This window comes from Antechinus flavipes, chromosome 1, assembly GCF_016432865.1.
Source record: "Antechinus flavipes isolate AdamAnt ecotype Samford, QLD, Australia chromosome 1, AdamAnt_v2, whole genome shotgun sequence".
Classification (NCBI taxonomy): Eukaryota; Metazoa; Chordata; class Mammalia; order Dasyuromorphia; family Dasyuridae; genus Antechinus; species Antechinus flavipes.
The window spans coordinates 85,541,383-85,613,471 of NC_067398.1; the positions used below are offsets into that span (position 1 = coordinate 85,541,383).

General features: G+C 36.9%; 3 protein-coding genes across 5 annotated transcripts in view; all 3 read right to left on the reverse strand.

The window, feature by feature from the left end:
* Positions 1-3,894: 3,894 nt before the first annotated feature.
* On the reverse strand, positions 3,895-25,598 carry BAAT (bile acid-CoA:amino acid N-acyltransferase). 3 transcript variants are annotated; one of them, XM_051986643.1, is made up of 5 exons: positions 25,529-25,598; positions 25,352-25,433; positions 20,358-20,866; positions 15,950-16,152; positions 3,895-5,297 (listed from the first exon to the last, which is right to left on the reverse strand). In XM_051986643.1, exons 3-5 carry the CDS (start codon positions 20,818-20,820, stop codon positions 4,701-4,703), a joined length of 1,263 nt encoding a protein of 420 aa, XP_051842603.1. In that variant the 5' UTR covers positions 20,821-20,866; positions 25,352-25,433; positions 25,529-25,598; the 3' UTR covers positions 3,895-4,700. The 3 variants fall into 3 exon arrangements, with proteins under 3 accessions (XP_051842603.1, XP_051842609.1, XP_051842616.1); XM_051986649.1 differs by lacking the exon at positions 25,352-25,433; XM_051986656.1 differs by lacking the exons at positions 25,352-25,433; positions 25,529-25,598 and adding an exon at positions 23,231-24,502.
* Positions 25,599-48,366: 22,768 nt separating this feature from the next.
* MRPL50 (mitochondrial ribosomal protein L50) lies at positions 48,367-52,730 on the reverse strand. Its single transcript, XM_051986738.1, is given in 3 exon segments — positions 48,367-49,035; positions 52,505-52,577; positions 52,580-52,730. Coding segments are annotated over 3 exon segments (600 nt in total). The 5' UTR covers positions 52,716-52,730; the 3' UTR covers positions 48,367-48,644.
* Positions 52,731-60,304: 7,574 nt separating this feature from the next.
* The window catches only part of ALDOB (aldolase, fructose-bisphosphate B), a 14,176-nt gene continuing 2,391 nt past the window's right edge, over positions 60,305-72,089 (reverse strand). Inside the window, exons 2-9 of the mRNA XM_051986633.1 lie at positions 68,870-68,991; positions 67,777-67,988; positions 67,362-67,416; positions 65,927-66,087; positions 64,041-64,124; positions 63,002-63,176; positions 62,084-62,283; positions 60,305-60,916 (exon numbers count right to left, since the gene is read on the reverse strand). Of these exons, the coding sequence (XP_051842593.1) occupies positions 60,821-60,916; positions 62,084-62,283; positions 63,002-63,176; positions 64,041-64,124; positions 65,927-66,087; positions 67,362-67,416; positions 67,777-67,988; positions 68,870-68,981 (1,095 nt within the window). The 5' untranslated portion in view covers positions 68,982-68,991 and the 3' untranslated portion in view covers positions 60,305-60,820. The remainder of the gene's footprint in view (positions 60,917-62,083; positions 62,284-63,001; positions 63,177-64,040; positions 64,125-65,926; positions 66,088-67,361; positions 67,417-67,776; positions 67,989-68,869; positions 68,992-72,089) is intronic.

The window sequence follows — 72,089 nt, forward strand, 5'->3', positions numbered from 1 at the left end:
TAAGCCATTTAGAGGGCTAAATGCAATGGGAGGTGTGATGGCAGAACAGGATGATATGATAAGTAATAGCTATCAATACTCTAGATTTTTTACCCCTCACATGGGACATGTTGGCACTCACACACTATCTGGAGTAGCTCATTCAATCCAACTTGCCCTCACCATAGCAGGTCTAAATTGTCAGAGACAGACCGGCATTGCAATATTACCCTCAAACTCTTTTGAGAATTCTAAGGGCAATACTTGAGTATGGAGGAGAAACAATCTCCCTAATCACTTCTCTTAACTCTGAAGTCCTCTTAGATGTTTTCTACATATGCAACCAGTCACTCATAAGTAATGTGGTAGGTGATATTTATACAATTAGTCTCTAATAATACTGTAAAATACTTCAAAGTGGCTATACTACTTAGCAATTTAGACTAGAATAGCCAGTTATTCATTCACTCAAGTTTTGTGTTGACCATTCAAAACAAAGCTCCCAACAACATAGCTCAGTTTGATTCTTTTACTCAGTTTCCCTGCACTAGTTTCCCTTGTCTCAGTTTCTTTAACTGTTCTGTGTCAATCCCCTAAGCTGTAAATCTCCCTGTTAGGATGGGGGAGGCCATAAATCCTTTAAAAAACCCAGAGACAGGATGTCTGAATACACAGAGATATCTTGGAATATTTTAGAGGAATACTCCAAATGAAGTCTAATGAAGGTACAATACAGCAGGAATGACACTTTTGTTCCTATAAACTGTGCTTTTCTTAATATAATTTTCTTAATTTCTTAGTACAAAATTCTTAGTTTTATCAATAAAATAATTTTCTTAATAATAATAAATTAAAAATTAGCTTTTTTGGGTGTTTTATCACACTGCTGACTCATATTGAGCTTGCAGTCCACCCATCCTCCATGTATATTTGTGAAATCAATTATGTCCTAGTGCAAGACTTCAATTTATCACTAATGAATTTCAGTAGCTTCCATCTCCAATTGGTGGTTCTAATGATAAACATTATCTATTCAGCCTAGTGAACTTGAAACTCTCCATGAAAATTGTTGGTATTTGGGGACCAGGCTTAAAACTGGCATATAAATACTGATTGTAACTAATTCTGATCTTTTCAAAATTTTAAAAGGATAGTTCAAGTAATAAGTTGGGACTCAATGTCTGCTGACTTTGGCCATTCATTTCCTTTTGCAATAGTGGTTTATGAGAACCTAGAGGCAAAAGGTGTCAATAAATACCATCATAGCCCCATCTGGTCTCCCTCTGTGCCAAACCCTGAAGTATTTGCATTTGAAGACTTCTAATACCAAAATACTAGAAGGATAAAGGTGAGACTAGAACTCAGTAAGAGGAATTATTTTCTTTGTCCAAGTTGAGTCCTTTCTTTCATAATTTTCTCGCATTACTTTCATTTCTTTTCCCAGTTTTTCTTCTGCCTTATGTTGGCATTTGCCTGTTCCACCACATTGGGGTTTTTGAGCTACCACTACTTTGTTGAGGGGAGGCTTACTGCTAGCTTGCTGAGATGCTTCCTATCCCAGACTGTATTTCTCTTTAACCAGAGTGAGACAGACTTTTCCTAATGATCTTCCAAGTTTCTTGAGATCAAGAATTGCTTTACCTCATTTTTTTGCTGGTTCTGCTGTTCTAGGATTTGTTTAGTGACTTTCTGTTATGGTTGTTTGGAAGTAAATTTAGGAGAGTTTGGCAATTTAGTGCTTACTCTTGGTAAAAAGTGCAAGTACTTGTACTTGGATCCTGGATGTCAATAAAAATATTTTTAAATGATTTTATTATATTAATGATACAAAATCTTTTTGGTTTGAAAATATTTTTAATGAAGATATTTCATGAAAGCAATATAAATAAAATGAATAAATAAATAAACCTTTATTTTTCAAATCATAGTTTAATATTTTGTCATACAATACTTCAAAAGTCTGGTTCAAAATTAAGTTTATCTTAATACTTGCTTTTAATTATTGTCATAGCCTCCCCACAAAAAAAAAAAAATGTAGATCCAAATGGCTACCATTTCTATATCACTCATGATATTTATTTTAAAATCTCATCCATTTTTTACATAAAGAGGTTTTTTTTTTTTATTGTTTCAGTAATCATCTACATTTGTTCTCAGTGGATATAATATAGTTAACATAAATCGGTTAATAGAAGGTCCAGAATATGTTCCAGTTGGAAAAAGAAGAGGGAAGTTTCAGAGCAGGTGGCAAGATTCCTATATAACTCTCAGTTTCTTTGTGTATTTTGCTTCCAATTTGAGGTTGGAGAGAGGGGGAAGGCAGTGTAAGAAGGGGAGGACTATGGATCTGTGAGAGTAAAAATTCTATCCTGGTTTATTTAAGTCCTAAACCCATAGTTAGCAATGGTCCCCAAAATTTCATGCCTCACTCCCTTTGTTGACATTATGGTGCCTGAACTGCTGCTGCTCTAGCCAGGCTGGAGGAGAGGATAGGGTATGTGGCTTGGGCAAGTTGGAAAATGATTCTTCAGTCTGCCTAACTGGGAAGGAACTTGTATGACTGAATGTCCTTGTGTACCCTGCACTGGGTAAGTCAGGGAGAAGGGTAGAAACATGCAGCAACTGAATAAACAGTGAACATGCATTGTCTTTTCAAGTCACTCTGGTATTCATATTACTTTGGTTACTCCTACTCCAAAATAACATTTCTGGAGACTTTGGCAATTCTGGGAAATCTAAAACATCCTGAGATTTTTTTTAATGTTTCTATCATACTTGAGAGCTATGTAAAATGTGTTTTAATTCACAGCAACAGCAAATTACATGATGATCAGTTCTTATGGATGTGGCTCTTTTCAACAACGAAGAGATTCAGGCCAGTTTCAATGGTCTTGTTATGGAGAGAGCCATCTCCACTCAGAGAGAGAACTATGGGGAGTGAGTGTGGACCACAAAATAGTATTTTTACACAAAATAGTATCTTTTTAATTTTACATTAAATTACATATTTAATGTGCAGTTATTGTCATTGTAAGGGAAAGATGGCAAGAGCTTTTTGTGTAATAGCCAGAATGTCAGTCGCAGCCAGTAGACTGCCCTTCCTCTTCCATTGTTTCTAATGTCTTTTGCAGTTTACTAGCACTTCAAAATAATTTATATGGACTGGCACTAGATTACCAATGGGCAGTAACAGTGCTTTGAAAGAGGTGGAGATGCTGAGCCCCAGTGTCAAAAGGATTTTTAGAAATGCTAGTCATTTGGGGGACATATTTATGTCAGTGGGTAGAAGATGAATGGAATTCATCATTGACTCAGGAAGGGGCTTGTTTATATCAGAGATAGAAGAGATCTTACTGGTGGACTAATCTAGCCTATCTATAGATGATGCACCAAGAAATTAAGTGAGTTAATTGCCCGAGGTCACATACGTAGTAGGTAGCAGATCTGGATTATAAACCCATCCTCTGACTAAAATTCTAGTGTTCTTCCCACTTTACAATTCTGGGGACCTTATTCAATAAATCCAAATTTGGAAGCTCCATATTTACCTGAAAGACTCTTTTGTGTGGCAATTGGGAAAGACTTTGAAGCTAGGAACAGATTTTAATGTTTATTGACTGTCCATTGAGTACATTGGCCCCATGAAATCTTACTTTTAAAAAAGTGGTAAGTCTTCCTTAAATTGTGCAGTGGCAAAACTGTGCTATGGGAAAAACTTTGATAGTAATCAAAGGATGAGTCACATTAAGTGGTGAAGTTTTTTTCCCCCCCCCCAATGGAACTTTATTGAAATCTTGACAGTAAGTCAATTCAATGCTTCCCAAATCAACTTAACTATGCCTTCAAATCAATAATTATCCTTAAATCAATATGTTCTATACTTAGATAAGAAAGTTAGTCAAATGGGAGAAAATATATCTTCAATTCTTTTTTATTTGGATCAGGTATTGACAGATAAACATACTTAGTTGTTCTTTGCAAGAGTCTTAGAAAAGCAAAAAATAATCCTTTTGGATTGCTATGTGATATTGGTATAAAATATAAATTAACTTGAACTTTCAAAAAATGAAAATCACATCCTTCCTTTATCCCTTATGGACTCCCATTAAGAGTGAAAGTCATGAATCTTGAGATGTTAAAAAGATAAGAGAAATATGAACTGCCAGACAAGATTTGAATCAATCCTGTACTTAAAATATATAATATAAGAATAGAATAAAAAAAAATAGCTAGCATTTATAAAGCACTTTAGGATTTGCAAACTGTTTTGAAAATATCCTCTCCCTTTATCCTCATAAGAATGAAGTGTGGGAAAAGGAGGGCAGGAGTTTAGGTAGATAATATCCCCATTTTATAGATAAGGAAACTGAAGCACATAGCTGTGAAATCACTTGCCCAGAGTCACAGAGCTATTAAATGTCTGGGACCAGATTTCTTTCAGATGTTCCTAACTTCAGGTCCAACTCTTTATCTGCTAGATCTTCTCAGCATCTTGTCAAATTGTCATTTGTTGATTCTCCATTGTTGACCTCCATTGATAACTCTCTGTCTTCTGAGGCAGGCCATTCCCCTTTTGGATAACTGCAATTAATTTTTTAAAAGCTCTTTCTTTTATTAATCCAGTCAAATCTACATCCCCTGATTTTTATTTCAAATTTAATTCAACAAATATTATTAAGGGACTGTTGTGCCCAGCAATGTGTCAGAATCCGGGAAAGATCTCATAATTTGCTGATGCTGGCTGGGCTAAGGTGATATCTGAGGAACTTCAAACTCTCTTTCCAGGAATGTTCCTGGGCTTCAGCATGAGGGATAGTCTCACCACCCCACAAAACAGGTCTCACGATAGAGGGGTTCCATGAGGCCAAACACAAGGGGGAGTAGGGAGGCTCTATCAAGTGCCCAGCCCCTGGATAGGAGAGTAGGGTACCATTGCTTTTCCCATGTTTCTTCAGCCTCTCCATTGCTTGCTCAGCATAAGATTTGCTATTTATGTTTTTATCCTTCTCTCCAACAATGAATAGAATATGACCCTGGGACCTTTCTACTGGCAAAAGAGCATGCTTATTTGCCTCTTCTTGAGGGTTTCCTAATATATGATATAGCTCTAATAGCCCCAAATCATTTATTCTTATCCTTTCTGGAAATGAATTAATTGAGCGAATGTTCTCATCTTTATACTTGATATTCCTTCCAGTTGCAAAAAAGAAACCATTGATGCAAACTGTGGCTGCCACCTGCTTCAAGAATGTTGCCATTGCCAGTCCAATCTGGGCCCCTAGGCATACTGAAACTATCCCGATCTTTGGACCAAGGACCTGAAAATACATAAAAACAGCCAAAATGATTTCATTGGTTTCCTTTAACATTCCAGTCTAATGGACTGAAATAATAACAACTTCCATTGATATAGTACTTTATTAAGTATATTTCATAAAACTGGTTTAAATTAAATGGAAAAAGTAAATATACTTTTATTAAATACCCATTAGACTGTGTAGAGCATTTGGAGGTGATTGATGATTTAGATAACTCTCCCCTTCAGAGTCTGTAATCCAGCAGGAGAAGAGTACACATCTGCAGTGGAAATTTGAAATAAGGAGAGATATGCTTTCTTCTTCAAGGTTTTGCCTTTTCAGTGTAACTGAAATTCTTTGAGATTTTTCTCATTTGCAAAATGAAATGCCCTAGAGAAAAAAAACTATTGGAAATTATCCACAACTTTAGCAAAGTTGCAGGATACAAAATAAATCCATATAAATCATCAGCATTTTTATACATCACTAAAAATCCAACAGCAAGAGATACAAAGAGAAATTCCATTTAAAATAACTGTCGATAATATAAAATATTTGGGAATCTATCTGCCAAGGGAAAGTCAGGAACTGGAACTATATGAGCAAAACTACAAAATACTTTTCACACAAATAAAGTTAGATCTAAGCAATTGGAAAAATGTCAAGTATTCTTTGGATAGGTCGAGTGAATATAATAAAGATGACAGAATTAATATATTTATTTAGTGCTATGACAATCAAACTCCCAATAAACTAATTTACTGACCTAGAAAAAAATAACAACAAAATTCATCTTGAAGAACAAAAGGTCAATTTCAAAGGAATTAATGAGAAAATCAAATGAAGGTGGTTTAACTATATTATAAAACAGCGGTCATCAAAACTGGCTAAGATATAGATACTGGCTAAGAAATAGAGAAGTTGATCAGTGGAATAGGTTAGTTTCACAGAACTAAATAGTCAATGACTATAGCAATCTAGTATTTGACAAACCCAAAGACCCCAGCTTTTGGGATAAGAATTCATTATTTGACAAAAACTGCTGGGAAAATTGGAAACTAGTATGTCAGAAAGTAGGCATAGACCTGCACCTAACACAGCATACCAAGATCAGGTCAAAATAGATTCGTGATCTAGAATGATATTATAAACAAATTAGAAGAACACAGAATAGTTTACCTCTCAGATTTGTGGAGGAAGAAGGAATGTGTGACCAAAGAAGAACTAGAGATCATTATCAATCACAAAATACTTTTGATTATATTAAGTTAAAAAGTTTTTGTACAAACAAAATGAATGTAGACAAGATAAGAAGGGAAGCAATAAACTGGGAAAACATTTTTATGTCCAAAGGATCTGAGAAAGGCCTCATTTCTAAAATATATAGAGAATTGACTCAAATTTATAATAATTTAAGCCATTCTCCAATTGATAAATGGTCAAAGGATATGAACAGACAATTTTTAGATGAAGAAATTGAAACTATTTGTAGTCACATGAAAAGGTGCTCCAAATCACTATTGATCAGAGAAATGCAATTTAAGACAACTTTGAGATACCACTACATACCTCTCAGATTGGCTAGAATGACAGGAAAAGATAATGCTGACTGTTGGAGGGAATGTGGGAAAACAGGGACACTGACACATTGTTGGTGGAATTGTGACTACATCCAGCCATTCTGGAGATCAATTTGGAACTATGCTCAAAAAGTTATCAAACTGTGCATACCCTTTGATCCAGCAGTGCTCCTACTGGGCTTATATCTCAAAGAGATACTAAAGAAAGGAAAGGGACCTGTATGTGCCAAAATGTTTGTGGCAGCCCTGTTTGTAGTGGCCAGAAACTAGAAACTGAGTGGATGCTTATCAGCTGGAGAATAGCTGAATAAATTATGGTATATGAATGCTATGGCATACTATTGTTTTGTAAGAAATGACCAGCAGGATTATTTCAGAGAGGCCTGGAGAGACTTACATGAACTAATGCTGAGTGAAATGCACAGAACCTGGAGATCATTATACATGGCAACAATAAGACTATATGATGATCAATTCTGATAGATGTGACTTTCTTCAGCAATGAGGGGATTCAAATCAGTTCCACTTGTTCAGTGATGAAGAGAGTAATCTGTACCCAGAGAGAGAACCATGGGAACAGAGTATGCATCACAACATAGCATTCTTTCTGTGTTATTTGCTTGCATTTTGTTTTCTTTCTCAGTTTTTCTTTTCCTTCCATCTTGATCTGATTTTTCTTGTGCAGCAAGATAATTGAATAAATATGTATAATACTTTGGATTTAACATGTAGTTCAACATATTTAACATGTATTGGACTACCTGCCAGTTATGGGAGGGAGTGGAGGGAAGGAGGGGAAAATTTGGAACAAAAGGTTTTTCAAGGGTCAATGTTGGAAAGATTACCCATACATATGCTTAATAAATTTAAAAAAAAAATTTTTTTAAGTAAAATAAAATGGTTGGACTTCTCTGAAATCCTACTTCTACTCAGTTTTAGTGATGTTCTAGATCCAACATTGTAGATCTGGCTCCTGTAATGAGAGAAAGTTGTAGACTAAATCCTGGGGGAGTTTTAAGTGAAGAGAGAATTGTTACTGACCAGAGGGAGGAAGGCTTTGTGAAGAGTCTGCATTTTAGTTGGAAATTTAACAGATGATTAGGGTTCCAATAGATGGAGAAATGGAACTGGGGAAGGGCACTAAGTGAAAACAATAAAAAATATATATGAAGAGTAAAGAATAGCCTAGTTGGGCTAGAATAAAGAATTTGTAGAAAGAAATAACACAATAAAAGGTTGGGAAAATAAGGAATATCAGATTGTGAACTCAGGACCAGGATATGTCTGAGCTTTATTTGATGTACAAAAGAAAAATATTGAAGAAGTGGGAGAAGGAGAGTCACATGGTGAGATCTATATATAGTGAAAATTTACCTTGTAGCAGCAGGAAGAATGGATTGAAGCTGAGGAAAAATGGAATCTGAGAAGATAATTTAGGAAGATATTGTACAGCTATAGCAATAATTGAAAGACTATACAAGGGTGGCAGCAACAGAGATATAGAAAAGGAGATAAATTTAAAAGATTATTTTGAAGATAGTATCACGGGTATGAACAAGATGAGATGAGATCTTTCAAGACAGTTGTGAAAATCGAGTAAGGCTTCATCTACTTCAGAGTTTGAGTAGGCCTGAAGGACCTTTGAGCATTGAGTCAAGGGCATATATAAGTCCCCTTCCAGCTATCCTCCCATGACATCATTTTCTCCCCATTTCAGTCAAATATGGGCAACTATGTATTTATTGGTCAAGTTCAATTTCTTGGGTAGTTCCTGCATTTAGAATGTAAGATCCTCAGCCAATGAGGATAAGGGTCAGTGGTGGAAGGGGGTATTTGCATTAGGGATTAAAAATGTTGACTCTGCCCCCATGGTGCTTCCTCCCTTTGATTGTCTGCTTCACGGGTGGGACGCTCATGAGAACATATAATAAACTTTGCTTTGCTTCTAGAGATCTCTCCAACTTTTTTATTTAATGGTGACCCTTCACCATTTCTGAACCACACAGTTTTGGGTGCTTGTCCGGGATCACACTACTTGTGGTGAGTAGGTGAACCCTTGGGGTGCTAGAGGGGGGCGCCCTGCCCTGATTTAGGCAGCCTGACAGAGTCCAGGGGCTTTTCCTTGCTCCCCAAGGTAAAGTGGGCCCAAAGTGGAGAAACTCAGAGCAAAGCAAAGGGAGAAACTCCACAGTAAAATCCCAACCGGTTTGGTGGAGGACAGACCAGTCAAGTAATTTGCTGTGCAGCAACCTAGAGGTAAGCCCCCTGAGTAGAGTTACAGACTCTGGAGGGATGCTCTGGACAGGATAGGATAGGATAGGCCTTCTTGGGTGACTGAAGTCAACTGGCGACAATTGGCATGTTTGGGCGATTTGAAATTTAGATTCCGATCAAATTCAATGGGTGTGGCCCAGTCCCAGCCAGCCTTTGTGGAAAGAAATGAGAAAAATGATTAGAAAATACTGGTAGATAGTCCCTTGGGAGTTAAATTAAATAATTGGAACAAAATGCCAAAATATATAAGAAAAAAGAAAAAGATTATAAGGTATTTTTGTTTTGTCTGGGGTGACAAAGATATTGGTGAAGGCACTATTGAAGACTGGGTGTGCCAAAAACTGAATTTGTACCTGAAAGAGAAGGAAAGGATTTAATTCCATCAGCCCCTTCAGGGGCCCTTGGGGCCCCAGAGGAGAAGGGACTAATTAAAGGTGCAGCTATGAAGGAATGGGACAGGGGAAGTCCCCCAACTGCAAGGGTAGCCTCAACTGACCAGAAATACCTTTTAGTAGATCCCAATTGGGATCACAATAACCCTATACATTGGGGAAGTATGTGGGATCGAGAGAGTGAAGATGGTAGCTCCTTTCCCTCCCATGTGCCCTGACTGCAACAGGGCCATGTGGGACCAAGGGAAAGAAACTGCTATTTGGTGAAATTCATTATTTTAAATGTGATGGTGAAAGTGGTTTTATATTATTGGAAATTTAAAGCTGTGTTTGGGTTTTTAAGTTAAAACATTGGTTATTAAAACAAAATACTGGTAGCTTATCTTAGGGGAGGTTGGGGTTGTATCTCCCTACTTAGATGGTATGTTGTTTTCTAGAGATATTGGGTAATTTGTAACTGAGTTATGCCTTAAAAAATTTGTCAGCTCTGTTGGGCATGTATAAGTTTTATGAAATTTGGTTCAGTTATTTGCAAAACTTGAAGTTTAAAGTTTAATTTTTTTTTTTTACTTAAAGGGACAAGAAAGATTAATTCGTAAAAGCAATTAATAGTTTAAATGGAGCATCTGGTATTGGTTTGGGAGTATTTAACATGCTGGAGAAGTTTGAGCAAGTACGTTTTGGAAGGAGAAAGAGAGATGGGACAGGAAGAGATGGTGTGAGAGAAGGAAGAAGAGAGAGGGAAATAGCTTTCCAAAAATGGGGAAGAAAAAGGCACAATTCCCTAGTGAATTTGCCATTTGCCATGGGAAAAGGAGATATATCCCATGAGGTTGGGACCTGTCTTGAACTGGCAGATTGGATCCTGGGGAAAATGGCACCCTAAAAAGGTTAGCTGTGATAAGTTGGGGTCAGGAAGCATGGTGGAGTTGGGGAAGGGTAGCCACCTTGTCAGGTGATCTAAACCCCCTTTCCCCCATTAAGTATGGTGGCTTTTAACAACTGCAGCACCTTGCTGGTTCTGATATTAATTGCTTCTACTGTTTAAAGGAACAGCCTACATTTATATGGTGTAACTGAATGTTTTATTTTTATTTTTCAAGTCTATAGCTGCACTAAGAAGTTTATCGGAATTGTAAGTTATCTGAAAGCAATTTATTTCTACTAAGATCCCATCTGTCTAAAGCAAATTATTTAATGTTTATTTACATGCATGATAGTCTCCTTGTTTAAGAAATATGACAAAAAAAAAAAAAAACTTAGAGCAGGATTTTAATCTGATCTGATAATTTGATAGGGTTATTTCCAAAAATTTAATTCTTTTTTAGAATAAAGAGAGCATTAATGTTAAATCTGAAATGAAAGATCTGAAAGTTTCTTTTATGTGGAAACAGGATGGACAACATGCGATTTAGAATTTTTCTTTGTATTTTGAATATTTTAAAGGCAAAATGATCTGTGCAATGTTAAACTTAGAACCATCTACTTAGATATGAAAGATAAGCTGTATAAGCTGTGAACTTTCTAGGATGAATCCTTTACTGTGATTCTTGAACTAGATTCATCTAAAGCCTTGATTAATGATAATTGCTGGAGGAGATGAAATCTTTTGAGACTACAGCTAATATTTACTTGGAGTTTTGAATTCAGATGTGACTGTCTGCATAGGTCATAAGGTTGAATGGTTAAAACTTAGGACAGTTACCTGAAGTAAAACTGCCTTAAATAAATCATGTCCCTGATTTTTCCTCTTATAGCAAATGTCTGTAATCAGAGCAAGTGGTCAATGAAATATACAAGTATGTAGATATTTTAATTTGCAGCCCAGATTTTGCTTGCTGCTATTAATCTTTTAACCTTTTTACTTCCTGGGGCTAGAGTTTTTTTATCTAAAGGCTTACTTCGCCCAAGTACTTGGGGCCACTCCCACTTTGCCTTTTGTTCTTTAAGAGAAAGCTGGGAATCTCATCCCATCCTGATTAGGCTAAGGTTTTTTAAGGACCCTAAAAGTTAAACTAATCTGCCTAGAGCCTTTTACACTGTATATTGATGGAAGGGAGGGCTATCTCTGGAACCCCAATCCTAGGCCCCTGACTTATCAAAGATCTATATTGTCTTCAGATGCGTTTTTCATGTTTTGCATGATCATGGGGGGCACTAGATGGAAAAGAGAACTTTTGACACCCAAACAATTCCCCATTAAATACGTAGAGAAAATGAAATGAATTCACTCCAGGTGAAGGGAAGGAGGCTTATAGGATCAACTGCCCATGTTGCATTGCTGATCCTTTGCTCTTGACCAGTGGCTTTCCTTTCTAAAGTATTAGATCCCGTAGCCAAAGGATGGTTGACCTGTGTACAAGCAGTAGCTGCTACTGCGCTCTCTCTCTCTCTCTCTCTCTCTCTCTCTCTCTCTCTCTCTCTCTCTCTCTCTCTCCTCCCTCTCTTTTTAAAGCTTTTTATTTTCAAAACATATACATGGATAATTTGACAGCATTGACCCTTACATAACCTTGTGTTTCAGATTTTTTCCTCCTTCCCCTTCCCTTCCCTATATAGCAAGCAATCCAATACATATTAAACATGTTAAAATATGCTAAATCCAATATGTATAAACATATTTATATAATTCTCTTTCTACACAAGAAAAATCAGATTAAAAAAAGAAAGTAAATGAGTAAGAAAATAAAATGCAAATGAACCATCACAAAAAGAGTGAGAATGTTATGTTGTGATCTATAATTCCTACAATCCCCTCTCTGGATGTAGATGGCTCTCTTCATCACAAGATTATTGGAACTGGCATCAATCATCTTATCGTTGGAAAGAGTCATGTTCATCAGAATTAATCATCGTATAATATTGATGTTGCTGTGTACAATGATCTAGTTCTACTCATTTCACTTAGCATCAGTTCATATAAGTCTCTCCAGACCTCTCTGTCTTCATCCTGCTGGTCATTTCTTACAGAACAATAATATTCCATAATATTCATATACCACAATTTATTTAGCCATTCTCCAATTGATGGGCATCCACTCAGTTTCCAGTTTCTTGCCACTACAAAAAGGGCTGCCACAAACATTTTTGCACATACAGGTCCCTTTCCCTCTTTTAAGATCTCTTTGAGATATAAGCCCAGTAGAAACACTGCTAGATCAAAGAATATGTGTTGGAATCTTTACAAAGTGTAAGGTCATTAGAGTTGATAGAGACAATAATTATCTAATTTAGCATGGTTCAGTATGACTGATGTGATCCTACAAGGAGATGTTATGGGTCAGAAGAAACAAGGTACTAAGTAGAACTGATAGACAATAATGTTTGTGTTCACACCTTTAGAGAGCTCATATAAGCAAGAAGTATTTAAGTACTCATTGGAGTTCACAAGTATGGGAGATTCACAGAGTAAACTTGGTAATTTTGTGAATTCACACCTCCCTTGAAGATCTTAGGGCCAGAGAACACTCTGGGAAGAAACCCATAATCCCATTCTCTCAGAGGAGATCATATATAAGAAGCAGACAGAAGCCCAGTCAAGTGAGTTCAGCTGAAAAAATTCAGAGTGGAGGAGTGTCAGTTCAGAAGAAGCCATAAGTTGGAGTTGAGCTAGAGAGTTACTTCGGAACATTGTCAGGGGTTGGAGAGGAGCACTCTGGGAGACTGAGAGCCAGCAGCACTCTGGGAGATACAAAGCCCACAAGCTTTCTCTCTGAGATGCAACTAGATTCACTTCATCTCACACCACTGTGGTGGCTGAACTCCTGCACTTCCCCTACTGAGACCAAGCTGGTCTGAAAGGCTCTCCAGAAAGCTAGCCAAGTCCCAAGTGAAGGAGACAAGAGAGATTCATTCCATTTTCCACTGGCTGGCTGGAGGCTGAAGGACAAACCTTTGGATTTGGAGACATTCGGAGGGAGCTCTTGGAACCAAGCAGAAAGATAGGCCACTAAGAAAAAGTAACCCGGCTGTTTTGGAAGGAGAAAATAAATATTTGCATTTTTTCAGCTGGCTGCATTTTAGAATGATTATTACTTTGAACTGCAACTAAGGCTGCCTTCAGAAAACCTCCCCAAGAAACCTGTTCCCAGAGAGAACGATTATATATATTTTTAAATTTAATTTTATTTAATAATAACTTTATATTGACAGAATCCATGCCAGGGTAATTTTTTACAACATTATCCCTTGCACTCGCTTCTGTTTCGATTTTTCCCCTCCCTCCCGCCATCCCCTCCCCTAGATGGCAAACAGTCCTATATATGTTAGATATGTTGCAGTATATCCTAGATACAATATATGTTTGCAGAACTGAACAGTTCTCTTGTTGCACAGGGAGAATTGGATTCAGAAAGTAAAAATAACTCGGGAAGAAAATAAAAAATGTAAATAGTTCATATTCGGAGAACGATTATATTTTAAAGAAGAAAAACACCACAAGTATGTGTTGTGCCAAAGTTCCTTTTTAATGACGTGACCCAGTTTCTCCGATTATCCTATTTAGTTATTCTGCCTCAGGTTATAACCTTTCCCTCTTAATATTTGAGATAAAGGTCTACCTCAGTTGCTCTGCCCCAAAACCCCAGGCTATAATCATCCCCTCTTAAATGGTTGATGAGATGAAGATTTTATATCTTTAGGTTATATCTTAATGTTTGACAGGATAAAGGTTTATCCATTTTAGATGTCATTAGAATATCAGTAACCTCCCTCCATTGTGTCATCCTAGGGGCCTGCCCCACCATTAGGTTATCCCTATCTAAGTACCTCCTCCACTATGTCATTGTTCCTGTTATCCTATAAAAAAGCTTGCTGTCCCAATACTCGGGGCTGGACTCTTTGAGATGATAGTCTAACCCTAACCCTGGGATCAACCATGGATCCATTGGTCCCAGTATCTCTCTCCATTTAATAAACTATTGAGTTGGTCTCTAATCTCTGTCTTGCTCAGTTTCTTTGGCATTACCCATGCATAGTTTGATAGCTCTTTGAGCATAGTTCCAAATTGCTCTCCAGAATGTCTGGATTCATTCACAACTCCACTAACAATGTATCACTGTCCCAGTTTTCTCACCTCCTCTCCAATATTCATCATTATTTTTTCCTGTCATCTTAGCCAATCTGAGAAGTGTGTAGTAGTATCTCAGAATTGTCTTAATTTGCATTTCTCTGATCAATAATGATTTAGAGCACCTTCTCATATGATTAGAAATAGTTTTAATTTCTTCATTTGAAAATTGTCTGTTCATATGCTCAAAAGTCTTTTCTTAATCCTCATCCCTGACCTGTCTGATATTGCTGATCATCTTCTTCTCCTGGATGTTCTTAACTCTATTTTTCATGACACTTCTTTCTCCTGCTTCTCTTTCTAGCAGTCTGAAAGCAACTTTTCATTTTCCTTTTGTTATTTCTTCCTTTTCATCTCTTCCAATAACCATGTCCTCCATGCCTGGAATGTTCGCTCTCCTCCCTTCCACCTACTGCCTTCCCTTGTTTCCTTCCTCCAGATCCTACATTTGGCAGTGATACAACCTTTGGTGTCTCCCCATTACCAACCAAATAAGTAAAACCTCCCCATAGCCTTGCCACACTCTTTCCAGTGTTATTTCTCACTGTGTACTACTCTTCATTCATGTTCCAGTCATACAACACCATCTCTTGTTCCCTACTATCTCCCCCACTTCCATTTCTTTGTCTATATCCTTTTCTTAAAATGCCAGCATTTCTTAAAATGTTTCCCTGGCCCCAATTCTCAATCCCCACAGCTGAAATCCTTCACTTCCTTTTCCGTGCAACTTTCCTTGCTTCGGCCCTTATCTATAAAACCTCTCTCCTTGAATTTCTCAGGGCATATTATTTATATCTTTCTTTTGTACAAGTGACCTTCTAGTTTACAACATAAGTATTCTTGTATTTGCTTAGAGAAATGAACTCTCATGGTTGTACAGGATTTCTGCGGTCATCTACTTCAACTTAAATGCAAATATTTTTAGAAAAATTGCATGCTTAACCTCTATTGGATTGCTTGATATCTGGGGGCGGGGAAGGTAACATGAAGGGAGAAAAATTTGGAACACAAAGTATTGCAAAGGTCAGTGTTAAAAAACTGTCTTTTTATGTACTTAGAAAAATAAAAAGCTATTAAAAATAAAATAACACATACACTGAAGTATACACTAGATAAAGGTGTCCTTTAAGAAGTTTGGGAAAAAGAAACCTAGAAGAGTAGAGCAGGAAGAGAAAGAAGTGAACAACTGATTGAGGATCTCTCTCTCTCTTCCTATAGAGTAGGAATCACAGACCTGGAGAAACAAACCATGCCAATGAAAAGAATACACAAGAGAAAACTGCAGTTAGTCATTTGGAATCAGAGATTGCTTGAGAAGTTAGAGACAATGGTTGAAATCAAATTGTGAGCTCAAAGTACCTTGGGATGGCTTAGGAGGAAATCAGCAGCTTCTTCAAAGTATTCAATATCCATAACAGGTGGTAGTGCGGGCAGGTCTTCATAGTTAAAGTAAGCTAAGGCCAATGTAGCAAAGCCATGGCTGGCCAAGAGACTGGCTCGAAATTCAATCAGTCCCCCAATGCCACCAAACAAATCAATTACTCCAGGGAAAGGGCCTTCTCCTGAAGAAAATTTTAAAAGAATTTTGTGGTGAGTAAAAATATATATATAAAAAAGAAGCCATTAAAAAAGAAGAGGTGAAAGAAAGTGTCAAGAAGGAAGAAAGAACAATATATTCAGAATTTGGGCACAATACATAACATCACAAAGAGAATTTCCCATTTTCTTCTCATTTACCATAAACTTTGATTTCTTAATCTTACTGCCCATCCCCTAAGTTTATCCCAAGTTTATTTTCTCTACATCATATTTATACATCTTCATTTACATGTAGCCTTTCTCATTAGGAAGTAAGCTGTCTGAAGGAAGAAATTATTTTGTTTTGTTTTTCCTTTCTTTCCCTACCCTTTGTAGAAGGCCACAGACAGTGGGGGAACTCTGGTTGAGGTATAAGACCCTTCAGCCCAGAAGGAACCTGCTGACAATGTCTGGATCAGCTCCCCAGCTCCCCTAAGGGCTCTTGTCTTTCCTGACAAGTCAGGAGGAGATGACAACCTGTGTTGTGATTGAAGCAGAGTGATAGCAAGTGGCAAACTACATATAATGGCAAGTTGTTCATGTGGTCCCACATGCACAGAATATATTTAGCACACTTATTAGGACATATAAGGGAGAGATTTTGGAATAAATAGATTCCATATTTCCACCATCCTCGTGGGTCTTCTCCTTTCTTCACTTCTCCTCTAAGTATGTTTTTTTCACCCTGGCATTGGGGCTCTAGAAAGCAGTGTTTTGTCACCCCAACTTGGGGGTTCTAGAAAGCAGGACAGAACAACCCTTAGTTTGGGATCTGGACATAGTGGGTACTTAATGAAGGCTTGGCTGACTGATTGACTGCGTACTCCTGGTTCTGGAAGAGAGCTGCTGAAGCTGATGGACAGGGAGAACTCCCTACCAAAGTAATCACAATTTTTCTACAATTTATATATGACTTAGCTGCCTGAAATTCATAGATGTCCAGAGACTTCCCAGAGCCATTGAGTTCCTGAATTTCATAAGCAGGATTTGAACTCAGACCTATCCTAATTCCAATCCAGGACTCCAGCTACTAGGTCTTGCTACTAGGCTTCATTCTTAGCCCATATTGGAATAAAATAACCAGCATTCTGGGTGGGCCAAAAAGGTTCTTTGAGATTATGCCAAAGCTTGCCTAGCTCAGAATATGAAGGAGCTAGAGATGAAAAATAAGGAGGCTAGCTCTATTGATTTCAACTATAAGTACATGAACCAACCCAGTTTTTAGTCATGAGTTTCCAAAGACTGTAACCTAAATTGATATCAGGCAGAAGTCCCGATTGTATCTCAACTGTGTTAAATTTGTTTCTTTGGTGGGATCTGAGGCCATAGCAAAAATTGGCAAATAAGCCAGTAAAGAAAGTGAAAAGTAAAGTGAAAGCAAGCAGCATCAAAGGGACAGGATGATGAGATATAAAGGAAAGAAACACAGGTAAGGCTCAATTTCCTTCCTTAATGGAAGTGTCCACTGCACTGAGCATAGGCTGTAAAACACCTAATGAAACCCTTTTAATTCAGTGGTAGGAAACCTCTATGATAAAGAAGGCCAGTCTCTCACTCAATGAAGTATGTCTCAAGTTACCCACAGGTCCCCAGTTTACCACATCCTATCACCAATTTTAGTAGATGAGGGGTAGATGGAATGAAAATCAAAGCCATAACAATTTACAGGACTAGGACAAGTAGAGAGGGACATGGTCACCTAAGCTGTGACTTCTAGATATAGAATTGCTTTGAAATATTAAGAAATTTCTGTGAAATTGTACTGACAGCTACTGGCCAGATATGTAGGAGCAGAGGTGTAGTAGAGGTGTGTATAGGAACAGCAGAGATTGGGAGGTGGAAGATGGGAGTTACAGGTAAGGCAAAAAATGGGGAGAACACTGGGATACCGTTAGGCTTGTAAGCTATTAAAAAGAAGGAATTTTACAGCAAGGAAGGAACACAAGGCTGCTAAGATGTTGCTAATTTGGACCCTCTAACTTTACTAACCTGGGTCAAAGCCCCACTGCCTTCACCCTAGTTAAAACTCTTACTATAAAATTGGAAGCAATATAAATGGATTCAATCAATTAGCAAGCATTTATTAATTTCCTATTTTGAATCAGGCCCTACTAGCTCTATGAAAACAGACTCTACAAGGAGTTTACATTCTAATGTAAGTGACAGCCTGTACATATATGAATATATAAATACATACATATATAACAAATACAAAATTAATACAAAGTTGTAGATGGGAGAGCATTAGCTGTGGGTGTATGAAAGGTTTCAGGTACAAGATGGCACTTGGAGGAAAGTAGGGGTTCCAAGAGGCAAAGATAAGAAAGAAATATGTTCTAAGCATTAGGAATAGCTAATGCAAAGAAATGGAAGTGGGAGGTGGAACATCTTGTGTGAGGAGCAACAAACAGGCTCAGAAGATTACAATGTAGAATTTAGGAAGGAGAGCAATGTTTCTGAAAACTAGAGAGGTAGGAAATGGCCAAGTTGGGAAGAGATTTTAAGTGCCAAACATAGGAGTTTCTATATGACCCTGGAGTTAATAGGAAATTATTGCTGTTTATAAATAGGGAAGTAATATAGTCAAACCTGTACTTCAGGCAATTCTTTTTGGCCTTAAGTAGGAGATGAATTAGTGTAAGAAAGAGATTTGAGATAGGAAGCCTAGAGTGAAATATCATAGATCAGAAATTTGGAGCTATAAGGAACCACAGAAGTATGGTTCTAGAAGTGTACTTTTGTGGTTTTTGCAGCTCCAAATTTCTGACAGAGAGGTCAAGTAAATCATCCATCACACACTAATACATGACTTTCTGAGGAATAATTCAAATTCAGATTTTCCCATCACCAAGATTAGCCTTCTATTGACTGAATTCAGACTGTCACAATATAACATGAGAAAAATGATGAAGATCTGAACTAGGAATAAAGAGATGCCCATGGAAAGAAGGGAATTCATGTGAGAGAGACTGTAGAAAAATAACTAGATTTGGCAACTAATGAAACATGTGAGCTGGCTGAGAATGAGGAATTTAGAATGACAACAAGATTACAAATCTAGTTGACTCAGGCTGACTATCCAATAATAAACATTATTTGGTATCTGGAAGTAGTGCCACAGTGCAAAGTGTGCTGGGCCTAGAGTCAGGAAGATGCAAAATCTGATTTCAGACATTTGGGAGCTGTGTGACTTCTGGGTAAATCACTTCACCTTGTGTGCCTCAGTTTCCTGTAGGTAAAGAAGAATATGGCAAACCACTCCATTTTCTCTAGAAGAAAACCCCAAATGGGGTCATGAAGAATCAGACACAATTGAACCATAACAAAATTGAAAGTAAATAAAAGTCCACAATAATAAGTAAGTCTGAAAGGAGGTAGGGTTTGGGGACTGGGATCAAAGGACAGGGAAAACAATGAATTTTGTTTTAGGCTTATTGACTTTTCAATGAGAACTGCACCCAGTTTGGAATGTCCAATAAGCATTTGATTCTGTTGAACATTTGGAAGTGGGGGGAAATGAAGACTGGGTCTATAGAGACTATCTGCTTAGAAAGGATAATTGAACTCACAGAAGTTGATGATAGATGGGATCTGAGTAAAAGAAAAGAAGCAAAAGAAGGAGGAGGAAGAGGAGGAAATGGAGAAAGAGAGAAAGAGAGGAGAAAAGAAAAGAAACTTTTAGAGAAAAGAACATTTTAGAGAAGAAAAGAAAAGAACATTTTTTAAAACAGTGATGAAGGGAAGCAGCATGCTACTTCCAGCCAGTTCTTCATCATCAATTTGGACTGCCATTTTAGACATGGGGGGAGGGCAAGAACTAAACTGAATCCCAAGAGTTAGAATATACCTCCACAGGGTGAGTTTGAGCTTTTTCCAGATTTCTAGGTTACCTTGGTAATAAGCTTCCAATAGAGTCTGGAAAGTTTGTCACTGTGATGGAGTAACCCAAGAGCATGTGAACAGTAAAGTGACAGTGGCCTGACTCCAGAATGGTTCACATCAACCTAATATTTGTGACATTGCTTAGAACTGGATATGATCCAAAGACAACTTTTCATGCTAAATCCTAAGGAGACTGAGAATAGTATTGTTCAGCTGTAAGCTAAATGCTTGAAGAGGGAAATAAAGCCATAGAGGAGAAAAGGAATTAGCTTGAAAATGAATAAGAATGTGATTGATTCAAACTCACCTGGTGGGAGGAAGAGAGCTCCTCGAATTCTACCTTCTCTTATTTGGATTCGAGTTACTCCAGGTGCTGAGTACCATCTCTCCACCATTTCAGTGGCCTCAGGAGATTTAGCGAAGTCTTGTAAAGCTTCTTTTGAATCATATACAGACAGCTGGACCAAGTAGGGACTGTTCATCACATCCTGTTTGAGTAGCCTAGATAGTATCTTCTTAGGTTTCAGAGACCAGAAGAGGCCCATAGGATGGATGCCCACATAGTCCCCTCCAAGTGCAGCTGCCCGCTGCAGGTCTACCTCTCCACCTTCATCAGCCTTATAGAAGACTTGAGACTCAAAGAGCCCTCCTTTTTCATTTATCAGTTTTGCCTGCAGCACTATCATCTGGTTAGGGAGCAGGCCAGTTACTCGGATATGCAGTGGTTCATCGACAAGAGCTATTTTGGGGTAGACTATTATTTGGACCATTGTTAGAGAAGTTTCTACTGGACAGTTATCAGTCAAGCATGAAGGTCTAAAAAAAATAAAAAGAATTAAACAAATTAGTGGTATGATTTAGTAAGAAAGACAAGGCCTGATTTTGAGTCCTGGTGGAGCTAATTATCTATGTAATCTTTTTATTTTGAGTTCCAAATTCCCTCCTTCCAGTTCTCCCTTACCTGGTGAGAAGGAAAACAATATGATGATACCCCTTAGTCTGTGTAATCTTATGTTAGACTATATATTTTTCAGCTGAAATTTAGAATTTGAGATTGGCAATGCAAACATACCTTACTCTATTTTCTACAAATGTACTACAAAATTAAATGCCTCATCCAGGATATCATTTAAGATCTTTAACTTCATTTAGAAATCAATAAATCAATCAATTAATCAGCAAGCATTTATTTATCATGCACTTAGTATTTGTCAAGCATTGAGACACAAAGCAAAAACAGTCTTTTGTCTACAAGGACCTCATATTCTATTCAGGGAGGCAATATGCAAACAACTCTGTAGATAAAAGATATATCCTATGCAAAGGAAGCTAATCTCAGATGGAAGACTGGGGATTGTTGAAGACAGGATTCCTATGGAATTTGGGAAATGATTAAGCCTGAAAAGAAACCCAGGAACCTAAAAAGTGGTATTGATATGGAGATTACAGACCCATGGGACAATGAGTAAGCTCCCAAAGTGAGAACATGGAAGGATGAATAAGGAACAATAGGGGAGCCAATGTAGCATGGAGGGAAGTTAGTGTAAAAAACCCTAAAATTAGAAAGCGACCACTTCCTGAGGGCCTTTCAATGACAACCAGTTGACTTTACAACTGACTCTACAACGACTACATTTGATAATGTAGTCAATAGGGAGCATTGGCATTATAGAGTAGAAGGCTGGCATGGGTGACCCACTCATTTTTTCTCAAAGTGGAATTACATACTTCCTCGTTGGAAAATAATCAGGTTCCATCACCCATATCCATATCAAATATATTTCCACATATCTGAGTTAGTACATGGGCCTATGCCCTCCAAGGATTCACAATCTGAGAGAGAAGAGCAACTTAAGGAAAATGTCACTGCTAATAATAATTTTTAAAGTTAAGCTCTAAAGACAGATAAAAGTTTGTTTATGCCAGATGAGGAGAAAGTAAGGAGAGTCTGTCATCTATACTGGAAGGGAGGCTCAGTTATACTGAAAGGAGTACAATTTCTCAGGGAATAACAGTGATGAGGTTCCTTGATTCTAAAGTCTTCTGGCTTTAAGATGGTCTTACCAACATTGGTCAGACAATAGTTAATTCCTTCCTCAAATGTACCTGTAAGCCAAAAAATTAACAAATAAGTAACATGAAGCTCTAGTCTCTAATTTTTCCTATAAAATTGTAATGGGCTGAGGCTCGAGTTGATGCACTGAGGTCCCAAGCACATGAGGCTAAATAGTAATTGGACCATACTCTATGAATATATATGCTTGGAGAAAGAATGGCCCCCGCCCACTCTTTGTGCAAGTCCTGATGTGTTGTATAGGAAATGATGATGTTGGTGGGTGGAGGCAGGGGAGTGAAAAGGGAAGCAGAAAGAGAGCCCGCTGGCTGGCTTCTTGACACAGCTACTTGCATTGCTATCACGACCCCCCTTCACCTGCAATCCCCCTTCACCTCTGCTGGCTGGCTTCCTGTCACAGCTGCCCATATTGCTATCCCAATCCCCCTTCACCTCAAAAACAATAAAAATTGAAGATTTTTCCCTTAACCTGGATTCCTCCGGCTGATTTTAAATACACAGTGATCACATAAAATTATCTTCTTACCCCTGATTCTTTGCTAAACCCTTTTGGAACTTAGCCATCTTCAAATGGCATTACAATTACAATAAACTTTGCCTTGACTTGGAAATGGATTCAAATCTATAAATGCTTTTGAGATACCTCAAGACACTGGTCTGCCATCCCAGCCTTTTGAAGTCTCCCTTTAGGATCTCAACAATACCATGGGTAGACTTTATTAAGATAGATGCAGAAACATGACTTTTATAGAAATGTTTTGTATGACTTCACATGTGCCTTCTCAATGTGAGGGGAGGGGAAAGGAGAAAGAGAGAGAATCTGGAATTCAAAATTTTAAAAGCAAGTGAAAAATTATTTTACATGTACTGGGGAAAAATAAAATAATAAATGAAAGTATCAACTATTTAAAAAAAAAGATAGCAGCAGAGCCAAAATCAGGGATTCAGGTCTCTTGACCATCTCTGTTATAATGTGTATCAATAGGAAATCTCCCTAGAGAGAATTTCTAGGGAGATTTGTAATGCATTTTGTTTGTGGGAGATTAAGGCATCCCAAAGGCTGCTATAGCTGCAACTGAATCCTCAAACTACACAAAAAGTGTTACCTTCGCACTATGCTTTCCAGAATGTAGCAGGAAGCTACCTCAAAAGCTGGAAATAGGGTGAGATGAAGTGGGCAAACTCACAGCTCGCTCCTGCTCCCTTTGTCTATTTCATGAATTTCACCCTGGAGACAGGCTTCTTTCCAGGCTCTTGGAAGTGATTCTCTGGGGGCAGGGCAACTATAGCCTGCAGTCACTGGCTGTTTGTGATTTCTGACACAGCAACTGAAATCCAGGTTAAGAAAAGTTACTAATTAGCCAGACAGATTCTAGTCAGATGGAATAGGCACAACGGGGATCTGTAGAGGAGATAAGAGAAGATACAAGGTGAACTAGTAATATGGGATGAGCTTAAAGGAAGACTCAATGGGACTGACCAGCTATGAAACTCTTGCCACAACAAAATAGAGTCAGAGACTTAATGCTAAACCCTGGCTTTTTCTCCCTTTCTCTAGTTGATGAAATGATCTTGGCAGGTTTGAAATGCATAACTCCTTCTCTTATTCTTTCCCCCATTTAGGAAGAAAGGAAACAACAAGAAAGGCACAGTGAAAGATAGTCAGAAATTGAAACAGATTGCATTCTCCCTGTGCCTTCTCTGTGATTCTTGTCCATATGATCCAGAGATGCACTAGAGCTAAATATGTGACCTGTTAAATTTTCAGTGTGAGCATTTACACTTTGGAAATCAAGCTACAAATCAGGGCTTGATGTCTTCTTGATTTCTATACTTGAGAAAGTACTAGGAGCAGCTAGATGGCTTAATGGATACAACAGCAGGCCTGGAGTCCGAAGGATCTGAGTTCAAATGCAGCCCACACTTCAATACTAGCTATATGACTGGGCAAGTGGCAACCCCCCTTTGCCTCAAAAAAAGTTATAAAGCAAATGTTAATCATGTAAATTTGGTTTAAAAGTGCATTTAGGTGTTCATTTTATTTTGGAAGAAGCTGTTATTAAACATTACCAGCACATTCACTTATTTTTCCACAAGTACTCTGTAGAGGATCTCCCAATGCACTGAAAACCTATAGAGTTATAAATATTTCATGGATATCCATGCAGCACTTGAGCTTTTTGTTCATTAAAATGTAGTTGAAAGAGTGATGAATCTGCCTGTGTGACTTTGAGCAAATTATTTAACCACACCTGGCTAAAGTCATCTATAAAATGAGGGAGGTTGGCCTAGATTAGCCTTCAACGAGACCTGTGTAATGGAATTCAAGTGAATTCACCAATTATTATTTAGTATCTGCTACCTAGGAGGCACTATACTAAGAAAATGCAAGAAATAAAGCTACTTGGCCCCAAAAAACTTATAATACCAACTGGTGGGCTTATAACCAGGTGAAATTTTCTTTCACATTAATTTCAAGCCAGCTTCCTGTGTCCAGAGAAAGAACTGGTAAATAGAAGTATGTAGAGAACAATAATACACACACAGACACCCCTGTTTTTCTAAAAAATTTAAATGATCATTTTGTTGTATGTTTCAAAGGAATAGCAAGTCATGTATAATAGATTTGTAGTTTCTTGTATAATCATTTTTTAAAATTGTACTATTATGGAAATGCTTGTTTTATTCCATAAGTTAAAAATAAAATTAAAATAAATATAATTTCAAACCAGAAAAGATACAGATTCTTTTCTACCTTCAGAATGAGAGCTCTTTACTAAAAATCTTTTAAAACAACAACAACAACCATTAGTCTGGCTTTATGAAAATGTCCTCTTGCAAGTCAGTTTATTTACTCTTTCCCTCAATAATAATTACCTTTTCTACAAAGTTATAAGAAAAAAAGTGTGCATCATTCTCAGTCACTTGCCTGAGCTGAAACTGTACCTTCACATTCTTTCCATAACCTGTAAGATATGTTTCCTCCCTCTGTGTCTCCATAATTCAAATATATGTGGCCATGCATTATTGTATAGAAAATGCACTTAAGTTAAGGCATGCCAGAATGCTAGGTTTAACAATTCCTTTTTAAGACATGCAAAACAGAAAGTAGGAACTCTGCCTTATAAGTGCCAACATTATAAGTAAATAAAACTTTGAATTGAAAAATTGCTTTCAATTCCTAACTGCTCCAGAAGAGATTTTTCAAGTCTCAGTTTTAAAAGTACCTGGTCTGAAGCTTTGGAAACTGCAGTTGACTCCTGAAAAAGCTACTATCTAGCTTTTCCCACTGCTTCTTCTCTCTAGTAGCTTTAAAAAAAAAAAAAAACAAATCTTTGTTTACTACCAGATTTTCAAAGGTGTGCTCTCCAATACTAAAAAGAAAATGCCTTCTGTGAAATTACCTTTTCTTTCTGGTATTCTTGTTTTTAGCTCGTAATTCCTGAACTGTGATCTTGATTTTTCATGATTTTCAGTTCTGTCCCTTTTATAACCCTGTTTCCAAAGACCATTGGGATGGGATTCTCTCCTCATTGGTGGAGATGATAATCTGCTCTTTATGAGGGGTGGGGCAAAGTTGGCAAGAAGAAGAGCACTTCTTTTTTTTTTTTTCTGTTTCCCTTTTGTCACTTGGGTGCAAGGATATCTGAAGTGGAAGGATACCTCTCTGGGCCATGAGAAACATAATCTTGAAACTCTGTAATTCGAAATTTGTTACTAGCTCTTCACACCCTAATGTAGATGGTATTTTTACACCTCCAGATGTGCTGCCCTAAAAAACCTAAGATCTTGACAACTTGATAAACATAAAGAAACACTGTTTTATTTCCTGTCTGGGAATGGCATTCTTAGTGTGATAACCTTTGCCTCCTGCCTAGGATGAAATTCCTTTAGTATGACAAATGTATTAGGGAACCCTTGTGTTTTTTTCTATAAATATGTGCCTTTGAAATCGCTTGATACTGACTTCCCCATTCTAGTGGGATTCAGTCACTAGCTATCAATAAACGCTCTTAAATTCACATTATATTGGCTGTCCTGTACTTTCTCTCATCGGGGCACTTCACTTCTGGCTTCCAGCTTCAAGAAGGAGGAGAGGAGGAACCATGTTCATTTCAAATAATTAAAAACAAAACAAAACAAAACAAAACTTCAAGAAGATATGATAAAACCTATCTGTTTGTATTATCTCTGTTGCTATTGTGTTTCACTAGAAACTATAGGAACTCTCTCTCTTGTGGTTGAGCTGAGTTACCTTGCTCCCAAAGGGAGAACTCTTTACTAGTATGTTTCACGAAAAACTATAGGAACTCTCTCTTGTGGTTGAGCTGAGTTACCTTGCTCCCAAAGGGAGAACTCTAACTCTTTATTGTCTCCTGTAGAGTCTCCTATGTGTGCCTCCTCTGATTTCTGTTTTGCTACTAAGTGGGATGAAGAGGAAGTTCTCAGAAACCTGACCCCTGGAAGAGTGCCATAGTTTAGGGCAACTGTTCCAGGGGAAAAAACCCTGTACCTTCACTGGTACCTTTGTTTAATCTCGAACAAATTGCTTTGTAATCTATAGTAGCCCTATTCTAGTACCCTGAGGGTGGATTCCAGTGACAGATTGTGACCCCGACACTAAATTGGAGACAGCTGGGGCCCAAGATGGGGTAAAGTTGTTTCATGATATAAAAAACCCTCTTCTGTTGCTTGTGCTTTGTCTGCCTCCATAGACTATGCTAATGGAAGTGATGCCTTATTCTTGCAGGATACTGGGTATCTCCCAAAGGAGTTTTCTTTTCTCCAAGACAAACATGTTCAGTTCCTTCAATAATCTGCATATGTTTTGGACTCATAATACAACCAATAGAATCATCAGTTGGTGTGTATGTAAGCCATACCACAGCCTCTAAAATGCAATGGGAGGTGTGATGGCAGAACAGGATGATGAGATAAGTAATAGCTATTCATACTCCAGATTTTTTACCCTATACATGGGGCATGTTGACATTCACACACTCACTGGAGTACCTCATTCAGTCCAATTTGCACTCACCATAGCAGATCTAAATTCTCAGAGACAGATTGGCATTACAACATTACCCTCAAACTCTCTAAGAATCCTAAGGGCAACCCTTGAGTATGGAGGAGAAACAATCTCCCTAATCACTTCTCTTAACTCTGAAGTCCTCTTAGATGTTTTCTACATATACAACCAACCACTCATAAGTAACATGGTAAGTGACATTTATATAGTTTCTAATAATAATGTAAAATGCTTCAAAGTGACTATACCACTTTCTTACAGAACAATAATATTCCATAACATTCATATACCACAATTTACCCAGCCATTCTCCAATTGATGGGCATCCATTCATTTTCCAGTTTCTAGCCACTACAAACAGGGCTGCTACAAACATTTTGGCACATACAGGTCCCTTTCCCTTCTTTAGTATTTCTTTGGGATATAAGCCCAGTAGTAACACTGCTGGATCAAAGGGTATGCACAATTTGATAATTTTGGGGCATAATTCCAGATTGCTCTCCAGAATGGTTGGATTCGTTCACAACTCCACCAACAATGCATTAGTGTCCCAGTTTTCCTGCATCCCCTCCAATATTCATCATTGTTTTTTCCTGTCATCTTAGCCAATCTGACAGGTGTGTAGTGGTATCTCAGAGTTGTCTTAATTTGCATTTCTCTGATCAATAATGATTTGGAACACTCTTGCATATGAGTGGTAATAGTTTCAATTTCATCCTCTGAAAATTGTCTGTTCATATCCTTTGACCATTTATCAATTGGAGAATGGCTTGATTTCTTATAAATTTGAGTCAGTTCTCTATATATTTTGGAAATGAGGCCTTTATCAGAACCTTTAACTGTGAAGATGTTTTCCCAGTTTGTTGCTTCCCTTCTAATCTTGTTTGCATTAGTTTTGTTTGTACAAAGGCTTTTTAATTTGATGTAATCAAAATTTTCTATTTTGTGATCAATAGTGGTCTCTAGTTCATCTTTGGTCACAAATTTCTTTCTCCTCCACAAGTCTGAGAGATAAACTATTCTATGTTTCTCTAATTTATTTATAATCTCGTTCTTTATGCCTAGGTCATGGACCCATTTTGATCTTATCTTGGTATATGGTGTTAAGTGTGGGTCCATGCCTAATTTCTGCCATATTAATTTCCAATTATCCCAGCAGTTTTTATCAAATAATGAATTATTTTCCCAGAAGTTAGGGGCTTTGGGTTTGTCAAACACTAGATTGCTATAGTTGACTATTCTGTCTTGTGAACCTAATCTTTTCCACTGATCCACTAATCTATTTCTTAGCCAATACCAAATGGTTTTGGTGACTGCTGCTTTATAATATAATTTTAGATCAGGTACAGCTAGGCCACCTTCATTTGATTTTTTTTTTCATTAATTCCCTTGAGATTCTTGACTTTTTATTGTTCCATATGAATTTTGTTGTTATTTTTTCTAGATCATTAAAATATTTTCTTGGAAGTCTGATTGGTATAGCACTAAATAAATAGATTAGTTTAGGGAGTATTGTCATCTTTATTATGTTCGCTCGGCCGATCCAAGAGCACTCAATATTTTTCCAATTATTTAAGTCTGACTTTATTTGTGTGGAGACTTTTTTATAATTTTGCTTATATAATTCCTGACTTTCCTTTGGTAGATAGATTCCCAAATATTTTATGGTATCAACAGTTATTCTGAATGGAATTTCTCTTTGTATCTCTTGCTGTTGGGTTTTGTTGGTGATGTATAAAAATGCTGAGGATTTATGGGGATTTATTTTGTAGCCAGCTACTTTGCTAAAATTATGAATTATTTCTAATAGCTTTTTAGTAGAATCTCTGGGGTTCTCTAGGTATACCATCATATCATCTGCAAAGAGTGATAGTTTGGTTTCCTCATTGCCTACTCTAATTCCTTTAATATCTTTCTCGAGGCTATTGTTTCTAATTGCCGAGGCTAGTGTTTCTAATACGATATTAAATAATAATGGTGCTAGAGGGCAACCTTGCTTCACTCCAGATCTTACTGGGAAAGGTTCCAGTTTTTCCCCATTGCATATGATGCTTACTGATGGTTTTAAATATATGCTCCTGACTATTTTAAGGAAAAGTCCATTTATTCCTATGCTCTCAAGTGTTTTTATTAGGAATGGATGTTGGATTTTATCAAATGCTTTTTCTGCATCTATTGAGATGATCATATGGTTTTTGTTTGTTTGGTGACTATACCACTTTAATGGTAGAACCAGACTAGCCAGTTATTCATTCACTCAAGTTCTGTGTTACCATTCAAAACAAAGCTCCCAACAACATAGCTCAGTTTGCTTCTTTAAGCCAAAAGTGGAGAATGTTAGGCCTGAAGATTATATAAGGTTGATGAAATTATTTGGTCTGGCCCTGCCAAAACAATTGCTTTAAACTGAAAAGTTTTAAATTGATAATTTTTTTTTATTTAATTGATAATTTTGTATGTAAATGATTTTATAAATATCCGAATGGTCCTTGGCAGAGACCTTTACATTCATCCAGCAAATAAACCTAGCCAGGATACAAAATCAGCTATGAGACACTTGCTTTTTATTTTTTAAGCCCAAATTAAGAGCAAAGATTATAACATTGAAATTAAATATCAATCACTGAAGTTCTTGACCAATGTAGTCAAATCTCTCTCCCACAGGTAGAGGCTTTTTAGAGGCGGGGGGAGCCATGATGGCAGAGAGCAGACATGACTTTCTGTGACCTCCTCTGATCTTCTCTCAAACCAACAGCAGATTAAGCCTCTAAAATGGTTTTGGAATCAAAGGACCCACAAATAATTAGAGTACAGAACATTCTCAAAAGAAGATACCTTGGAAGAACTTCAGAACAGGTCTGTTTCAAATAAAGTGGGGGATAATCTGCCAAGCCCAGACCACAACACAGGGAGCCTGGGGCAAGAAGCTGAGGTGAAGAGTGAGAGCATCGTAGCTTTCACACACCTGAGAATCTTCTCTGAGCTTCTTAGGCTATTCTGTCCTGGTTGCATGCAGATGGTTTGGCAGATTTGCTACAAAAGGCAAATTGTAAACCACTGAGCACTGGAAGAATGCTGGACTGGCCTGAATTACCAAGCACCTGAAATCAATTAGCTGAATTGCTTCAGGGCAAATTAAAGCAACTGTCTCTCCTTTGCATTGGACAGATCTCAAGCCTTAAAAATATGAATAAAAAACCAAAAAGAACTCTTATCATAGACAACTTTTATGGAGAGAGAGAAGAACAGATCTCAAATCCCGAGTTTCCTAAGGCAAAGCTGTTAGGGAACCTAGCAACAAGAATGCTAGGGAACAGAATAACAAGAGTCCGCATTAATCTTGAGATCCTTCATTGTGTATCTTACACACAATGCCACATTTGCATAGGCAACAAGTCTGTGCAAAGATAAGTCTTGTGTAAACTTGACCCTTGTGGTCTTTGGCTGGTTGGATTTTAGTCAGCTCACTCTTGGGAATGGATGTTGAGGCCTCCGGTGTGAGTTCTGCCTCACTGGCTAAAGGTCCAGGATACACACCCTGTAGACACTCCAGGACAAGCATTGAGCTTGCACCAAATCGAGATTGTCCCCACCACCTCAGGAGCTGGGCTTCTGGATACACAAGCTAAACACATACTTGTTGTTGGGGCACGTTGGCAGGGGAGATGAGAGGGGTATAAGAACAGGTCAGCAGAGGGAGAGAGAGGAAGCAGGAAGAGAGACAAGATGATGTAACCAACCAATAAAGCTTCTCTAACTTCATTAAGGGTATCAGAACTAGTCTGTTGTATCCCAGAGATGTCCATCTTCCAAGGGTTGTAGGGGCAATGATAATTGTGGGTAAGTACTCAGATACCAGTTGGTGTCAGCAGGTCTGCACTAGTTGAGGACCCCAACACAAAACAACTCCAGATGAAGCCACAAAGGAAGATATGAGCTGGTCCACATTTCACAAGGCTTTCTTGGAAGATTTCATAATGGATCTTCAAAGAGAGTTAGAAGAAAAATAGGGAAAGGAAATGAGATGATTGCAAGAAGGAATGGGAAAAGCATATAATATAATAATAATAATAGATATGAAAAAGATATCAACTCATTGAAAAGCAAAATTTGTGAAATGAAAAAAAAAAATTCAATGAACAAAACAATTCAATTGGCCAATTACAAAGTTATCTTTAAAAAAGGTAACAAGAAAATAATACACTAAAAATTAGAATTACGTTTTAGAAATTACAATTAGAAAATTAGAAAATACAAATGGAAGTAAATGGTTCAATAAGACTTCAAGAATCAAACAAAAACCAAAATAAATAAATAAATAAAAGAAAATATGAAATACCTCCTAGGAAAAACAACTGACATGGAAAATAGATCTAGGAGAGACAATCTAAGGATTATTGGGCTTCCTGAAAGCCAGGATTTAAAAAAGAACCTAGACATTATCTTATAAGAAATTATAAGGGAAAACTGTCTTGATATTTTAGAATCAGAAGGTAAAATAGCCATTGAATGAATTCACCAATCATCTCCTGAAAGAGACCCAAAAATTAAATCCCCAAGAATATTGTGGCTAAATTTCAGAATTATCACACCAAGGAAAAGATATTACAACCAGCCAGAAAGAAACAATTTAAATACTGAGGAGTCACAATTAGGATTACCCAGGACCTAGCAGCATTGAAGGGCCTGGAATCTGATATTCTAAAAGGCAGAGGAACTTAGATTAAAGCCAAGAATATACTATCCAGCTAAAATGAGGATTAACTTTGAGGAAGAAGATGGACATTCAATGACAAATGAATTTCACCTATTTCAAATGAAAAGACCAGAACTAAACAAAAATTTGATCTCCAAACACAAAACTCAAGAAAAACATAAAAAGGTTAAAAAAAAGAAGAAGAAAAGAACTCTTGAGAACTATACTTATGGGTATACTTAGAGAATGTGGGTATAATTTCATTTTATTATGACAATATGAAAAAGAAACTTGAGGTGAAAGAAACTAGTGGTGGAAAGAGGATCGTACTGGAAAAAGAGGGAAAAGGAGGTAAAATAAGGGAAATTACATATCACAAAGAGGCAAAGAAAACCTATTATAATTGAGGGGTGAAAGGGAGAGGGATGAGTATTGTGTGATTCTTACTCTCATTAGATTTGGCTTAAACAGAAAATATCAGACATATTTGGTTTCACAGAGAAACTTGTCTCACCTTATAGAGAAGTAGGAGAGAAAGGGGAAAAGAAAGAGTAAGACTAATAGAAGGGAAAACAGAAGTATTAGGGGAAAGGTGTAAAAAAGGAGGAAGAGGCGCTAAAGAGGGAGGGCTGTTTGAGGGAGTGGTCATCAAAAGCAAATACTGAGGAGGAGGGAAGGGGGAAAGTAAAGGGAAAAGCATAACTTAGGTTAAATAAGAAGGCAGAAAATACAGAATTCTTTATTTTAACTGTGAGTGTGAATGGGATGAACTCTCCCATAAAATATGTTGTTTACAAGAAACACATTTAAAGTATAGTGATACATACAGAGTGAATGTAAAGGGCTAGAACAGAATCTATTATGCTTTAGGTGAAGTAAAAAAAAGCAGGGGTAGCAATCCTGATCTTGGATCAAGTAAAAGCAAAGATAGATCTAGTTAAAAGAGATAAGGAAGGAAACTATATTTTATTAAAGGGTCCCAAAGATAATGAAGCAATATCAATACTAAACATATATGTACCAAATGGTTTAGCATCCAAATTCCTAGAGGAGAAGTTAAGAGAGATGTAAAAAGAAATAGACAGGAAAACTGTATTAGTTTGGGATCTCAACCTTGCTCTTATCTATCTCTAGATAAATTGAATCACAAAATAAACATGAAAGTAGTTAAGGAGGTAACAAGAAATGTTTTTTTTAAAAAAAAAAAGTTAGGTATGATAGATCTTTGGAGAAAATTGAATGGAGACAGAAAGGAGTTTACTTTTTTTCTCAGCAGTTCATGAAACTTATATAAAAATTGACCATGTATTAAGACATAAAAACCTCAAAATCAAATTCAGAAAGGCAGAAATAGTAAATGCATTTTTTAAGATCATGATGCAATAAAGATTACATGCAATATAAGGCCAGAAGAAAATAGACCAAAAGTTAATTGAAAATTAAATAATCTAATCATAAAGAATGAATGGGTGAAACAGGAAATCATAGACACACTCAGTAATTTCATCCAAGAGAATGATAGTAATGAGACAACATACCAAAATGTATGGGATGCAGGTAAAGCAATTATAAAGGGAAATTTTATATTTCTAGGTGCTTACTTGCATAAAATAGAAAAAGAGAAGATCAATGAACAGGGCTTACAACTAAAAAAGCTAGAAAAAGAATAAATTAAACCCTTAATTAAATACCAAATTTGAAATTCTGAAAATAAAAGGTGAGATTAATAAAACTGAAAATAAGAAAACTATTGAATTAATAAATAAAATTAAGGGTTTTTTGTTATTTTAAAATTCTTTTTTAAAAAAATTATTATAGCTTTTTATTTACAAGATACATGCATAAGTAATTTTTCAGCATTGACAGTTGCAAATCCTTTTGTTCCAACTTTTTCCCTCCTTCCCTCATCCCTTTCCCCAGATGGCAGGTTGACCAATACATGTTAAATATGTTAAAGTATAAGTTAAATACAATATATGTATAAGTGTCCAAACAGTTATTTTGCTGTAAAAAGAGTCGGACTTTGAAATAGTGTACCATTAGCCTGTGAAGGAAATCAAAAATGCAGGCAGGCAAAAATAGAATCCCATAGGATTGGGAATTCTATGTAGTGGTTCATAGTCATCTCCCAGAGTTCTTTCTCTGGGTGTAGCTGGTTCAGTTCATTACCGCTCTATTGGAACTGATTTGGTTCATTTCATTCTTGAAGAGGGCCACATCCATCAGAATTGATTATCATATAGTATTGTTATTGAAGTACATGATGATCTTCTGGTCCTGCTAAGAGTTAGTTTTATGAAAAAAAAAAAACAACAAAATAGATAAACCTTTAGTTAATTTGATTAGAAAACGAAAAGAAGAAAATCAAATAGTCTCAAAAATAAAAAGGGAGAATTTTTTACCAATGAAGAGGAAGTTAGAGCAATAGTAGTTATTTTGCCCAACTATATACCAATAAATTTGATTATCTAAATGAAATGGAGGAATATATACAAAAATATAGATTGCCCAGGTTAACAGAAGAGGAAATATATTATTTAAACAGTCCCATTTTAGAAAAGGAAATAGAACAAACTATTAATCAACTCCCCAAGAAAAAATCTCCAGGATCAGATGGATTTACATGTGAATTCTACCAAACATTCAAAGAACAATTAATTCCAATACTATATAAACTATTTGAAAAAATAGAGAAAGAAGGAATTCTATCAAATTTCTTTTATGACACAGATATGGCGCTAATAGCTAAACCAGGTAGGATGAAAACAGAGAAAAAAAAAATTATAGACCAATTTCCATATTGAATATTGATGCAAAAATCTTAAATAAAATATTAACAATGAGATTACAGAAAGTCAATGAGTGCATAAGCTACTCATATTGATACCTTTCCATATTTTAATTGTCATCTACTGAACTCCAGGTTATTTTTTTAAATTCTTCAATTAGCTTAGGTATAAAGTTTTAAACTGATTCACTGTTTCTCTTTCCACCCTATTCCTTATAATATTTAGATTAGTAATCATTGAAATTAATATTTATGAATTATGTTAGCATTAAATACTGCAGGCCTTAGCAGCAGAATGTATAAGAGCTTATGTATCCAAAAGGTTGCATCTCTGAGAGAGGGAAGATAAGTGATGGATATGTCAACTGGGTCTCTCTGGTGTTAAGTAGTATCTGTCAAAGGATTTTCCAGGATTTTCAACTCTATGTTTTCCCTGTTGCTATGAACTCTAGAGATCCCTCTTGCCAGTCTGTACTATATAGCGTACTTTTCATTTTTCTTATAGATCAATTACTGTCTTAGTTTAGTTTGGGTCCCTGGAAATCATGTAACTAACTCTTGATTGTAAAGTGTATCTTTAGTCACTGAGGGACCACTGATTCACCTCCATTACTGGCAACTGCTAGTCTTGCTAATAAATAATGCTCAGAATTTTGTGCCTCAGTTTCTCTTCATCATAGATTTTTAGCATGACATCCTTTGCCTTAGCCATCTTTAGGTAATTCAATACTCATATTAACTCCCTTGCCATAAAAATGTCCCCTTTCCTCAAATTCTTTATTCAAACCACTTCCACTAATATTATCTTAGATCTCACTATTCTCTGAAATATACTACTTCCAAGTCAGTTCTGGAACTTTGAAATTCAACTCACCAACTACAACTTTCTACCTACCTCTCCATTTTTCTGATCAAAATAAATGAAATCTTTGCTGTTAGAACAACCTTTAGTCTCTTGACTCTGATGTACTTACCCAAGTTTTCCTTTTTATCTAGACTTCAATTGTTCCGGTTTGACCCTTCTTTCCTCCTTTCCCTTTTCCTCTTTAATGATGCACTAATATTCTACATCCTATTTCTCCTATCTTTGTCTTCTAATCAGGCTGGTTTCTATCATTTTACAGTTTCTCTTTATAAGGTCACCAGAGACACCATTAATCACCTCTTCCTACACTATCAGCTTCTGAAGCATTTCACTCTTTCTGAAATTCTAACTCAGTCTCAATCACCTCCCTAGCTCCTCATTCTCTTTAAATATCTCTTTATATAAGTATTTCCCAAAGTGTCTTGGTCCTCTTCTCTCTTAGCAAGACACTATTCTTGATAATCTTAGTTACTCCTACAGCTGAAAATGAAATGATAATAGTAACTAGCTAGTATTTATACAGTGCTTTAAGGTCTTCAAAATTCTTATATAAATGATTTTATTTAGTTCACACAACAACCCTATAAAGAAATGGGTATTATACCCATTGTATATATCAGAAAACAGCAGCTGAGAACTTAGATGACTTGTTGTGGTAGATGGGGTTTCAGGATAAGGTAACAAAACAGTTTGTTTTCCACAGAGAGCTAGAATTCCAAGAATTCTGTTAATAATGAACAATATTGCTTAACAGATAGATCCAACCAATCAGAAATAAGTCTCCATATCCTTTTAAACCGGTCTTACCACATATCTTGATCTGGTTCAAATTAGTCAGGGTCAATGACCTGGCAAAGGCAAATGGAGAATGAGTATGCTTAATAGCTAATTACATATTAACCAATACAGCCCATAGGAGTTTTTCACCATCTTTGAACATGGGATACATGACATGGAGATAGCTTATATCTAAGAGAGCTTGAAGAAAGTGGAGAGAAAATATTGATCAATCAGGAATGACTGGGAAGAGATTGGGCGGCATATGGGAGGGGTTTGATTAATATAAGCATGCTCTAGTTTCTGTTCCAGCAGGTTCCTCCACTATAAGTATATGTCCACTTCTCACAGGAGCGTAATAAATGCCCCTTCACTCACTCTGGAGACTTTTGTTGTTTTGGAGGAGTCTTGGACCCTTGATCACATGCATAATACTTGCCTAGAGTCACACATTATTATTTTCAATGAGGACAAATGATGTCAATTGATGATGTCTTCACTTGCCAATGAAATGGTTTTAAGTAAGACAGATTTTCTTTTCTTTTCTTTTTTTTTTTAATTATAGCTTTTTATTTACAAGATATATGCATAGGTAATTTTTCAGAATTGACAATTGCCCAACCTTTTGTTCCAACTTTTCCCTTCCTTCCCCCCACCCCTTTTCCCAGATGGAAAGTTGAACAATATATGTTAAATATGTTGAAATATAAGTTAAATACAATATATGTATACATGTCCAAACAGTTATTTTGCTGTACAAAAAGAATCTGACTTTGAAATAGTATACAATTATCCTACAAAGGAAATAAAAAATACAGGCAGACAAAAATAGAGGGATTGGGAATTCTATGTAGTGGTTTATACTTATTTCCCAGAGTTCTTTCATTGGGTGTAGCTGGTTCAATTCATTACTGCTCTATTGGAACTGATTTGGTTCATCTCATTGTTGAAGAGAGTCATGTCCATCAGAATTGATCATTATATAGTATTGTTGTTGAAGTATATAATGATCTCCTGTCCTGCTCATTTCACTCAGCATCAGTTCATGTAAGTCTCTCCAGGCCTTTCTGAAATCCTCCTGCTGGTCATTTGTTATCAAACAATAATATTCCATAACATTCATATACCACAATTTATTCAGCCATTCTCCAATTGATGGGCATCCACTCAGTTTCCAGTTTCTGGCCACTACAAAGAGGACTGTAAGGCAGAATTTTCACAAAGTCATCAGCCTCACTCTTCCAGAGTCATCAAAGTCCAATGGCGAAACAAAAATCAGGACAGCTAGCAAGCAATACCTCAGGATGCAGTGGAAGACCTTGCCATAGGAGAGGAAGGGGCTAAGAGGAAAAGGAGAGGGGGAGGTGATAAGAGGAAGGGTTGATTAAGAGAGGCAGTGATCAGAAGCAAAACTGACTTTTAAGGAAGGGAAAGAATAAAAAAAAAAAAAGGATAAAAAGAGGATGGAGAGAAATATATAGCAATCATAACTGTGAATATGAGTAACATGACTCATCCATAAAACAGAAGATGATAGAAGAGTGTATTAGAAACCACAATCTTACAAAATATTGATTACAAAAGGCACATTTGAAACAGAAGAACATAGCTGGAGCAGAATCTAGATGCTTCAGTTGAAATAAAATAGGCAGAGGTAGCAATGATGATCTGAGACAAAGCGAAAGTAAAAACAGACCAAATTAAAACATTTTGCTAAAAGGTACCATAGCTAATAAATTAATATCAATACTGATACATATATATCAAATATAAATAAGATCCACATTCTTGAAGGAAAAGTTAAATGAGTTACAGAAGAAAATATTTGGCAAAATTATACTAGAATGCTCAAATCCTCTGAGACCTAGATAAATCTAATAATAAAATAAATATTCAAGAAGTTAAAGAGATGAATAGAACTTTTAAAAAGTTAGATATTACAGATCTCTGGAGAAAAACAGAATGGAAACACAAAGGAGTATGCTTAAGCTCAACTATGCATGACACCTTCAAAAATTGACCATGTATTAAGGTACAAAAACCTCACAAAGAGAAATGCAGAAATATTAAATGCAATCTTTTTTGGAACCCATGATGCAATAAACATTAACTTCAACCAAGGACCTTTGAAGTGTAGATTAGAAATTAACTGAAAACTAAATCATTTCATTCTAAAGAATAAGTAGGTCAAAGAACAAATCATAGATACCTTCAATAATTTCATTAAAGATAATGACAACAATGAGACAACATACTAAAATTTCTATGTACTTAGGAGGAAACTGATATTCTAAATATATCAATAAAAGAGAAAAAGGAAAGATCAATTATCTGGGAAAGCAACCAAAAAAAAATTTATAAAAAGAACAAATTAACTCCTTTTCCCAATTAAACACCAAAATGGAAATCCTTAAAATGAAAGGAAAGCTTAATAAAATTCAAAGTAAAATAAATGGATTAGTAAGTGAAACATATCTATTTATGGGAAAAAAAAAACAATAAATTAAACCATTGGTTAATTTTACTTCAAAAAGAAAGTAGAAAACTAAATTACCAACATTAAAAATTCATGCTTATGAAGATGAAATTAAAGCAATTATTATTTTTCCTGACTACATCTCAATTAGACAAACTACATGAAATGAATATTTACAAAAACACGAATTGCCCAGATTAACAAGAAAAGGAAATTGATTATTTAAATATCCATATCTTAGAAAAAGAATTTAAACAAGCCACAAATAAGCTCCCTAAAAACAACAAAAACAAAACAACAACAACAACAACAACCAAAAAACCCTTCCAGGACCAGTTGGATTTACCATCAAATTCTACCAAATGTTGAAAAAAAATTAATTCCAATATTATATAAACTTTGAAAAAAAAACATACCAAATTCCTTCCATGATACAAATATGGTTTTAAAGCCTAAACCAGGGAGAGAAAAAGAGAAAGAGGACTATAGATCAATTTTTCTAATAAATATTGATGTAAAAATTATTTTAAAAAATAATAGCAAGGAGATCAAAGATCATAGAAATATGACCACAATGGATTTATGCCAGGAGTGCAGGTCTGCTTCAATTTTAGGAAAACTATAAGCACAAATGACATCAATAAGAAAAACAAAAATTATGTGATTGTATCATTATATGTAGAAATTAAAAAAAAAAAATACAACGTCCATTCTATTAAAAGAACACTAAAAAGCATAGGAATAAATGAAGCTTTTCTAAAAGTGATATGAGTGGGATGAATTGAGTTAGACATTTTCATAAGATTGTGGCCCAGATCTATGCCCTACTTATAACTTGAAGCCTTGCAATAACAAGCTGTGCTATAGCCAAAAGCAATATTATGTCATTGGCTAGTATCATAGCTTCCTTATTCTTTGTCTCTAGGTAGATCTCCCTGTTTAGATTGTCAGCCTGAACTCCCAGCCAATGGGAGAAAAGGTAAGAAGGGGATGGGGAAATTCTGCGCTAGGACTACATAAACCACTTTCTACACAACACACTCCTATAAGGACCTGATAGGGAGCTGCCCTTCCTCAGGAGTCCTTTTTGTCTCCTAGCTTGAGAGTCTTTGGTTTCAATTTGGGCAAGGGTCATTGTCCCACACAGATATAGAGTATATACCAAAATCCAAGAGTATTATCTGTAATCAAAATAAATTAGGAGGCTTTCTAATAAGATTAGGAGTGAAGCAAGGGTTTCCATTATCACCATTATTCTTCTTCTTTTTTTTTTTTTTTTTTATGTTAAGCCATCCTTTATTTTCTTTTTCTTTTTTTTTTTTTTTTATAATAAATTTTATTTTATTTAATAATAACTTCGCATTGACAGAATCCATGCCAGGATAATTTCTACACGACATTATCCCTTGCAATCACTTATGTTTCGTTTTTTCCCCTCCCTCCCTCCTCCCCCCCCCCCCAGGATGGCAAGCAGTCCTATATATGCTAAACATGTTGCAGTATATCCTAGATACAATACATATTTGCAGAACCAAACAGTTCTCTTGTTGCACAGGGAGAATTGGATTCAGAAGGTAAAAATAGCTCGGGAAGAAAATCAAAAATGCAAATAGTTTACATTCATTTCCCAGTATTCCTTCTTTGGGTGTAGCTGTTTCTGTCCATCATTTCTCCAATGAAACTCAGTTAAGTCTCTTTGTCAGAGAAATCCACTTCCATCAGAATACATCCTCATACAATATCGTTGTCGAAGTGTATAATGATCTCCTGGTTCTGCTCATCTCACTTAGCATCAGTCCATGTAAGTCTCACCAGTCCTCTCTGTATTCATCCTGCTGGTCATTCCTTACAGAGCAATAATATTCCATAACATTCATATACCACAATTTACCCAGCCATTCTCCAATTGATGGGCATCCATTCATTTTCCAGTTTCTAGCCACTACAAACAGGGCTGCTACAAACATTTTGGCACATACAGGTCCCCTTCCCTTTTTTAGTATCTCTTTGGGGTATAAGCCCAATAGAAACACTGTTGGATCAAAGGGTATGCACAGTTTGATAACTTTTTGGGCATAATTCCAGATCGCTCTCCAGAATGGCTGGATTCGTTCACAACTCCACCAACAATGCATCAATGTCCCCGTTTTCCCGCATCCCCTCCAACATTCATCATTGTTTTTTCCTGTCATCTTAGCCAATCTGACAGGAGTGTAGTGATATCTCAGAGTTGTCTTAATTTGCATTTCTCTGATCAATAGTGATTTGGAACACTCTTTCATGTGAGTGGTAATAGTTTCAATTTCTTCATCTGAAAATTGTCTGTTCATATCCTTTGACCATTTATCAATTGGAGAATATCACCATTATTCTTCAATATTGTACTAGAAATGCTAGCTATGGCAAAAAGAGAAGAAAAAGAAATTGAAGAGATCAGAATAAGCAATGAGGAAATAAACTATCACATTTTGCAGATGGCACTGAAGGAATTCTATAGAGAATTGTAGACTCAACTAAAAAATTAGTTCAAACAATGAAAACTTTAGTCGAGTTGCAAGATATAAAACAAACTCACACAAATCATCAGCTTTGCTATATATTACCAAAAGGAAAAAAAAAACAATAAAAAGAGAAAGAAAAATTCCATTTAAAATAACCACAGAGTATTAAATATTTAAGAGCTTATTTACCAAGATACACAGAAACTGTATAGACACAATGACAAAAAACCCTTCATACAAATAAAGACAGATATAAACAAATAGAAAAAGGGTGATTATGGGTAGGCAGAATCAAAATAATAAAAATTATAATGCTACCTAAATTAATTTACTTACTTAACAACTTTCCAAACTGTCAAAAATTTACATCATAGAACTAGAAAAAAATAATAAAATTCATCCGGAGAAACAAAAGGTCAAGATTTTAAAGGGAATCAATAATAATTTTTTAAATGTGAAAAAACAGGGTCTAGCAATACCAGATCTCAAAGTATATTACAAAACAATTGGATAAGAAACAGAGAGGTTGGTCTATTTTCTTTTTCTGTTTTAGTTTTTTCTGATTTAGATATCAACACCATAGTTGTGTCATAAAAGGAGTAGGATTCTTTCTTCACCTATTTTTCCAAATAGTTTATATAGTATTGGAATCAATTGTCCTTTAAATGTTTGATAGAATTCACTTGTAAACCCATCTGGCCCTGGAGATTTTTTTTTAAAAAGTTCATTAATGACTTGTTCAGTATTTTTTTCCTAAGATGAGGTTATTGAGGCATTCTATTTCCTGATCTGTTAATCAGGGTAATTTGTATTTTCATAAATATTCATCAATTTAACTCAGATTATCAGATTTATGGGCATATTATTGGGCAAAATATGTCTTAATTTCTTAAATTCTTCTTCATTGGTGGTGATTTTGCTGTTTTCCTTTTTGGTACTGGATAGTTGGTTTTCTTCTTTTTTAATCAAATTAACAATTTCTTATCTTATTGTTGTATCACTCCTCATAAAATCAGTTCCTAGATTGTTTATTAGCTCAATAGTTTTTGTTTTTGTTTTTACTTTCAAATAATCTCACCTTGTAGTGACTAGAAGCTGGAAAATGAATGGATGCCCATCAATTGGAGAATGGTTGAGTAAATTGTGGTATATGAATGTTATGGAATATTATTGTTCTGTAAGAAATGACCAGCAGGATGAATACAGAGAGGACTGGCAAGACTTACATGAACTGATGCTAAGTGAAATGAGCAGAACCAGGAGATCATTATATACCTCAACAATGATACTGTTTGAGGATGTATTCTGATGGAAATGGATCTCTTCGATAAAGAAATCTAACTCAGTTTTAATTGATCAAGGATGGACAGAAGCAGCTATTCCCAAAGAAAGAACACTGGGAAATGAATATAAACTGCTTGCATTTTTGTTTTTCTTCCCAGGTTATTTATACCTTCTGAATCCAATTCTCCCTGTGCAACAAGAGAACTGTTCGGTTCTGCACACATATATTGTATCTAGGATATACTGTAACCTATTTAATATACAAAGGACTGCTTGCCGTCTGGGGGAGGGGGTAGAGGGACGGAACAGAAGTGAGTGCAAGGGATAATGCTGTAAAAAATTACCCTGGCATGGGTTCTGTCAATAAAAAGTTTAAAAACAAAACAAAACAAAACAAAATAAATTACAACACAACACACACACACACAAAAATCAAATAATCTCACCTTAGTGCTCAAATGGGGATTTTTAATTTGTACTTTGTCTAGTTTGTTTTTTTTTTTTTTTAGTTATATGCTTACTTCATTGATTTCTTTTTTTATTTTGTTGATATAAGAATTTAAAGATGTAAGTTTTCCCCTAAGTACTTCTTTGGCTACATTCCATAAATTTTGGTATGTTGTCTCATTGTTGTCATTTACTTTAATGAAATTATTTATGATGATGATGATTTGTTCTTTTTTATTAAAGCTTTTTATTTCTAAAACATATGGATAGATAATTTTCAACATTTGCCTTTGCAAAACTTTGTGTTCCAATTTTTTTCCTTCCCTTCCCCCCACCCCTTACCCTAGATAACAAGTAATCCAATATATGTTAAGCAGGTGCTATTCTTATACACACACACACACACACACACACACACACACACACATATATATATTCCCCCATATATATATATATGTATTCCCCCATATATATATGTATATATATATACATACATATATATATATTCCCACACACACACAATTATGCTGCACAAGAAAAGTCAGATCATACATTGTTGGTGGAACTATGAATGGATCCAACCATTCTGGAGAACAATTTGGAACTATGCTCAAAGAGTTATCAAACTGTGTATACCTTTTGATCTGGCAGGATTATATCCCAAAAAGATCTTAAAGGAGGGAAACATGTGCAAAAATGTTGGTGGCAGCCCACTTTGTAGTGGCAAGATACTGGAAACTGAATGGATGCCCATCAGTTGGAGAATAGCTGAATAAGTTATGGTATATGAATGTTATGGAATATTATCGTTTTGTAAGAAATGATCAGGAGGATGATTTCAGAGAGGCCTGGAATGACTTACATGAACTGACGCTGAGTGAAATGAGCAGAACCAGGAGATTATTATACATGGCAACAAGACTATATGACGATCAATTATGATGGACGTGGCTCTCTTCAACAATGAGATGGTTCAAAGTATATTACAATGTTCAATGATAAGGAAAGCCAAATACACCCAGCATGAGATCATGGGAACTGAGTGTAGACCACAACATAGCATTCTCACTCTGTTATTTGCTTGCATTTTGTTTTTTCTCAATTCTTTTCTTCCTTCTTAATCTGATTCTCCTTGTGCAGCAAGATAACTATAAATATGTATACATATATTGGATTTAACATATTTAACATGTATTGGACTACCTGCCATCTAGGGAAGGAGGTAGGGGGAAGGAGGGAAACATTTTGAACAAAAGGTTTTGCAAGGGTCAATGTTCAAAAATTACCCATGCATATGTTTTGTAAATAAAAAACTTTAATAAAAAAAAAACTTTTAAAAAATCAGATTAAAAAAGGAAAATGAGAAAAAAAATAAGATGCAAGCAAGCCAACAATAAAAGTGAAAATTAGTATGTTGTGATCCACACTCAGTCCCCATAGTCCTCTCTTTGGGTATAGATGGTTCTCTTCATCACAAGACCATTGGAAATGGCCTGAATGTGATTTGTTCTTTGACCCACTTACTGTTTTAAGATTAGATTAATTTCCCATTAATTTTTAATCTATCTTTTAACTGACCCTTGTTGAATGTAACTTTTATTGCACTATGATCCAAAAAGAATGCAGTTAACATTTCTTTCTAGTTTTGATTGTGAGGTTTTTATGCCCTAATACATGGTCAAGTTTTCCTTTTTAATTTTATTTTAAATAATAGCTTTTTATTATCAAAACATATGCAAAGATAGTTTACAACATTCAGCCTTGCAAAACTCTGCATTACAAATTTTTTTTCCTTTCCTTCCTTCATCACCTTCTCTAGTTAGCAATCCAATATGTTAAACGTGCAATTCTTTTTATACATATTTCCACAATTATGCTGCACAAGAAAAATCAGATTAAAAAGGAAAAAAATGAGAAAGACAACAAAATGCAAGCAAATAACACGAGTGAAAATACTATTTTTTAAAATAACTTTTTATTGATAGAACTCATGCCAGGGTAATTTTTTACAACATTATCCCTTGCATTCACTTCGGTTCCGATTTTTTCCCTCCTTTCCTCCACCCCCTCCCCAAGATGGCAAGCAATCCTTTACATGTTGAATAGATTACAGTATATCCTGGATACAATATACGTGTGCAGAACCGAACAGTTTTCTTGTTGCACAGGGAGAATTGAATTCAGAAGGTATAAATAATCCGGGAAGAAAAACAAAAATGCAAGCAGTTTATATTCATTTCCCAGTGTTCTTTCTCTGGGTGTAGCTGCTTCTGTCCATCTTTGATCAATTAAGGCTCTCTTTATCGAAGAGATCCACTTCCATCAGAATACATCCTCAAACAGTATCATTGTTGAGGTATATAATGATCTCCTGGTTCTGCCCATTTCATTTAGCATCAGTTCATGTGAGTCTCGCCAGTCCTCTCTGTATTCATCCTGCTGGTCATTCCTTAGAGAACAATAATATTCCATAACATTCATATACCACAATTTACTCAACCATTCTCCAATTGATGGGCATCCATTCATTTTCCAGCTTCTAGCCACTACAAACAGGGCTGCCACAAACATTTTGGCACATACAGGTCCCTTTCCCTTCTTCTGTATCTCTTTGGGGTATAAGCCCAGTAGAAACACTGTTGGATCAAAGGGTATGCACAGTTTGATAACTTTTTGAGCATAGTTCCAAATTGCTCTCCAGAATGGCTGGATGGGTTCACAATTCCACCAACAATGTATCAGTGTCTCTGTTTTCCCACATCCCCTTCAACATTCTACATTATCTTTCCCTGTCACTCTAGCCAATCTGCCAGGTGTGTAGTGGTATCTCAGAGTTGTCTTAATTTGCATTTCTCTGATTGATAATGATTTGGAGCATATTTTCATATGTCTATAGTTTCAATTTCTTCATCTGAGAATTGTCTGTTCATATCCTTTGACCATTTATCAATTGGAGAATGGTTTGATTTCTTATAGAGTCCATTAAGAGTGAAAATACTATGTTGTGATTCACAAATTATTTTACTCAATTACAATTGTTTGAAAGTTAAATTTAGTGTTTATTTTAATTAAATTACATTTAACTTGATATAGTAAAAGGGATGAGAAAATAATATTTATAAAGCACCCAATATATGCCAGGTACTGTGCAGAGTTTTACAAATATTATTTCATTGGCTCCTCCCAGCAATCCTGTTAAATAGGTGATATTATTATACCTCTTTTCATTGAGGAAATGAGGCAAACAAGTTAAGTGATTTGCCCATGATTATACAACTAACAAGTGTCTAAGGCTGGATCTGAACTCGGGTCTTCTGAATACAAGACCTGCAACTATCCGGTCTGCCACCTTGCTGCCTCAAAAGCCACTTTAAAGGCTTTACTCCCCTCTCATAAATAATCTCTTTGTGCATAGTTTTTAAAAATTTTATGTTCATTTTGAAGATTTTTAAAGAGCATTTTCATGTGTACAGCACAACATATTTAATATAAAACCAAGAACTTCCATTTCATACTGCATACTTTAAAAAAAAAAAAAACTATGTAGCTAAGAACTAGTTTTTAAAATTATTCTGCTTTTCTGTTCAAGTTTTCTTTTGTTCTCTGATGTGCACTTTTTTCTTTTTCTCTCCCTACCCTGCCCTAGAGAAGGCTATCATTAAACTGATATGTATATATGTAAAATCATACTACATATACTTGTATGTCAATTTTTTCTCCAGAAGCAGACAGCATTGTCCTTCACAGATACTTCTTTGTGTACATGTTAAGTTCATGAATAAGACTCCTTGAAAAGTACAAGAGGAAAACTGTTTTTAATACTTAAAGAATGTCCCACACACAATTCAAATGAGATTTCATCTAAATGGTGGAGTACCCCAAATGCTCCTATTAAAGATGATATTTATGTTATCAAGTCCCAGATCACTATATGGCAACTTCACTGATATATATCTAATTACTCCCAAGAGATTGGTTTAATGATTCATATAAGAAAAATCCAATGGATGAGAAATGTCAATTATGGAGACAAGAAAATAAAATTAAAAGGCTAGTCCAATAAATTAGCATGTTGGGGTAGACACACAATAAACTGGGTCTAAAACTAAAAAAAAAAAAAAAAAAAAAAAAAAAGAGTACTAAAATGTCCTGGGAAATTTTCAGTACCTTCTGTAATTCCAAGCTATTTCACAATATTATAAACAATACCATTTTAATACCAGTGTTCTCTCAGTGACACCATTTGGCTAGCAATCTCAAAATGCCATAATCCAAGTTGGAATAGAGATACACATGATATGTACAAGTAAATTAAAGCAACTTTCCAGTAGTGACTTGCATAAAGGCAAGCAGTACACATGAAGAAATCAGAAAATGCAGGCTAATCAAACAGCAAGAGCACATGTTGTTTGAGACAGATGTCTTAAGCTATACTGCTATCCACATATCGTAAAAACATGTAAAGAAAGAATACTGCACATTACATAGATCCCTTTTAGATGATTTTTGGAAGAGTATGGATAAGAGTTTCTTATACACATGTGTTTTAATCTGAGTCAATGGAGCTAATACATTGATGAGATAACAGGTTCAGTAAAATACTGAAATATCAAATAATGAAAGAAGTATTTAGAGCTTGTATGAATTGCCAAGTATTACAATTTATATTTTGTTTACAAAAAAAAAACTGAGTAAAGACAAAGTTGACTTGTATTCTTTAACAAATTAAAAGTTTGCAAAGTGCTTTACAATTATTTCATTTTATCTTTACAACCCTGGGGGATAGATACTCTTATTCCCATTTTTCAAATGTAAAAATGCTGAGGTAGATAAAAGTTAGATGATTTGCTCAGGGTCAAAACAACTAGTTTGTGTCTGAAATCAGAGGTATGTTTTTTGTTTTTTTGTGTTTTTAATGATATTTATATAGCATTTGCTATATGCCAGACACTGTTAAATGCTTTACAATTATTATCTCATTTGACCCTCAAAACAGACCTGAGGGATAGGTACTATTATAAACCCCATTTTTACAGATGAGAAAACTTAGATGAACAGAGATTAAATGACTTGATCATGGTCACACAGCTTGTGAGTATGCCCAGATTTGAACTCAAGTATTTGTGATTCCAGGCACAGAATTATGTTTCAGAGCGGAGGGGCTGATTTTGCTCTAAATTGAACACTAATTTAGATTGCCCAATAAATATTTTCTTGCACCCACAGAGATAAAATTAGTATTTTACTAATTTTAAGAAATACTAATACTAATTTTAAGAAAATGTAGAGAAAAATTATAACTAAAATTATTGTCTCAAAGCAGGCAAATTTCTAGCAATTCCTATCTCTCTGAGAATAGAAAGACATAATTCAAATTAGTTCAATTCAACAAATATTTATTATAGAAACATACTCTGATGAGAGCATAAATTATCTCATTTGGATCAACAGAAGAAAAAACTTCTCTAGCAGGAAAGAAAACACAAATCCCTGTCTTTCCCTTTTCTTAACACACGAGGTCACTGGTGAATCAAAAATATAGTCTTGCTGGGAACAAAAGTTCTAGCAGAACAATTCTACATGATGGTAAGTTTTTTAAAAGTGGATGAGAAATCTCTCTCCTTTAGGACAAAAATAAAATTCAAGTTCAATTTGCCTCAGTAATCCCAGGTGATTTTCAAGTTAGAAGGCAGCTGTCTGGAGCTAATCTCATCAAATTTAGTTCCATCCTGTACAGGTATGCTATAGAAATGAACAACATCCTTGACAATGCGCATTTTATGAAGCCTAGAGTTGGGTACCGCATGGCCAAATTCTTCGGCCAACTGTGCCAAAAGCATAAACTTCAGCTGACTCTTTTCCAGGCTGGTTTCTTGCCAGTCATTATTAACATGTGTATTAAAAACTCCTCTAACATGAGATTCTACACGACTCTGGAGATCCTTGGGAGGAATGTACTTTCGACTGCGTGGTGGTGGACATTCCAGAATAGGCTCTTCTTTAATCTCTACTGTCTCCTCAGGAACCTTTACTTCTTCCTTATTCTTTCTAAAAGAAGAAATAAGAACAATGATATTAATCATCATCATTCCTATTAGTAACAGTTCTATGATTAAAAAGCAATTTTAATACCTAGAATATGGCATTACTGAAATTACTAAGACATAAATGATTTTTTTTTTAACCTAACTCCATTTATTGAGGAAGAAGCTGAAGGTTAGATTTGATAAAATGACTTATACTTAAGAATATGATACTCTGAGGAAGTACAGAGAGGCAATTTAGCCATTCATTTTACATATAAGTGAGTGCCTAAAACCAAGTCCTCAGATTCTCAGCTGCCTGATTGGCAATTTTCAAAATGTTTCAGTTACTATGTTGTCTCAATAGCTAAATTGAGCATGGTATTCTTCTAACTGCATATGGAGAAAACTGATTTTTGAAAATACAAAAACTCAATTCAACAACAAATAAAAAATGTCAAGCAGCTAATTGTATAAATTCATTGTGACTGGTACTGGAAATTAAAATTATCTTCAAGAAGTTTGGATTCTAGTAGGGTGATGTGGTACAACTCTTGGGAAGGCCGTAGCAATAATCCTAAAATCACCTGGCCTTGGGAATGATGTTGTTACAAATGATATATTTCTCCTCCTAGGCTATCCTGCTCCAGTTCTCTGTAAGACCAGGATGCTAAGGTCACAAGTATTGCTGGCTGTCAGAAAAACAGCCTATGGATCAGTAATAAGTAATGAGCAACAATAATGAGGTGACATTAAAGTTGACAGAGATACAAAATTGGGTGTTTGCCACTTGACCTAGTGAAGTTTCAGGACTAAAAACACACCTCAGGAAGGTCTCCCCCATCTTAACAACTCCCTCCCCGTCCCCCATCCCAGTTCTATCCAGAGAACCATGGGTACTGCACCTATACACAAAGTCAGAATCAGAATACTCAACTCAACCTCTAAGCCATAAAATTAGTATATTAGTGATATGAAGCATCTGGTCTCTAACTTTTCCCTATAAATTTATCTTCCTGTCCCTGGTTCTTTGCTAACTTCTTTTAGAACTTAGTCCCCTTTAATTGGCATTACAATTATAATAAACTTTGTCCCTTGATTTGGAGATAGATCTGAGCCTGCAAATTTTTTTGAGATACCTTGCGACAACAGTCTGGAAGCCTAACTTTTTTTTTTTTTTAAATACTAGCCTTTTATTTTCCAAATACATGCAAAGAGCTTTCAACATTCACACTTGAAAAACCTTGTGTTCCAAATTTTTCTCCCTCCCTTCCCCTCATCTCCCTCCCAAGTAATCCAATGTATGTTAAACATGTGCAATTCTTCTACACATATTTCGACATTTATCATGCTGCACAAGAAAAATCAGAACAAAAAGGGGAAAAAAAGCAAGTAAACAACAACAAATGTGAAAACACTATGTTGTAATCCACCCTTAGTCCCCATAGTCCTCTTTCTGGATATAGATGTCTCTCTCCATCACGCCTATTGTAATTGACTTGAATCACCTCATTATTAAAAACAGCCAAGTCCATCACAGTTGATCATCCCATAATCTTGCTGTTGCTATGCGCAATGATCCTAGTTCTGCTCATTTCACTTAGCATCAGTTTATATATGTCTCTTCAGGCCTCTCTGAAATAATCCTGCTGATCATTTCTTATAGAACACTTATATACTATAACTTATTCAACCATTCCCCAACCAGTTTCCAGTGGAACCCCAAAATTTTGGGAGTCCCCCAAATCCCAACAAGGGGAAGGAGACACATGCATACAACTATGAGTCTCCATATGATTAAGTGTATGAAATGAAAAAAAGTAGTAAGAAAGAAGTGGTGACAATTAAACAGCAATGATAAAAGGAAGAATTTATGGAAAGAGATGGCACCTGAGCTGAGCCTTGAAGAAAGATGCTTTCAAAGGTGGAGATGTGGAGGGATCCATTCCAGGAAAGGTGAGTGGGTGAAGATACACTAAGAGAGGGAGAGCTAGAGGAGGGACAGGACAAAGAATTGTCCAGTTTAACTGAGGATTAGAATGTGCAAAGGGAAAGAATGAAAGAGCATGGGGGGTTCTCAAACTTTTTAAATAGGGGACCAGTTCACTGTCCCTCAGACTTTTGGAGGGCGGACTATAGTAAAAACAAAAACTTTGTTTTGTGGGCCTTTAAATAAAGAAACTTCAAGCCCTGGGCAGGATAGTCTAGGGGGAGATGAGAGCAGCTGGAATCTTAATGGAAGGGATGGCTCCAGAGTTGGGCTCAAAGGAAGAAAAGAATTTTAACGGGTAAGCATGAGGAGAGAATTATTTCAGGCAAGGAGGATGACCTGTGTAAACGTGCAAAACAGAAAAGAGCAGGATTAATTTTGGGGGAAAGCTGGTAGTTCAATTTCTCTGGGATGCAAAGAGAAAGATAGGAGCAGTGGAATAGAGATGGAAAGTAGATTGGAGCAGCAGGGTGGAAGGCAACTGTCAGGCTGAGGAGTTGACGTTTTATCCTTTAGTCATTAGGGAATTACTGAGGAGATTAACAAGGGAAGGATGTGATTAGTAATAGATGAATGATTGTCCTTTTGAGCTGTTAAAAGCTCCCCCCATTTCAGCTGCTGCCACTTAGTTTGAGGCCTTCCTTCACCTTCCTGCCTCCATACCATCCTTCTGATTGTTACCAGAGTGACCTTTTTAATAAACAATTCTGACTTTCTCTCTCCTGCTTAACTTTTGGTGACTCCCCCTTTGTCATAAGCTTAGTGCCTGCCCCCTTCCCCACTCCCGTCTGGCTCTATCCTTCTTTTTATGCTCTTTCATTCTTTCCCTTTGCACACTAACCCTCAGTTAAACTGGACAATTCTTTGTCCCTTCCCTCTGATACTTACTCCGGACTAGTCTCGAAGTGTTTATGTAAATATTACTATTTTTTATTGTTTTGTATTATTCGTATTCGTATTGAGAAAACACATGACCACCTAAAGCTTTCTAGGAAGGAGGGATGGCCTTTTATCGTTTCCTGTGGGACTCACACAAATTGAGACCCCTGTAACCATCTATTAGACCATCAAAGTTCTCGAGGACAAAGATTCTGCATTTTTAAACGCTTCATCCCCCCCAGGATTGATATATAAAAATGCTTTAAAAATCTTTGCTACACAGAATACCTTTGGCATGTTATAGCTTCCTTACAACTCCAAAAGATGACAGATTATGGATTTAGAGCTAAAAGAATTCAGAGGTCCCTAAAAATCTGAGTCGAACATAGATAAGGAAACGAAACAGGCTGAGTAAGAAAAGTAACCCAACTATTACAAAACGACTTGCAGAAATAGGCCCTTGGAGATCACCTCAGCCCAAACCCTCATTTTACAGATGAACAGAGGCCCAGAGAAAGGAAGCGATTTTGACCGAAGGTCACACAGCATGAATTTCGAATCTCTCCCTTTTACGCCCCTCTTGGCCCGAGTCGGGTTTCCAGAACCCTCCGCTGTCGGCTTTTACCTCGTCAGGCCCCACAGGGCCCGGCATGGGGTCCTCAAGACTGTCCCGGCGAGTCGCCTGCAAGACGAACGGATCCTATGGTGGCCGCCATGACAGCCAAGACGCGTGAAGTGGAAGAGCAAGCCCCGCCCCCGTCACGCACCGCCCCAGAGCCCAACTGTATAACGGAAAGTGTAATCTTAAGAGCAAGTGAGTGGGAATGTCGGGGCATGGCGGGAGTTGTAGTCCAGGACTAAACACGTCAAAAGCACGTGATGCTCCGTGGCCAATCAATGTTCCCGGGTCCGGGGCGCACAATCCCGGGGGGGATGGGATAGAGGTTCTCTACTGGGTCTATTAAATTTCTGCCTTTTTCTGGAGAGACGTAAAGCGTTCTCTCTTCTTCCCCAGGAGGAGGAATCAGGATGAAGCGTTCCGAGTGGGAGGGATAGAAGCTACGTTTAAGCCTCTCAGAGACCTTTTTCACGAGTAAACAGAAGGGGAAGTAAAGAGCTGAGGTTTAGCGTAGGGCCTACGTCACCCAGAGAGAAAGTAGCAGGGCCGAGCCACCTGATCCAGCTTCCCATCTCTTTCCGCGGTACCATAGAGTGCCGGAGGCTAAAGGAAAGAACTTTCCTCTTCTGGTTTGACACTAGTTGTGTAACTATGGGAAAGTTCTTAACTCTGCCTCAGTTTCCTTCTTTGTAAAATGAGCTGGAAAAGGAAATGGCAAGCCAGTCCATCTCCACCAAGAAAATCCCAGTCACCAAGAGACACGAATTAATGTGCCTATCTTTCCTCTTGACGAGTGATAGATCTCATTTCATCTACAGATCTGTAAAGTTTCAAAAGCTCTTTCCTTTTGTGTGAGAAATTGGACTCAGAGAGATTACTCATATAACAAGTGCCAGATTATTCGAACCCAGATTTCCTAATTTGAAGTCCATTGCTGTCTTGAGAATACCAAGCTTCAGTTGTTATTTTTCTACCTACTCAAAGACTCCTTTGTGTTTGCCCTTATGTACAGCTTATGCAACGCTCAAGCAGTAGAAGTGCAGTGTGATGACTATTAAAATTAATTCTTTGAAATAAAAAGCTATCTATGATTTAATTTGTAAAGCTAATATTTGCATATCAGATCAAGTTATTTAACTCAGATATTAGAGACCAAGAGGGATTTACAGAGTTGATTTTTTAACATTTAAAACTAAATACAAAATTTAAAAAAATAGACAAAGAAAGACAGAAAAAACATAACATTGTCATGTGCCCAGCAAGAACATTAGGAAGGATTCAAATTATGTAACAATAAATTTTGTACAATAATATTGTTACATTTATGTAACAATAACATGAAATAAATTTTCATTTCAAAAATGCATATGTAATAGAAGAGATTATATATTCAAATATCAAATGAGAAAAAACAAAATAGACAAAGAAAGAAAAGAAAAAAGGTTATATATTCAGCATTGTTTATCTTTTCTTTGCTACCTTATAGGTTATTTTGTTCTCTGCTATGCAGTTTTTACTTTATTCTTTTATTTCCCTTTCATTTCCCTCTCCTTCACTTCCTCCAAGCAGGCTTAGTTAAGCACCAGTATATTTATGTGCAAGTACACACACATTTATATATACACATACATATACCTACATGCATGCACACACATACACATGTGTACACACATAGACATAGGCATTTACACATCTGTAAAGATGCATCTGAAACTATTAATATGGCTGACATATAATACATTTCTCCCATAATTGAATCTTAAAAGTTTAACTTTGTGTGACATCAATGATTACTAGCTCTACTTTTTTTTCCTAATGATTTCTGCTGATCCTTGTTATAGTGTTTGTGTATCTTGTTTCTTATCTCTGCTATCTCTTCTACTTTAATTCTACTCCATAACTTGTCTTACTATTATTAAACTCCACCCACTTATGGATCTTTCTTTTATCTTCTCCTCCCACCTTTTACCTCCCTTTTCATCCTATTCTCTTTAGTCTACACACCTTGTCTTACTGCTGTAAATCTACACATCCTTCTTTACCTCACCTTATCTTATTCTCTCTTCCCTTATTGTGGTGTTCTCTTCTTTATATTATAATGGTTCTCTGGGAGCAGGTTTCTTGGGGAGGTTTTCTGGAGACAGCCTTAAGTTTTGGTTAAGAGTAATAATCACTCCAAATGCAACCAGGTGTTAAAAGTTCAGATCTTTTATTGCTTCCTCCAAAATAGCCCAGTTAGTTGAGGCCTGTCTCTCTGCTTGGTTCCAAGAGCTCCCTCCGAATGTCTCCAAATCCAAAGGTTTGTCCTTCAGTCTCCAGCCAACACAAAGGTGGAAACTGGAATGAATCTGACTTTGCCTCAGAGAGTGGGCTTGTGGGCTTCTGTATCTCCCAGAGTTCTCCTCTCCGACTCCTAGCAATGTTCCGAACTAACTCACTGACCTGAAGCTCTAAGAGCTTCTTTATATGTGATCTCCCAAAGGTTGACTCCTCCTCTGAGGGAGGGATTAAGGGAAGTGTGAATTCATAAAGTTACAAAGTTAACTTTGTGAATCTCCCATACTTGTGAATTCCAATGAGTACTTAAATACATTAGTGAGTTAGAGAAGTTGCTAAGTACCATGCTAAATTAGGCAACTGGCATCACTTTGTAAGGATTCCAACACCTTATTTCTTCATAGACTTTGGGGGAGAGAGAGAGAGAGAGAGAGAGGAGGGTGTTAAACCCTTCATGGTATAAATGTGTGTATCTGTGAGTATGTGTGTGGTGTTCTCTATTTAACCCATTCCCAATGTAAGTTTTTAGAACTAGCAGACCTCCTCTCCCATCTAATGCCTGTCAATTCTTCTTCTGTACCTCATTCATATAGCATAATTACTATTTTTAGTGGTAGTTTTCCTTAGACTTTTCCTAGACAGTTTTGCTTTTTAGCATCAGATCATACTCAGCTCTGCACCAATCTTTCTTTTGAACTACCCAATTACTGATGTCAATCTTAAACATATGATATATATTTCCATGTAGAAAACAAACCATTTGTCCCCATTGAGTCCCTTGAAATTAATCTTTGATGAATTAACATATAAGATGCTATATGTATAATTTTCTATTGATTCAGGTTTGGTTGAAACAAAGTTGTGGAAATCTGCAAGTTCATTGAATGTCCGTTTTTTGTTCAGTATTATGGTTAGTTTTGCTGGTGTGCTGCAGGCATAGTTCCTTTGAAGAAGATTCATATTGCGAATGAGAGGTTGCTGATAATGATGGTGGCAAAAGATTTACAGTAGTTTGGAAATAGGAGTGAGGTACAGGGAGCGTGTTCTCCTGGTTGCAGTCAGGTATAGGAGATAAGCATCCAAGAGGATAGAAAGGGAAACTCCAAAATTCTAAACAAAGGAAGGAAAAAAATCAATCTCATTCTTTTATCTTCTAGACTGCTTTAACATTTAACACCTCCTTGTGTGTTTTTATATGTAAGCACTTTGGTTGTTATGTGTAAGTAAAAGGCCATGTATCATGTAGATGTGTAAATAGTATTGAAACTTGCCACAAAATTATTTCTCCACAGTTATGTACAAATAAAAGTTTCATCATTTATTCAAACCAAACACTTTGTTTGATTTTTTTTCTTTTTCCTTCTTTATTTTTTTCCCCTCTCAAACTTTTTTTGACTTTCTTGCTCTTAGCTTTTGGTTCTCAATTTACCAGTTATTCCCAATTAACATATTCCCAATATCATGCTGTTAGTGCTTAATAATGACTCATTTCATCTTTGTGCTTCAGTTCTTCAAAGAGCAATTAAGCTTAACACCAAACAAGTATGTCACTACTGAACAGCATTGCATGTCTATGTAATTTCATCTAATGGGAATTTTTGTGTAACTTTTAATAATAATACCTACATTTTATAGCTTTATTGTTTACATTCATTATAACAGACTGGAAAAATCATTGGACTAAAAATGGAAATATCATGATTCTAATAACTCATATAATCTTTTAAAGTTTATAGTTGTATTCTCTTCAGTAAAACACATACATACACGATAGATAGTGCAATATCCCAACCTGATTCCACCATAATTAGCTTCATGCCCTTCCTAACTCAATCTCTTTGGAAGTATCTTTTCTGATAAGATTTCTTATAGAGCTTAAGATTTACAAAGCATTTTGCTGACAACAACCTAATGAAATAAGTAGTTCCAGTGGTTCTATCCTCATTTTATAAATGAAGAAATTGAAGTCTAGCAGGATTAAGTGATTTTCCCAATGTCTTACAGCTCTTATGTGTCAGAGCTGGGATTCAATACAGGTGTTCTGGTCCTATTTTCAGTATTAGATTATTTCAAAGGTCATTGCTTCCTCTAAGATTCTGTGGGTTCTCATCATATCCCTGAGAAATAAACTGGGCAGATAACTATTTTGGAATTGAAGAAACAGCTCAGAGAGATGTAAGTAATTTGCCTAAGGTCTAAGTGACCTTAAATGATTCACTAAGGTCATATGATTAGTAAGTGTATGTGGTCCCAGTTGGTGAAAGCCATACTACTAAGGCAAAAGCCATTTTAAAAGAGGGGAGAAAGCTACACAGTACCTTAAAAAAAAAATCTTCTTATGTCTGGGAACTTAAACTGACCAGCACCTAGCCTTGTGAAGTCCCTAGTGAGTTAAAAGTCATAACAAGGTAATAACCAGGTACAAGCTATAGTAAGACATAACAAGGAAACAGTGACCAGAACATAATTCACTGTGTCCACCACATAAGCTGGGTGTTTAGACACCCACCCAAAGGTGCTGGTGTGATACCCTAGCCTAGGCACCCACGCTCAAAACTAGAACTGCTTGCTAAGCATAATGCAAATCTTTAATGATATATGCAATGACATTTTGGAGCTCCTCTTCCCTTTGTTTGGATTTCTGTAATTACCATGGAATTTTGGGGGGGTTTTTGAAGGGATCTACTAAATAGTTTGCTCATTGCCCCAGTGAATTGTCTGGCAGCCGTCCCTAGACAGCTCCTATGTAAGTAACTCTTTATGATCATTAAACCACTTATGTAAGCATAATGTAGTTCCCTGCTTCTTTCTTTGGAACAATTAGCTTGCCCCTTGATTGGGAGTGAGAGTGAGGAAGCTCAGAGTTCTTTTGATTGGGGAATTCTGAACCTACAAAGTGAAACTCTGCTTATGCAGAATCTTGGTGAATAGATTAGTAATCAAAGGATAAGAACAATTTTCAAAAGGAAGACTTAACTAGCTTTCTATTAACTATTAATTAAAAGTGAACTATTAACAAGCACATGAAAGAATGCTCCAAATCTTTAAAGAGAGAAATGCAGGTTTCACTTAATACTCAGTAAATTAGCAAAGATGGCAAAAGATGGGAATATGTTACAAGAATTGTGGAAAGATTGGCACACTAATGAATCACCTACCTAGAGTAAGCACAGACTATCAGACATGAGAAGGAGTCCTTGGAGGAATGGTTTCAGAAACAGCAACAGTCATTTTCTACATGAGTTATCTCATGACCTCCTTATCATCAACAACCAATTGGCAATAGTGGAGCAGAAAGAGTGGGCAGCTTTCAGAGATTTGGTACGTCATACCATACTTAACTGGATCAGAATATGTGCAGATATCAAGATTATCTTGATGACAATGATGAAAAAATTGAAAATCTGCTAAGGAGAAAACAAGAACTCCATAAAATTTACCAGCAGAATAGTTCATGTCTCTAAAAAAGGCAACATTGTCTTCTTTTTTCTGCAAGGCTGTTGGGGTTAAATGACTTGTTCAGAGTCACAGGGGCTGAATTTGAACTCGGATCCTCTTGACTTCAGCACCGGGGCTCTATCCACTACAGCATCTAGCTTTCCCAGGAGGTAACATTTTAACTCCCAAGTTAAAGTAAGTGCAGTACTTAAAAGTACTAGTGTACTAAGTACACTAAAAGTAAAGTGTTACACTAAAAGTAAAGTGTAAGTGCAGAGATGCAGTATTCTTGGTTCAGTAAGAAGATAGATGAAATTCAGTTTTGTGCTGAGAAGCACTTCCATGATTCCCTTAGGGCTACTTAAGGACCAAAGACATATAGTACATTTCAGCTACCCAGGGGTAATGGAACCACCCTTACCAATAATATGGACCTGACTCTGGAAAGATGGGTGTTTCTAACAGACTAGAAGTTCTCATCAATCAATGCTGAAGCCATTGACTGTACCTCAGGTTGAAATCAATCCCTCTCTAGCTGAATTCTAAGTGAAGAGATTTTGAATGCCATTAGATTCTTCTCATGTAGCAAAACACTTGGTGTTGATCCTATTACAGCTGGGATTTACAAGGCAGGGAGTCCACTGGTTGGCTGAAATCTTTCAAGTTATATGACAAGAGGAGGTTATCCCCAGGACATCAAGGATGCCTCCATTGTCCATCTCTTACAAAGGAAAAGGAAATAGCTTGTGATAATCACAGGCCTCAGTCTAGCAAGATTCTGGCCAGTTCTCCTTAATCACCTAGTCCTTCACCTGCAACTCCCAAATTCATTTCCCTTCTGAGGAGATGATAGGGTAGATGAATGTTTTAACTCCTCCCCACTAGTAATGTGACTGTGTTGACCCATTTGTGCCCTCATTTTCTCGTGCCCATATTGTTTTCAAAGAGAACTAATGATATCATGCAGTGATGGTTTGGGTCAGGCAGAGTTGCACAAAGGTGTTGCTCACTGAAGTCCAGTGCCAGGTCAGAAATCAAGATGACTGGCAGTGGCCCAGGATACAGGGGATGACCATGTCTTTTGATACCTGATGTTGGTCAGGGCCTCCTTCAGCTTCCTTCATGGATGTCCTCATCCACCCATTCCACCCGGGAATCTTCCCATGCCCGGGGTATTCATCCTTTTAGCTCACTAGCTGATTTGAGGCCTGCTGATTACTCTCAACCAGATTTAGCCCATGTGCCTAGGCAGCTTATCAGGGTGTGGCCACTGAGTAAGGTTAGCTCCAATGGACTATGGAACTGAAGGCAAGTCGGGACAGGAGCAATGGGAGATACTTAAAAACTAAATTCTAAAGACCAAAAAAGGGAGGGAGGGAAACAATGCCAAGAAAAAAGAAAAATGGGATTTATCTGGACATAATTAATATGGATGCACAGATCACTTCATCAACCAACTTAAACTTGAAAAATAAACAGAGCAGATGAAAGCAGGTCAGGTCACAGAATTTCTAGGACCTTCACCAGAATGTCCATGATCTTGATTCTAAAATAGCAGACAGGGTTTAGAATATAGTCATTAACATGTATACCTAATTTTGTAGGAAGCAGGCAAGCTATTTAAAGGGGTTGAATTAAAAACTTTAGCCTTAGGATGAAAGCAAACATACTGAGAGAGGACATTGCATATTATGAATGGACATTATTCCTCATCCAAAAGTTTACAGGATTCCCTACCTTTGTGAGTTTTTTCATCTGTCCCATGAGATGGACACATCATAGGACCACAGATTTAGATCTGGAAGGGACAGGTTATCTCATACAACTGCCTTATTTTAAGAATAAAGAAACGGGCACAGGGAGATGAGTGACTTGTCCAAGACCAGAGCTAGGATCTAAAACCTGCTGGCACTCTTTCCTCTATACCACATTGCCTTGAGTCTCTTCTAGCTTTGAGTCAAATTACTTTAATTGAAAAAGAAGCTTGCAAAACAGATATAAGTATAGTCAAGGATAATATGTAACACTGAATCCACATTGACCATAAACAGATACAATGAGCCATTTCAAAAATGCCAAAAGACAACATGATAGAGGTGCTAATTGTTTATAAAATGTTTTATTTCCTAATGCAAATATTGGTTTGCAGACAGCCAGGATTATTTGGTAAGAAGTACTCATTAGTCTATGACTTCTGAGAAGTTTTTATTGGATGACTGCTATTCATGGCCAAAAAAAAAAAAAAAAAACCATCTAATTACTCTTAAGGTACAGGGGGGACATCACTATGATAGGATTGTCACTTATCCAGCTTCTCCACCAGCAAGGAACAGCTTCCTGAAAATTGATTTCAGATTTTTAATATGGAGTGGGAGGAGGATTAGGGAAGAGTGGGTAGGGGTGTGTGTGAGTGTGAGTGTAGAGAACACAAATGTTCACTCTCTAAATTTAAGGATTTAAAGTGCCGGATCTGGATTCTTGTTGCCGGTAAGTCCAATAAGAATTGTCACACAATTTCCAGGATGAGTTGAAATATATTTACTTCTCAGTAGTCTAAAGACAAGCAAAAGGATCTGAGCCATTGGTGGGGGAGAGATTCCTAGGACACTAGTAAGTGTAGCAGGGAGTGAAAAGGGACTGGCTGGAGGCAGAACTAGAAGTGCCTGAATGAACGTACTGCCCTTTGGCTGCCTGGCTGTTTGCCTGAAACACAAAAAGAAAGGGAACTTTGGTTAATCAAACAGACAAATTTCCCAGATATTTGTGCATGTTTACCAATGTCTGATCTCAATAAGCAATATGATGTTGTCTCTTTTTTCGCCTCTTGTAGGGTTGATAACTTTGGTCTGTACTGAATACTACGGCTACTACAACTCATCATCATCATCATCACCACAATAACTAGCTTTTATATATCACCTTAATATTTGCAAAGCCCTGACATAGGCTATCTCACTTAATCCTCACCAACCGGCCTAAGAGGTAGGGGCTATTCTTATCTCCACTTTACAAGTGGGGGAAACTGGTATTCACCCAATGTCAGAGGCAGGATTTTTACCCAGATCTTCTTGACCCCACCTAGTCACTTCCTTCTTATTTGCTACCCCTCTGGGAGCCACTTCTTTGGTCTTCGTTCCCTCAATGCCAGGCTCATGTTCTGTCCCATGACCTCCCCGCAGCCTCCTTTGTAACGGTCACATTCCTGTTGATGCCTTATCATTCTTTTTGCCCGAATCCTCCCTCGAGACCTCCAACTATTCATCTGTCAGTCACACATCGCTGGACTCACTCCCTGGATGTCACTGTCGCAGAGCACTTTCTCCAGCTGGGGAGGGGCCAGTCACAGCCACTTTGTCTTAGGCTTCGGACTCACTGAACCTATGACCTCCAGGGTCTCAACTCCTTCTGATTCAGAGTTGAAAGATAGTAGTAGATTTGAGGGCAGAGAACCTGAGTTCAAATCCCAGCTCTTCCGTTTCCTGTCTATATGACTTAGATTAAGCTAGAAGCAATGGATCTAGTGTATAAGATGTATAAGGCCCTTACCCGCCCTAAATGGTATATTCCAATGACTCCTCAGTCCACTGGCTTCCTTCTGCCTCCACTCCGCTATCTATCTAGGATAGACTGTAGTGATCCGCCACCTCAGTGAAGTCTTCACTAACACGCTAGACTCCCTTGCTCTTCTGAACCTTCCACCATCTGTTGTGCCATTCCTCCAAATCATCCCATTCTGCACTTTGCTTTGCAATGAAAGGCACTGCTAAGGATGTCAACCATCATTCTGACTTGCTACAAATAAGCTGTAAATCACACTTGGAAAACAGAAGACTAGTCTGGCCAGGAAGAAAAGAGAGCAGGTTTCCTCACCTGAGCTCGCTTCACAAATGCCTCCTGCGTGGCCTTCTTGTTTGCAGCTTTGCCCCCCCAGGCATCAAGTGCACTGGCCTGCAGGGCCCGCCCATAGGAGAAACTCAGCTTCCAGGGCTTGGGCAGTGGGCAAAGGTTGATGGCATTTAAATTAAGAGTGGCATCTTCCTCACTCATGCCTCCAGATAGAAAGCAGATGCCTGGAAGAAAAAACCCTTAAAATGAGAGCTGAACGCAAATAGCTATCTCCCTAAGGTTTGATGAAGTTGGGCAGTGTCACAACACACAAAAGTAATTGCATATTGTTGGTACCTTTTTGTTGATTTATGTGCGAAACTATGATATTTGCTGGAGGAAAATATATGTATTCTATTGTTAATCTGGACTATGAGGAACTGCAGAATTTGAGAATTGGGAGAGAGACTCAACTCTGTATTTCCCACACTACCTAATAAAGTGCTGTGGACACAATAGATAAAGTAAATGGTAACTGAAATGAAAAATATTTGAATGGAATAAACTATTATGAAAAATCATGGTGGTAAGAAATGGCAAAAGGGATGGTTTCAGAGAGACCTGAGAGAACTTGTATGAACTGGTGGAAAGGAAATGAGTAGAACCCAGAGAACAATTTATTTAATATCAATCTAATAAAGAAAAACAATTTTGAAAGACTTAAGAATTCTCATCAGTGAACTGACCCACCATGATTCCAGAGACCTGAGAATAATGCATGCTGCCTACCTTTTGTGTCAAGGTCAGAATGAGACATTCATTTTGGGACATGACCAATGAATGTGGGTAAGTGCTTGGCTATGCATATTTGTTTTGTTTTGTTTTCCATATGTGGGTTATATGGTTTGAGATAACAAAGAACCTGGGATACATGATAACTTGGGATAGAAATAGAACATTTACCTGGAACAGCAGCAGGCACTGTTCGGTGGAGGGTTGTGACAGTAGCCATAGCCACCTGTTCAGGGGTGTACTTCTTGGTGCAGGCATGTCCAGCTGTCACCATGTTGGGCTTCAGGAGAGTCCCCTCCAAGTAGACATGGTGGTCATTCAGGGCCTTGTAGACAGCGGCCAGTACCTAATGAAGGGAAAGATGAAACAGTATTTTGATTTGTCTTGGGCACTCTCCTTACATTAATCTAATGGTAGTTCTTTCCACTCTACAGCTAACATATCCTATGACAATTGGGACATGAATATTCCAATAACTTTTAGTCCCAATCAGCTCAGCGATGACAATGAGAGCATATACTGTGTATCAGGGCCTGTGCTAAATCGTTTACATTTATATTTGTTATCGTACTTCATCCTCACAATATCCCTGGGAAGTAGGCGATATTGTTATACTCATTTTACAGATTAAGAAAACTGAGGCAGAAGTGAAGTCCAGGGTCACAAAGCTGGAGTTGGAGGCAGGATTTGACTCCCACTTCCTGACTCATGCCTTACTGCCTTTTTGAATTCTAGCCCTACTTCCTATAGCAATTGAGGAGTCCCAAAACCATAGCACTACATAAGAGTAGAATGTGGGGAGATAGTTTGCTTTACCCCCTTCATTTTACAGTTTGAGAAACAATGGCTTGGAGAAGGGATGGGGCCTATTCCAAGCCTTTGTCTTTATATTTTTCCTGCCTCTTTTGCTCTCCCTTGTTTTCTCTCTTTTCATTAGTTTTCAAACATTTCTTTAAAGCTGTCTTCAACACACTCATCTCTTGTATGTGGGTTTAGGAGAGCTTGTGCCTTTAGGTTAAGAAAGTTGGAAAAATATATATTTGCTGACTTGGACAAATTTGGTGAGGGCAGCTTTAGTTTTTGCTGACTGTTCTAAAAATAAAAGAAGTTCTTTTCTAGGCTACCTAAATTATTTAAAATCACCCTGGATCGGTTCTTATACATTTGTTTTGACAGCAGTAAAAGCTCTTCCCTCATGGCCAAAGATTACCTTTTCAGAGACATACTGGCAATGTTCAATATCGTGATCTCCATCGGGGATGACTTCAGGCTCCACAATGGGCACCAGCCCATTCTGCAAAAGGAACAGAAGAGATAGACATTAGGTTGCCCTTCCCTGCAGTCCTTCTAGTGAATGGAGAAGCAGTGAAACCAATTTTATAAAATAAAACACTTTTGTGGAAATAAAAGAGCTGGGTGTTGGTGGAACAGAAAATGAAGGAAAAACTCAACAAAATGATCTCCCCTTATAATAAGTAAGGAGAATATGAAACAGCTGCCAAGCTCTAGATTTTTGTGCCTGCCTGCTTGCCACAAATCTCTAATGACAACTTTTGGGGGTGCTGACTTTGTGGGGATGCCCTATAAGTTGGATGGGGGAAAATAACAGTTTTCATTGAGTGCTTGTGAGCCTGGCGGGAGAGAACTTTAGAAGAATGAGGCCTTACAGCCGTGATCTCTATTTTAGACAGTGTCCAGAAGCAAAGGCAACTGAAGTAGGATTCCAAACAGCTCTCATCCACACCAGCAGCTCCCAGAAGGATTCTGACACTAACCTACTCCCTGGTGACACACACTAACATCCCATCTCCCCTCCTGTGATTGTAAGCTATATTTTCAGTGCCTAACAAAGTGTCTTAAAAATAATAAAACATAGGGGCAGCTAGGTGGCACAGTGGATAGAGCATCAGTCCTCAAGTCAGGAGAACCTTTGAATGGCGATTGGTTGTGGTATTGGGAAAAGAGTGCCCAAGTGTAGTGAAATGGTATTCAGAATTAAAAAGGAGCCAGGTATTGGGTGCATGGCAGTAGTCCCTGCTGCTGGGGAAGGTGAGGTAGACAGATCACTTGGGTTAAAGATTTCCGAGCTGCAGTATAACCAAAGTTTACTATAGGGCCACCAGAGCAGGCCAAAGCTTATGTATTGGGAGCAGGCTTCTGAGTAGCCCCTGGATTTCCAGCCTAGACTAGATAGGAGACCCAATCTCAAAAGAAAGAAGGGAATTTTTAAGTGAGTTTCTTAGACTGACAGAATGAAAAAAAAATCTACTTAAATTTCTTGAACAGAATGTTGAGGGAAAGATCTTCAGTACAAAAACATTTATAGCAATTTTTTCTCTTTTTTTTGGAGTGGCAAAGTCTAAACTATGATGATTCCTAGATATGAAACATAAAGGTAATAGAATACTATTGTGCTATAAGAAAGGAAAGGCATTAATTTCATAGAAACTTAGAAAGATTTCTGTGAAGTGAGAAGAACCAAATCAATGTATAGAATAACCATGATATAAGACAAACAATATTGAAAGACTAGGCCATGGCCAACCATGATTCCAGAGGACCGAAGAGAAAGCACAATACCCACTCACTGAAAAGCAGGTAAAAATCTCATAGTGCAGGATGACATATATGTACATACACATGTATGTATCTATGTGTGTGTATATTTGGAGATGGCTGGCCAATAAGGGTATTTGTTTTCCTTGAGTATGCATATTATCAGAGCTTTTTCGTTGTTGTATTTTTCAGGAATGGGGGCAATGAAGACAAATGAGAGAAAGAAAAAACGTTTTTTAAATGTAAGAAAAGTATCTTGAAAACAGAGGAAGAAGGGGCCTTGTAAAATCCATCATTCAAACTGAAAGGAACTAACATTCTCTGTAGAAGACTCTCCTAAATCCAGAATCTCAGTTGTCACACTCAAGAGCGAAAAACCCCTCTAGTTCATCTGTCATTATGATTTCTCATGAGATACCCAGTAACAACGACATTCTCCTTCTACCTTTAAGTCTTCAGGCTTCTTCCAAATGAGGTAGGAAAAATCTGGGGAAACTATCCTGGGACACCAGAGTGTCTCTGGGAGGTCTAGAGCAATACCTGCTGGCAGATACTGGCATAGCGGGCCAGCGCATTGGCATTTTCTTGAATGGCCAAGTTGGAAGGACACTGGTCAGCGATCTTCAGCACAGCCCGCCACTTCCCAAAGTCAACACCATCCTTCTTGTATTGGGCACAGCGCTGAGAGAGTCCATCCAAGCCTGCATAGCCAAGAGTGGGACAGAAGGCTTCTCTGAGAACTTGCTCTAGTACATGGAGCACCTAAGTGGCTAGAAGTAGCCATTTGGTATCTTATTCTCCTATACTCTCTAGTATCTGAACTCAGGATACATTCCCCTGTCCTCATACTCTGTGGCTTATGTGCTGAAATGCCTTAGCTTTAGGTTGCATGTGATACATGTGATGCTGTCCATGCTCTCAATAAGCCTTTAGCTAAGCCTTAAAGAACTTTAAGAGTAAGTACCAAAATTAAAGTCATTTTGAGTTTCTTATTATGTCCAAAGAAGAAACGCCTTCTTGACTCCAGCTGCTGGGGATTTGTGTTTTGGAATGGTTCGAGAATGCACAAACAAACCAGGATATTCAGAAAATCTGTGCATCAAAGCAATCTGCCTGGGGTCAAGTTGAAGCCCTATCTCATATTAGGCACTTTGCTTTCTCTGTAACTTCATTTGAAAAAATAAAAATAAAAAAATCATAATACCGTTCTTCTATCTCACAGGATGACTTTCAGGTTCAAATAGAGCCTTCACATCACTTTAAAAGATGAGGAGCCTGAGGCCCAGAAAAGTGAAGTGCCTTTCCAAAGCCCATATGGGTTGTGAATGGAAGAGCCAGAATTCATTAATAGAATGAGGCTTGCTTGCAGGTTCAAAGGAGATTTTATATACATATCAGTATGGACACGTAGACACATATTTAGACCCATGTGTGTCTATCTATATCCATATCTATAGATATAGATAATGTATATTTTCACATATATCTGTATGTATAATAACTCAGAAGTAAAAATACAAACTAATTCCTATTATATTTTACACCTCTCTGCTTGTTGTATATACATATGCATAAAGTTTACAGAATTATGTGTTGTTTATTATACATGTGTAAATTTATATGTACAGATATATGTATGCATATACAATCCATATATAACATAATTTTATAAACTTTAAAATGCTATATAAATATTTTGGTTCTGTTACTTAACTTTTTATGGTCTTATATCTTGTTTTCTCTATTTGATTTTTTTTTAATGGACAATTATATGTTACTCATCTTTGTATTCCCACAAAACTTAGCCCAGGTCTTTGTCTCTAGTGGGTATACTCAATAAATGTCTGTTTGGAGTTTTGCTGGTATCTGAACTCATGAATGCTTTGTAAAATTTAGCTGCTTGCCTTTTTACCCTTTACTCATATTGTTCCTGCTACACTGTCAGAAATGCTGTCACAGAAAGCAGTATTCTCACCTTGAATGGTGGTTTCTTGATTTGTTCCTGCCAGGGGAGCAGCACCTTGGTCTAGCTGTGAAAAAGAGATTATGACCATTGAAACTCAGTAAATGTCAAAGAGTGAAGAAAACAGATTCTGACTCTCTAAATTCAGAACTACTTTGATTGCAAGACTCTTCTTAAGGAAAAGCCCTGCACTGTGAGATAGCATTTGTATAAGAAGGAAGAATATGAGAATTTTAAGTACAGTGTGCTAGAGAAAGTATTCCATCTTAGATAGTAGCCAATTAGCAAGCTTGTGAGAATGGAGATACTGAAAAGGTTTAGGAGAGCTTTAGAGAAAAGACCTGTAAGGGCTGGGAACAGATTTGGTGGGACTTGAGAAGGATGTAGGATAGAAGAAATTTCCAATATAAGTGGTATGTTTACTAACCTTGATTCCCACCACAATCCCCTTTTCCTTGAGGATATCTCTGAACCACTTTCCTTGGCTGTCTTTCTGATAGAGAGTTTCATGGAAAAGGATCACACCCCCAATGCTCTGGTTGATGGATTTGTCAACGGAGAAGAGAATTTCTCGGAACTGACGGCGGTTTTCTTCTGTGTTCTCTACCTTGATTCTCTGCAGGCGATTGCCCATGGTACCTAAAACAGGCAGCCAAATATGGAAGATGGGGAGAGGAATGGTGTCTGAAAACAAGTGGAACATTTCATATTTCTATTACTTCTTATCCCAGCTTGATGGCCTGATCCTTACTCCAGATTGCTCATTTTGCTTAATTATTTGCTAATGAACTGCACCCAGGAAGGAAGTAAAGAAATTTTAAGAAAATTGTCAGCCCAGTAGAGAAAGTGGTATTAGTATGAATTCAGTAGAATGAGGGATGGAGGGTGGAGGGAGCAGTGGAAAGAACACATCCTTCATAGTATTTTGTTCAAAGAGATATATGATATTTGAGGAGAGAGGAGAAAATAAAGGACAAAAAAAATTCACAAAACTATATAGTGCTTAGGATTGGTGGGAATGGAAGTACATGGTTAAGGTTTCATTACAGCAAAGTTACCAGACTGTGGAGAAATTGGAAGGGTGAGTATTCCTGGATGTCTTTTGCTGCTGATTTGAGTTTTACTTGTCCCATGAGTTTCCTACTTTCAAGGAAATGCATTTTGTGTGCGTGGCTGAGCTATCTGAAGAAAAATAATCTGTAATCAAGTGGGTGGTCCTCTGAGATCACTCCTTCCAACAAGGGGCATGCTTAAGAAAGTCTAGGAACCTGAGAGGTACTCTGGGAAGGTCAAGGAATCTGATGGAGACCAGCCACCTTACAAGCCCTGTAATGTGATAAGATAATGGAGTCTAAGCTCCTTCAACTTTAAGTTCCCATAAGGCTTTAAGTGAACAATTTTACTCTGAGGATCTATCCTATTTGTTAATCAAAATGAAAAAAGTTAAGATTTCTTTTGATAAGAATAATGGTTCTTCCAAAGTTTGTGATGGAATATAGCACAATGTCCTTTGTACTTACCTACAGACTCATCTGCAGCCAGGATCCCCTTGCCATCGGCAACAATGCGTTTGGCAATGTCTGAGAGCTCTTTCTTCTGCTCTGCAGTAAGTGCTTGAAAACGATAGGCCATGGTGGTAGGTCTGAAAGAGAAAAAGAAATAAAAAAATGAAAGGCTAATAGCTGGGAATTTGGCTCTCAGAGTCTCAGAATTGGAAAGGATCTTAGAGACCATCTATTCCAACTCATAATGGAAGTTACACAGACATATACACATGTACTCATCATCTTCATCATTATCATCAACAACTGATGTTTATTAAGGGGAACACTCTACAAAAGTGTATATCCAGTGCTGAAGAAGAGATTGAAGTTAAGTGAGACATAGAGATTCATGTATTCTGTACCTCCTCACAACTTGGCTTTGTATTTCTGCAGGCTTTCCTGGGAGAAGGTGGGTCAAGCCTTGGAATCAAGTGTCAGTTGCCTAGAGAGTCTTCAAGCTGTTGTTTTGCCCTCTCAGAGCTGCACCCTTAGGATTACCAAATCTACCTTCTCTCAGGCTTAATGAATAAAACTGTTTCTGGCAGGCTTGTACAAAAATTGCTGGACTTGGAGCCAGAAGACAGAGTCACAAGACCTTTACTTATAAGTTTTATGAATCTCTAGAGGACTCTTAAAGAGAACACGTCTATTGCACAATCTGGTACAGCAAAGGGGCCCCAGGTGAAGGGAACTGTATTTGATGAATTTTTAGATCCTTCTCACTTCTAAAATAATTACTTGTGGCCTAGGAGGTAAATTAATTTCTGTATCTTCAGCACCCATTTATCATTGAATGATTTGCAGACTGCATCCTTCCAAAGACCCTTTGGAAATTACTATCATGGAGACGTTGTGACCATTTTTTCCTCACAATTTCCAAGACAACCTCAATTTTGAGAAAAGAAAGTACATTTTAATAAAACTTTTCAAAAGGGTATTTTTTTTTGGATTACATGTCCCAGTTTTTGATTTGGAAATTAGGTATGGAAGTGCTATGACAGCTTGAAAATGTCAGAGAATAAAGTGGTCAGGACATTCAATTCAATAAGCATTTATCAAGTACCTACTATGTGTCAGGCACCATACTGAATCCTGGGGATAAAAAGGCAAAAAAAAAAAAAAAAATTCATTCCTCTCCTTAACTATCCAACTCATCCAATTTTCATGGATTTTATAAAAATCTACTGAAACTTTAAAGAAGGAGAGATTTTGATTGGACACAAGGAAGATCAATGAGAAGCATTAAGTGCTAATACAAAGATAAAAGTGATACAAATTGTATCCTGCTTTCAGTGAACTTGCATTCTCTTGAGGGATATAAGATATGTATACATATGCATGCATATAAAAGTATATAGAAAATGTTCAAAACAAAGATATTGGAGGAAGGATGTAGCAACTGGAAGATCAGAAAAGGCCTCATATAAAAGATAGTGATTGAATTGAGCTTTGAAGGAAACTGGTTTCTAAGAGGTAGAGGTAAAGAAAGCATACATCACATGGTAGACATTAAGCAAATATTGATTGATTGACTTAGGCATGAAGGGTAGCCAGTGTAAAAACATGGAGATGGAGATGGAACAGCAAGAAGATAGAACATGGAACAACAATATGACTGACCTGTAGAAAGAAGAACATACAATTACAGCGAGAAAAAAAAAGGAGAGGGCAGGGGAAGGATAAATTCTAAAGAAATGACATAATCTCTATTCCTAGAGAACCTGAGGAAGATGGACAGTCACACATTTTTGTATGGCTGACATCATTTGTGTAAAGGTGGAGAATGGGCAGAAGATCAATTCAGGGTACGTTGAATTTAGTGATGCTTGTATTTAGCAATATTCTGGCTAGAAGGTGCCTGCTACTTACTAATCAAGCTTAAAACCAGAGTTATGAAAATATCTACTATGTATTTTTTTAACCACAGAAAAAAATATTGAAAGAAACTAAAATAAAAACTGAATAGCCTCTAAAGAAAACATGATTTTCTAGTGATCATGGGTTATTTCCACAAATTGTTTTGTAGCTTTGTTTTTGTTTTTCCTCCTGATGACTTCGTAGTTCTACTAAAAACAAATAAAGAACTGGAAGCAAAAAATTAATACAGTCCAAAGGAAGATAAAGAGTCTAAAGGTCTATACCAACTTCAGCACAAATATTATTTTCTGTTAATCATACAACAGAGATGCAAGTTAAAGGCCAACCTTGGGACAGAAGTGGCCCCCTAAAGAGGGGGTGAGGTTTCCAAAGAAAGATTGCTTTAAAAATAATATGTATGAGGTTTGTGTGAGTTCGTCAACGTTTACATTTATCTACTTTGGCCAGATTCTGTCCTAAGTACTGGGAATAAAAAGAAAAAAGGAAAAAAATCTCTACTCTCCAAGAGCTCATGGTGGGGATATAGGGGGAGACAATACACAAACAACTTTGAGATGAAATAGGGATTTAGTTGTAGCAGGGAGATTAACTAGAAGATGTAAGATATGGAGGTCTGCTTCATGATGGTAGCAATATGAATGGAGAGTAGAGGATTTGGTCAGAGTTAGGAAGTCATCCTAGCAGGGAGGGGAGAGAGAAAAAGAAAAAGCAAAGTCAAAGATGACACATAAGGACTTTGGAGGAAAAGATAATGAGCTTGGGATTTAAGATATCTTAAGTTCCAGATTTCTATTAAGTTGTTGGAGATGGAATGTAGGAGAGAAGTTAGTTAGGGCTGGGAAAATATGAGAATCATTATCATAGAGATGATTATTGAATCCACTGGAGCTGACAGAATAAGAAGATCTAAGACAGAGCCTTGGAACACACTGGTGGGTGATTTTGGGTAGAAGTATTAGGATGTAGTGGAAAAGTGCCCTGGGCTTAGACACCATCAACCTGTGTCAATGTATGATATTGCTCAAAGAATTTCACATCCTTGGGCCTATTCATCCATTTTGCATTGTTCAGGATTTGTGAGTCTGTCGGTGCAGAAAAACTCCCTCCACTGCTATGTTACTCCTATGTAAAATAATATTGAGTTCTAGCTGCAAGACACAGCACGGTGAAAGGCTGTCTCAGAGGCAAGACTGGCACCTGTGTCCAAGGGTTTCTTGCTAATAATAATCTAACGTCAAATAGCACTTACTAGGTGCCCTGTAGTATGCGAAGTCCTTTACAGTTATCCATTTTATCCTCACAAATAACCCTGGGAGAT

Bases quoted from the DNA above. Each gene is read 5' to 3' on its own strand.
- BAAT (XM_051986649.1), bottom strand. From the start codon at position 20,820: ATGGTCCAAATAATAGTCTACCCCAAAATAGCTCTTGTCGATGAACCA. The intron at 16,153-20,357 runs GTGAGTTTGAAT...AATTTTCTTCAG, and splicing joins AGCTCTCTTCCTCCCACCAG to GAGAAGGCCCTTTCCCTGGA. The intron at 5,298-15,949 runs GTACTTTGAGCT...ATGTATTTTCAG, and splicing joins TCCTCCTAAGCCATCCCAAG to GTCCTTGGTCCAAAGATCGG.